This window comes from Nicotiana tomentosiformis, chromosome 10 (assembly GCF_000390325.3).
Source record: "Nicotiana tomentosiformis chromosome 10, ASM39032v3, whole genome shotgun sequence".
In the NCBI taxonomy this organism is placed as follows: domain Eukaryota; kingdom Viridiplantae; phylum Streptophyta; class Magnoliopsida; order Solanales; family Solanaceae; genus Nicotiana; species Nicotiana tomentosiformis.
Window position 1 is genome coordinate 37,705,164 of NC_090821.1, and position 68,102 is coordinate 37,773,265.

Sequence of the window (68,102 nt, forward strand, 5' to 3'; positions counted from 1 at the left end):
ATTCTTTCAAAAGAGTGTCCGAATCAAACTTAAACACTTATAATTACTTCCAAATTTTGCACACAAGTTCAATTAAACTATATGGACATATCCAAAGTCTCGGAACACCAATTGGACTCCAATAACATCAAAGTCAACTCTTGGTCAAACTTATGAACGCATAAGTTCTTTAAATTGCCAACTTTCAACAAATAGTGTAGAATCCTTCTAGGAACTTCCAAAAACGAAATTGAATATACGCACACGTCCAAAATCATCACACGAACCAATCGGGACCATAAAAACTTATTTACAAGTCCGTTTATCCAAAAGTCAAACCATGATTAACTCTTCTAACTTAAAGCTTCCAAATCGAGAGTCATTCTTCCAAATCAATCTCAAATCACTCAAAAATTAAAACCGACCATACACGCAAGTCATAATACATCATATGAAGATACTCAAAGTCTCAAACCACTAAACGGAACACTAAAGCTCAAAACGACCGATCGGGTCGTCACATTCTCCCCCACTTAAATAGACATTCGTCCTCGAACGTGACAAGAGTCATTCCAAAGGCATCCAATCACTATGTAAACTCAAGGTACACCACATCACCCCAATCCATATAATCCTGACCACATAACTTAATCGAAGATCTTTACTTCAACCTTAGTCCATAAACCATAGAATCAAATCCCCAATCTCTGGAACACATTACAAGACCCGATTCTCATATCTATACATTGTATAAGTTTTAACAGGCCGAATCACGCCATAACCACAACCCAAAAGGTAATCACATAATATACCACATAGCTAAGATACTCATAGCAATATATTCCGACCTCCACAGCTGCTCAATAACAAACAAGGTACCGATAACTAACCTCATATCATATAAAACCTTGTTCTGAACCTTAGCACACTGCCACTGACATACTACACCAAAACAACCCAAGGCCATAAAACCGTGCAATCAATGCACCCATAAAGAACAACTCAAATGTACCCAAAAGTGAAAACATGACTCAAATGAGAGAACCGTTCTGCAAGCTCAACAGATACCACCATAAGCACATTGCTATGAATCCAACACATAGGAGAACCAAAACACCTGAAATCATCACAAAGAATCATAGACCAATATAACTCTGCCGCAGTGCGTGACCCAATCCAAACACTGGTACACATGAAATACCTCAAGCCATAATGCTAAAAATCAAAAACCACATGCAAATCAATCAATTTCGCCCAATACCACAAACAGGAAAGACCATAACCAAGGCGCACTCAACCATTCAACACCCCAAGAACCATCTCGCTCGAATTTTGCCATGCGGCCCAAATAGAACACACCATGTGGGTAAATGGTCAATAATATCACAACCCATTGCAGCATTGAAGAGTAATGCATGGAATCCAACAGACACGAATAAGATCAACTCTGAGCGATGACACATCCTTCACCATAGTTGTGCTGAGTAAACAAATCCGACTTGGTGTAGAGTACACATCCTCATCAGGCCTACCAATGGGCCCCCAAAATAAGTTCTGGTCATCCACAAATAGATAAATAATCCTCCAAGAGTCCACAATAACCTGACAATAACACATACCATTAGTTGCTTAACTCTGGCCATATCTTTATAGTCCACAACCAATGGCATAGTCCACCACTGAGACTCTCAATCTCTAAATCACAGGAATACAAAAGAATCACCATATCTGATCCCATCTCCACCACTCGAATGACTTACTCATCTCTCATACCCTATCATCCCATGAGAAATACTTTTATAATTCTTCCGTGCCACATAACAAAATCTGAATATCAGTAGTCGATCTACCAGGCGAGTACCGCAATACCAATGAAGCATCTGTAAGTCAAAACACAGTGCGCCTTCTGAAATACGTACCCTTCTTAGGTAATACCAATTAGTACTAGCATTCATCTAAACATCTGAGACCGTCCATGCTATCTAAAATACATGAGCTTCCCTTCAAAATTGAACCGCAACCTTGTACATGTAAACCGCGATCCCACACATCACACCGCATCTATCATGCCATCATATGAAAAGCACGAGAATCTAATTAACAACTCTACATCACAATCAAGATACATGCCCTATCAGCCAGAAGCCTTCCACTTGATCCCATCCAAGAGAAAATAACAACCCGCAACGCATTCTCATATCGGTAGAAAATACCCATCTCAAGCCATGGTATAAATCATCGAGAACTCTTCGAAAACCATTAGCACAAGACCAAGCCATCGAATCAAATCCCCTACCTCAACTAAGTCACGCGACTCATCAGATTCAACAGTATTGCCACAAAATACCGGTACAGCCTTACCACATCATAAGAACCCAAAGAACTGATCATATCTATTACCGCGCCGATCTAACCCACTAAAAAGATGTCCTAGTTCTCCTAGTTCCTCCCGAATTGCCTTCAAGTTAACACTTCTTCCTGCCATAACACCACGATCCTTACCCAAAGCGCACCACAAGAGACCCTAGCATGAAACTACGTCATCCTAATGTCCATAAGCCATTTTATTACCTTTTAAGCACTTAAAATACCGCATTCGAGATACTCACTCTGAAGTGACCTTATGTGAATCTGAAGTCATTTCCTTAATCTCTCTGATACTGAAAAATATAATCCATAATAATACAGAAATACCGCGAGTACCGACACCATCCAATGCAAACCTCAAATCTTAGCCATATATAAATTCGAAAAATTCTCAAATGCCACATTCATCCACCCTATTCAAATCTCAAATGCATTGCCCAACCGAGCCGGACGACCTGTGCTCCATCAGCACACCAATGCCCCAAGAAATAATCCACACCTCTAGGCAACTGAGTGAATCCATTTTCTTACTACATTACATCCATCATGAGCAGCTAACCTAAACCATTCAAAGACTTCCATATATCCATAAGGTGTATTACATCATGCATCCAAAAATTTTCTTACCCGAGTCATCCTCAAAACCAACTTCTTCAAGTCATAGCTGATCCTCAAACATGCCTCAGATCGAAACCCGTACAACACATAACCATGCACTTTGATTGTTGATAGCAGACTCCCCCACTTGGCTTGAAGCCATATGACATGATATCTGATATCCCACAAAGCTTATTCCATAACTACGATAATCATGTATTGTAATTCAACAAAATTCTTCATGAACCGCGTAGCACTAATCATAAAAATACCTCGAATCATATATTGACTCACATCCATCCCCATGATAGTCAAGACAACTTCCTCAAGCAATCCAAACTCAAATTGCAACGCATATAACCCACCAGTAAGAGAAACTCTCCACAGAAACATCATAGAGATAATACACATCAGAACATACCGCAGGAAATAACCCACCTGCTTAGCCTCAAACTGGCACCTCCTTACACCCTACCATAGTCACAACCACTATGTATTCACTAAATCTCCCTGAGTCTAAGCTCATTAACTAAACATGAGAATTAATTCACCCCACACATGAACAACATGAAAGATCCCTTAACACGCTTAAAATTTGAGACTGTACAACACATCAAGACAAAAATCAAGCACCAAATAGCCCTTTCCACATCCCAAGCAAACTCTTCTCGCCACATCCAAACTATTTAAATGCATACTGCAGTCACGTCATACTCATCACACAGCCATCCAACCACTCACCGAGCTATAAGTCCCACTTCCAGGGACACTATCAGACATATAAGTCCAAAAGCATAAGCTCACATAACTGGAACCACCAAGCACAAGCTACAATCAATACCCAGCATCAAGTCCTACAGACTAGCCTATCACCCAAAACACATAAAGCATGTCTCGCACCCCATCCATGGAATCACAAGCCGTCGGTGCACAGCTGATACCGAGCGCTCACATAACATACGAGTGGGTGAAGGAAATTTAAAGGGATATGCTTCAAGCTGAATTAATGTCGCACGGTAAGGAATGAAATATGGGATGTTTATCTTAAATGCCTTGTAGCCTCTCAAAGATAGGTATGGACGTCATCTGTTATTGGTGTCCTTGTACGTGACACAAGTTTAAACTATTTTTATGGCATATTATGACATTCCGTGTTATATAATTATATAATATTTATGTGAGATGTTTGCATATCGAGACTTGAGTGGATTGATGACTGATGTGGGCCATAGAGCCGTATTTATATTGGTATTTGGATCGGGTTGCACGTCGCAATAGTTATATTGATATTGAAGTGGAAAATATGCAAGGCCCCACATTGGGCTAAGTTGTACTGATTTGAGGCTATGCGTTCACCAGGCCCAACTATTAGGCTAAGTGATTATGATTAGCTCTTGGGTAGGATCTGCCACTCTGGAGTCTGACATGCCAGCAGTGAGCGCAGGTATAGAATTTCATATACGTGATTAATGATGGGCAGTTATGCTAGGCACCCGTACAGTGCTAAGTGTGATTATTTTGATGGATCCATGGTAACGTTGTTGGTGCATTTGAGCCAGGCACCTGAAGTGTGCTAGGATTGTGCGTACTTAGTAAGTTTAGTGTGAAACTAAGTTCTTGTCATGTTTAGTTGACATGTATGCATAGAAATGTACCTTCCCCATGCTAGACAATGACAAGACATTTGATTACTTGACATGTATACCTGGCATGTAGGCATAGAGATGCATTTTTCTCATGCTATACGGTAATGTGACATTTATGATTTGACATGTATATTTGACATATAGGCATAGAGATATATATTCCTCATTCTAGACATGTTACGAGTAATAATAAATAACTAAATAGGTATCATATTCAGCTAGGTCACAAATACGGGAAATGTAGACATACTTTACGAGTATAACAGTTAAAGTCCAACTATTTCACAGAATCACAAAAGATGTGAGTCTATCAAAGAACTGTAATCTTTCCACACTTTCAACAATAGATAACCCTTTTCATTTACCAATTAACACGAGGAAAATAAATCTTTACGCCTACATGTCAATATATATGTGAAGCCATCAATTGTTATATTACTGTCTAGCATAAAAAAAATACATCTCTACGCCTACATATCAATATATATGTCAAGTCATCAAATGTCATATTACTGTCTAGCATAAAGAAAATACATCTCTACTCATACATGTCAATATATGTGTCAAGTCATCAAATGTCATATTACCGTCTATCTTGAGAAAAATACATTTCTATGACTACATGTTAGATATACATGTCAAGTAAATAATTTCACAGTGATATCATCCAGTACACACACTCTTAGCACACTTCAGATGCCTGTCTCAAATGCCCAACTTCATCACACACACTATCACTCAGCATTGTATGGATGCCTGGCATCAATGCCCCTCACCAAAGCACGTGTATATATCACTGTGTCTGTGCCTATTGCTAACATGACAGACTCCAGAGGGACGGATCGTGCCCAAGAGCTAATCAAAAGTCAATATGACATGTTGCGGCGTGCAACCCGATCCAAGTAACAAATAAGCCATAATGGCCTGTTGCGACTTGCAACCCGATCTAAATAATTGTAAATCCAATATCGCCTGTTGCGGCCTACAACCCTATCCTAGTAACTATCACAATACGGCTTTATGGCTCACATCTTTCATTTATCCGCTCAAATCTCAATAATCTCACAACTCACAGAAACATAATCCAATTATACAACATGGAATAACACAATGTGCCACAGATACATCTCAGACTCATGTCATGTACAAGAACGCCAATAACAGGTGAGATAGTATATCAAAAGGGTAAAGAGATAGAGATATAACATGTAGATGCAGCTATTATGACTTTACAGTATGACTACGGTTAAGGCAACTAGCTCAACATGGCTAAAATAGCCCTATCATGACTCAAACAATTAAGCAGATGGCCTAGTCATGATTTCTAGCATGAATAATATCTAATGTAGTCATATAAATGGAGAGAACATGATAGCAAAGAAGCATGATAGAAAAATAAGGTAGATAATAGCCTAAGAACTACCCGGATCATGAGTTTCTCGGCGCACCCACACACGCCCCTCACCTAGCACGTGCGTCACCCCAACCCATCTCAAATATCATTGTTCTCAGGAATATCTACCCTCAAATCAAAGTTTAGATATGATACATACATTGAAAAAGCAAAATCAAATACCGAGTAAGCTAAACAACACTCTAGAAATTCCATCCTGCACGAATCAACCTCTGAATGACTCGAAACTAGCCAAAAGAAATTCAAAAACATCAAATAATGCCACAGGAAACAAACCCAAATGATAAAGGTCGAATCTTTAATCAAATACTAAAAGTTAACTGGGGCCCATATCTCGAAACCTGACAAAACTTCACAAATTCCAAAAACCCATTCAAATACGAGTCTAACCATACTAATTTCACTCAAATTCGATAATGAATAGATGTTCAAAACCCAAATTTTCACTTTAGGAAAGTTTTTAACAAAAACCCCAAGTTTCTCTTTTAGAAACATTAATCAAATGCCAAAATCGAAGATAGAATCATGTAATATAATCAAAACCGAATCAAAACCTCAATCCATGTGGTGAAATACCTCTCAAATTTGGGAATACGCCCAAATCCAAAATTACCATCCGGACCTAATGGAACCTTCAAAACTCTGATCCAAGGTCAAATAAACAAAAGTCAAACTTGGTTAACTCTTTCAACTTTTAGCTTCCTATTTAAGAATCATTCTTCTAAATCAATTTCGAACAAATCGAGGACCAAAATAGACCACACACGCAAGTCATAATACACCATATGAAGCTACGCATGACCTAAAACCACCGAACTGAATGCAAATGCTCAAAACAACCGGTCGGGTCGCTAGATTCTCCCCCACTTAAACACACGTTCGTCCTCAAATGCGCCAAGAGTCATTTCAAAGCCATTAAATCGCTGTATGAATTCATCACACATATACCCATTGGTGATACCAAGTCACCACAATCCATATAAGCCTGACAACACAACCTAATTGAAGATCCTTATTTCAACCTTAGTCCATAAATCTTAGAATCAAGCTCCAACACCCAGAACTCATCATAAGACCCCAATCTTGTATATATACATTGTATAAGTCTGAACAAGCTGTATCAATCCATGACCATAATCCAAGATACAATCATATGATATAACACAACTCAGATAGTCATAATAATAAATTCCTACCACATTAGCTGCCCATTAAAAAACCCGGTACCGGTAACGAACCTCATTTCAACTAAAACCTTGTTCTGAACCTTCATACATTGCCAATGATGAAAGAAACACACAGATACAATAACCACTCATCAAATCAATAAGTCGTGGAGCCCTCTTGCTTGATAAGAACCATAGCCCAAATTCGAAGTTGACTAGAGACATTATTCTTCCAAAAATACTTTAATTAAATCCCATGGAACTTATTCCGAGTTCAATAACCTCATATCAGCCAGTACACGCTGCTCGACCGACATTCCACACCAATACGACCTAGATCCACATACCATGCAATCCGTGCACCAACCGAGCAATAACTCGAATGTAACCAGTGATGGAAGGAGAACCAAACACCTCCACAAAGCGTAGTGCTATGTACCTATCTCACTGAGGAGAAACAAAACATAAAGAATAAGCACCAAGGATCATATCCCAATATAACACCATTGCGATACGTGACCCAATCCAAACACCGGTCCACATGGAATACCTCGAACCATGGTACTCACAATCAGCAACCATATGCATAACAACAATGAATGTGCGAAGTGCATGACCATAACCATGGAGAAAGGGATAGCACAATATGCCACAAATAGGAAGACTATAACCAAAGGGCAACCAACCGTTCAACATGCCAAGATCCATCACGCTCGAATTCCGCTGCAAGGCCTAATGACGAGCTCGAAACCCACACTTAAATTATGCTCGCTAATCAAATATAGTATTGTATAATATTGTATTCACAGGGATTGGATTTAAATAGTATTCTCGTAGTTTCTAGCTTCATCGATATCCAAGAGAATCAACAATTGAGATTTATATGATTTCTAACTAAAATTAACTAAGAATCTAAAGCTATCGACTAATGCCAATCGAAACAAAGATAAGCAAGGAAGTTATCAATGGGAAAAAATAGGGGTTGATAGGAAAGGTGCAAGATAATTATTCGGGATCTAACTCTAGATAATTCACTTCTAATGTTCAAGTGAGTCTCTCGAATTCACTTAAATATTAGTTCAAACTTTCAGTAAAAACTCCTCTCTTGATTAAGTCTTAACCTTACGAGATGAACCAATTTAAGTACGTGAAGATATGCAATAATGCGTAGTGGATTGGTCTTTAGAAAAATTTCTTTCGATTATCCTCCTAATTAGGTTTAATCAATGATTCAACTAGCCTCACAATTACGAAGAAGAATTAAAGAACTCAACCAACAATATAATGCAAGGATATCACAAGTTATGCCTCTCTCGATTACATGAACTAGTGAATATAAATGCAATAATTAAATCATCCAAAACGATTCAATACATAAAACTATGCCCAATGTAATGCCTCAACTCATATAAACATGACATGTTTTAAGAGCTTAGTCAAGTGAAGGTATAAATAGTTTCAGAACAACCATTTAGGAATTGAAACAACCACTTAGGTAAAATGACATAAATAATCAGGGCATTAACACATGCTTCAAATTAAAAGCATCTTTAGCAAGTAATCACTGTTAGAGTACATGGTGCAGAACTATGTCATCACACATGGCCATAGGATATCAAGCGTTTCAAGAGGTTTCAAAAGCTAAGAAGTCAACTTAGAATCATTTTTGCGTACAATAACACCTACATAATCCTCTTAGGAATCACTGCTCTAAGCAAACAAGAGAGAGTCACAAAGTAAAAGTTGTTAACCATATACTCCTATAGGCATGCTTGTTATGTTAAAGATGTCTTCAAGTCATGAATGTCATTCTATGTTATCTAGGATATCAGCTATAGTTGGCAGAAGACAATCACTCAAACGTATACTCAGTTACTGGGTTTCAACAGAGGCCTAGAACCTCACAAGGGCACAACAAAACATGGCTTTTATACTTAGCAAGTCTAGATCATCAAAGATTAGAACTATAGGAACCTAAACTAATTTTAGGGCAGCCACTTAATGACAAGTAAACACATCGTTAGGAGACCAGTTCATGTCGAAATCTTCATTGGATATCAAACAACATAATTCCAACATTATAGACTTAAAACTAATTTCATAAAAGGTCATGCTAACAGTGAACAACAAGAGCTATCATTCAGGATAAGATAGTAAGATGTTGATCTTAAATAAAACTATATAGCCATGGTATCTATAACAAGATAGTGTATGGTAAAAGAGTATGACATTTTCAGTTAAAACTATCAAACCACCTAGATCAGCATTGTTTAACCAACAGACAAGGCAGTGTCAACTATGCCAATACAAACCTTCTAAGCATAGCCTTCACAACAACGAACAGTCACATGATAATAAGAGCATCATTTACAGCTAGCACTAACAAAGCAAACATGTGATTTCAAGTCAATAGATATTTAACTAAACGAAACAGGATAATTGTTAAGCCATAAAGTTTAACTTGCTAGGCTGGATAGACAAATCTCACAACATGCTTCACATTCATATTCATGCTAACATGATAAGATAAACATGATTGCCAACAAGAACATCAACTAACTAAATAGAATAACTATACGCGAGGAAACTATAAACAGAGCTCAATTAAAATAAAGTTGAATACACACTGACCTTCCTTAGGGCAGCAAACCAAGCTCAACTTTAGCCGTTAGGATTAGTACTCACAATCAACTTCAATACAATTAACCTCGACCAAAAACAAAAGAGAGGAAAGAAAAAGAAATGGTAAGCGATAGGTAGAGAATTTTATACTTTGGTGTAGTTCCATTTACTGGTACTGGTTTGATTATCAGGTAAGGCATTTAAGCCGGTATTTATAGACAAAAGGTTGGCTCTAGCGTTTGAGATTTGAATTCTCAGATTCAAATAGCAATAGAGGGCAAAGAACCATAATGAATACTTATGCAAGAACTCAAGATAATACCAAAGAAAAAAATTATAAAGTTCAGAGGGGAAAAAGGGTGAAGTTTTACCTTCTCAGAAGAGACGAAATAGATTTAGTCGTTTGAAGCCGATGACCTCCGGACAAAGCTTATACACTGAGGTCCCTGCGTTTGACCGCTGGGTCATCAAAAGAGAAAGGGCACGATAAATCTGGACCGTTGATAAATTTGATCAACGGTCCCTGAGTAGTGTGTTTATTTTGTGAGTGGCTTTGGAATGCTGACGTGGTGGAACGGGATTGGTGGAGGGGAGATGGCATGGATTGCCAAGTGGAAAAAGGGGCTACATAGGTTTGGGCCTAGACGGGTCAAGGCATTTTGGGCCAGGTCTATCGGATTTTTGGAAGAGAAGGTTAGACTGAAATTAATCTCATGACCACTTTAATTAAAATTCATCAATTGCAAGTATAACCCATTTAAATTTTAACCTATTTTCATAATTAAATTAATTAACTTCTTAAATGCTAATAAAATAATAAAGTATAATTAATAAATTATTATATGTATGCATATTTGTATGTTAATTTCGTATTATCAAAGTAATTAAAAATACTTTATAGTTTTATATATATTTAAAATTACAAAAGGCCGAGTGGTCAATTAATTTAAAGTAATAGAGATGATATAACTGTAATTATTTAAGACTAAATTACCATTATATAATTATGCATATATGATTAATATTAGTAGTTATTGTTACTGCTGCTATTACTATTGAATATATTATCTTTTTTTTAGAAAATTAGTTAATTTGAGCAATAATTTTAAAAGTACTTTATTACGTTGTTGTTGATCAAGAAGCATAATAAGTTAATTAGAGAAAGGAAGGGCTAAAATTGGTCGTCAACAACCCTGGCCTGAGCCAAACTCTCGAATAAACCAACCATACGGACCAAAGCGTCATGAACAATTAGAATAAAAAATAACCCTGGGGAACCTAAGATGGTCCCACTGGCTCTACATGAATCTAGGCCTGCTCATCTACTGGAGTTACTGGTGGCTCCATAGAAGGTGCTCAGCCACGCCCTCTAGTTCCGGTACGTTCTTCCCCTCTAGCCGTGCCCCTGCCCCTACCTCTCGTGGCTCTAGCTATATGGATGGGCTCTTGATCGAGAGTTGATGCGCGAGTCCTTGCCATCCGTGAGAATAGAAATATATGGTTTAGTCAATCAAATTACACTACAAGGAATGAAAGAAAAGGACTTTTTCATAATGCCCTATAACCTCACGAATATAAGTATAGACGTCTCCGAATCAATCCACAAGAATATACTAGGCATGCTCATGATCTGTGAGACCTATGCGACCTGGAGCTCTGATACCAACTTTTCATGACCAAAACATTCTACCAGAGCTGTGATGGTGCCTAACACCGCTTGCTAGGCAAGTCAACAATAAAAATGGGGAAATAAACTTCAACAACAGTAAGAAATAGTCTCAATAACAGAATAGTATAAATAATTGAAGCCAAAATAGTGATACAACTAAAAACCACCCAAAACATGGTGACAGTGAGCGCATGAGCTCTACAGAGTACTAAATACAAAGTCTGAACAAATACAATACTAGCTTAAATACTTAACAGTAATAAAAGATAGGAAGAGACACCAGGGACTGCGATCGGGAAGCAGCTCTACCTCAATCCCACTAGTATAGCACGGCTTAGCTCACAATGCTCAACTAGGTCCAACACCTGAATCTGCACATAAAATGCAGAGAGTGGTTTGAGTACACTCGACCATGTACTCAGTAACTAGCAAGTCTAACCTCGTTCTAAAAGGAGTGACAAGGTTGATAAGGTCCAATACTCACTTTTAACATCGAAAAACAACAATAACAACATAATAGGCAAAAAGGAAAAGTGGCGCAAATAATATCAGGTTCAACTCTATCACAATAAGAGGAGAAATAAGCATGCACTTCAAGTATATCAGTCAGGGAATCCACTTTTACATAAAAATCACCTAGACATGGATTTATCAAAGTAACATGTGATTTTAATCTTTAAACATCAAATAGAGACATTAAATACCAATTAGCATAAGAAAAATATAACACTATTCATACATGCCAAGTATACATGCCAAATCATCAACATCATAGTATAATTATCAAGTATATAAAATCTCAGCACATTCATAGCGTCTGACACAAATACCCTTCAATCATACTCTCAGCACTCTCACAGTGCTTGTCACAATGCCCCTGAATCATCACACGCGCTTACCGATGTATAGGGAAGTAAGTCCCTCACTAAGAACATATCGTGTTCCTGTACTCGTAGGGCCCAAAGTAACATGGGTTATCACATGATTGCGGAAGGACGGATCCTAGCCCAAGTGTTGATCGGATCAAAAGATAACGATCAATATCACTCAGCCTAATATGGGGCATTGATGCAAGCATCGCCTCACAATCAATATCAATATGGTTCTATAGCCCAAGATCAGTCATCAATCAGCTCAATAAGGCTCTATGTCCCAAGATCAACCACCAATCCTCTCAAGTCTCAATATACCAACATCTCACAGTATCATAATTAAAATATTGCATGCAATATACCAACGTGCCACAACTCAGCTCAAGCCAATGTCACACATACAAGGACACTAATAATATGTGAGATAACATATAAAGAGTGCACAGAGACAGAGATACAATACACAGACATAATATCATGATTGAAGAATATGACTACGGCTAAGTTAAATATCTCAACATAGCAAATATAGCCCTATCATATCTCAATAAGATAAGCAATAACCTAGACATAATTTCTAGCATGACTAATAGCTCATGTAGTCATATAAGGGGAGAAAACACAGTATCAAAGTGGCATGATTGCAAAATAAATCAAATAATATCCTAATGTCTACCTAGATCATAAATAATCACGGTGCACGCATATGTGCTCGTCATCTCGCATATGCGTCATTCCCAACATATAGCAAATGTCATAGCCTAAGAGAAAAATACTGTCAAGCCAAGCCTAGGCAAGATACTTACCTCTAATAAAGGAGAATCAATACTCCAAGAATCTGTTGCCTCTCAAATCGGCCTCCGAACGGGTCAAATCTAGTTAAATAACACACAACAGTGTAAAATAATGCTAAACAAAATAATTACGGAACATAAAGGCTCAATTTGTAATCAATAACATAAAGTTAACCAAAAATGTAACTCGTGCCCGCTTCCTGAAATCCGACAAAACTCACAAATTTTGATTACCCATTTGAATACGAGTCCGAATATACAAGTTTTATCTAAATCTGACTCCACGGAGTGGGTTCAGATCTCAAATATTCACTTTCCAAAGTTTCTTACAAAAACCCCCATTCAAGTGGGCGAAAATTGCCTCAATTCGAGCTCCTAATCTCAAAATAATTAAAATAAGCTAAGCCCTCAAAATATACCTCATGTCAGGCATCTTCGCACCTGCACTTACTAAGCCGCAGGTGCAACACTCTCTTCTGCGATATAAGCTGCTCATTTGTGCTCTTCTAGCCTAGGTCCATTACCACATCAGCGATCCAAAACTTTGCTGATGCGGACTCGCATGTGCGGCTTCTTCCCTCGCATGTGTTGCCCTGGATCCCTTTTGCTTATGTGCACAAAATCACTTGGGTACGGCCATCGGACCTGCGCACCACTCTTTGCAGGTGTGATGCACTGGAACTACCAATACCAAACAACTTCCAAAATATTCCGGAATCATCCCGAAACACACCTGAGCCCACGGGACCCTGTCCAATCATACAAAAAAAATTTGAATACATCATCCAAACTTATCCAAATGATCAAAACCCTACGAGTAACATCAAAACTAAGAATCGGAGATCAAAATCAATCTCTTAACTTTCAAACTTCGTCGAACAAGTCCATATTATAACTGAACATTCTGGATTCCAACCAAACTTCACACACAAGCTGCAAAGTACTAAATGAACCTATTCCAAGTCCACAATACCAATCCGAGTATGATATTATCAAAGTCAGCTCTAGGTCAAACCTATGAACTTTTCAAACTTTAAAATTTGAAACTTTCGGCAATTAGAGTCAAGACATCCAAAGAACCTCCAAATCCAAATACAGACATACACCTAAGTCCAAAATTACAATACGAATCTATTGGAACCATCAAATCATCATTCTGAGGTTGTCTACTCAAAACTCAAACCTTGGTCAACTCTTACAAACTTAAGCTTCCAACATGGAACTAAGTGTTCCAATCCACTCCCAAACTTTTTTGAAACCAAACCAATCATCGCCACAAGTCAAAAACCAGCAAACAATCATACAGAAAGCATCAAATAGGCAAACGAGGCTTCAATACATAAAACGATCTGTCGGGTCATTACATATTTTAGTAAAAAGACTATAATATGCATTAATTAAGACATGAAATAACGAAGCCAGTTTCTTTTTATATTAAGTATGAACCTTTTCTTTAATATCATGAAAATTTACCATATCATCCTCCATATCTGAATCAGAATTAGCCTTCAAAGAAATAATGTCTTTATTATCTGAGTCACATTCATCCTTGTCCATCAAGGACTGATCTTCCCCACTACTATCATTACCAAAATCATCACTGGAGGTATTTCCCATGGCAACCAAAGCTTTTTTTATGATCTTATATGCTCTCTTCTTTGTCAATCTTTTCTCAGGAACCCGATTCCTTTTCTACTCTTTCAGTTTATCAGGATTATTTTTCTTATACTCAATCTCCCACATTAGACAGTGCCTGATAAAGTGATCACGACTATCATACTTGTAGCACTCACGAATGTTGGTCTTTTGTAGAGCCTTAGCTTTGGAGTTGTTACCCATATTCTGGAATCTACCTTTTCTGATCATCTTTTAGAACCTAGGTGTCAGTAGTTCCATAACATCATCATCAGTTTCTAGCTTTTTAGTGTCCTTTAAAACCAAGTTCTTATCTTTGCAAGGCTTTTCTATCTGCCGATCTTGATATTTCTTCAATTCATAGGTCTTTAATTTTCTAGTAAGATCATTAATGGTCATTGTTTCAAGGTTCCTTGCTTCAGTGGTAGCAACCTTGCTTTCCCATGAAATTGGAAATAAGCTTAGAATCATTCTTACAATTTTGATAATAAGGATGATTTATCCAAAAGAGATTAATATGTTAATAATCATAGTAAACTTGGTATGCATCTCTTGGACAATAACCCTCCCCTTCATCTTAAAAAGTTCATACTACATTGTGAGCATGTCAATCTTAGACTTTTGACCTGGTCCGTGCCTTCATAAGCGGTCTGTAAAGCGTCCCAGATCTGCTTAGCATTAGTACATATAGAAATCTAATTATATCCGTAAGGTCCAATTCCTAAAGATTAAAATCTTTTTGTCTTTGGCGTTCTTTTGAATAGCCTTGATATCTCCATCATTATATTACGCGCAGGTTTTTGGGCCACTTGTTTCATCCTTATCATCTTTTTCCATGGGAACCTTAGGACCCTTTTGAATAATATTCCATAGTTCTTAATCTTTATCTTCCAGAAAATCTTGTATCATTTCTTTCCACCAACCATAGTACTTTCCGTTGAACAGTGGTGGCCTTGTGGTTTGTTGTCCTTCTTGAATGCTGGAGGTACAACTATCTCGGACATTTCAAGGTATTAACCTTCAGTTGAAAAAATATGTTATGATACTAGTTATTATTTTAGGATTCACCAAGACACAAGATGGGAGGTGAATCATGCCACTCATGATTTTTGTGTATTAAAGAACCTGGTTCTTTAACCTAAGAATTCTAGACACAAACAGAAAATAAAATATAAAAAATAAATAACACACTAATTTTTACGTGAAAAACCTTCTTGCTCAAGAAACTAAAAACACGACCTACCCTCATAGTATTTGCCTCAAAATTTTACTAACTTCAAAGAGCGATTTTTACGACTCATTAACCAAAGAAACTATAAAATCTAGTATCTTATCCCCTACAATCAACTCAAACGTAGCTACCCTTTTACAAACTACAAACTCTAGCATATGAAGCTAAACAAACTCTTCAGATTTGTTTACCTATGATTACACTTCTCAATAAGTAATATAGGTTATAATTAAAGAATAATTGACTCAAACCTAAACAACTTTAAAACTTTAGTAACTTTGTCTTCACGAACATGATCTTTATTTGAGCAGCTTAAATTTTTGAGAGCACCTTCTTGTTATGATTCTTTTTGCGTTGAGTAATTCTTTGAAGTTTTGGGAATAGAGTTAGAAGACTTAACCTCACATATATAGCTGCAACATGATGCTTTATATAGGAATAGGATTGGCCGAAAACTTCTTCAATTAATGCTCCAAAACTTAGGAAATTTCGGTTAAGAAAACTAATCCCTCTAGGATGTTCCCATATTTGTTTTCAACTCCACACGCATTTTCTTTTTCCATATGCTTTTTCTTTTATGCAAGTGTAATAATTAATGAAACTTTGTTGACCATGAATTACTCCTACCAACATAAAACTTGTAGCCACGAAATAAATTTTTCAAGGAATCCGGGTTGCACTAAAAATCAGCTTTCAGCTTCTGATCAATAGACTTTAAGAGACCTAGTTCTTTAGCAGTCATTTGTTAATCATCAAACTCAATATAAAGCTCAGCTCAACTATTTTGTTGAACAGATGTTCCTTCAACGTTTCCTTTTTTCCCTAAAGAAGTACATGGTTGGGTCCTCAGATTTGTGTGCACAGGAAGAGACTTCATAGACCATACACATCTTTTTTTTGTAATAAGGGATTAAAACACATAAGACTTCGATAATAGAAGGTCATGTATGAAGAGTTCTTTACCACATCACTTTTACATTATCGGGTCACCTTAAACCTTTTGTAGTATATAAGAAACCAACATTATTTTTTATGATACTAATCTCACTTATTATGAATGATTTCTAATTATCTTTTAGGTAAATTGATAGTGTAACTTTCTTTTTAGAGTATCAACGTGTAGAGAAGTTAAAAGTGTATTAGGTTTAGGGATCACCTTAACACAATTCATAAAAGCCTTATAATATTTGTCTTCAGCTTAACAATACAAGCCTTTTAAGCATATTGTTACACTACTTATTTAGGTATAAGTTAGCCAAAACCACTACCAAAACACACACATATTTTAACGATACATGATAGATCAAATTTATCGTAAATTTATTCCTCCAAATCCTTAAGAGCCCAGTTAAACTTCTGGCTCTGACTGTAGTGACTAGGGTGGCTGCCACCATAACCATGACCATGACCATGATAGTACGTCGATCCCATGCCCATGGCCGATGACATGTGGGTAGATTGTTGCATTCCACTACCATAGCCACCATCACTATGGACCATAGTGGTGTTGCTTAAAAAGTTAGTGGACTCATGGGACAAATGCGCCCCATGATGTCCATGACTACCATAGTGGCCGCCATGGCCATGGCTATCACCGCCATAATATCTGCCTTGGTGTTGTCCACCACGGCCCATCATCATGTGATTGTAAGTGGATTGACCATATGGCATGGTGGAATAACCCGAAGGCCTTGTCACTTGCATAAGCCGCCATGGCTGCTGTCAGAATAGTAGTTTTGCTCGTGAACGTAGGATTGGTGCTTGTTCAATCCAAGTTGAGTTTGGAGAACCCTCTTGAATATTGATGCTACTCCTAAAGATGTGAAGTTTTGACTTTTTGGTTGGTGAGAATATGATCTTGACTCGCTATATATATATATATATATATATATATATATATAGGGTTTTGGGCAGATTTCGAGTACCAGAGGATTCTAACTAGATATGTTTTAAAATTTACTAGGGGATTCTATATAGATAAGAAGGGCTTTCTCACATTGCTGCTATCGGAAGCTAAGAAGCGGCGCATATTTCACGGTTGGCATTACTTCTTAGGCTTTCAAAAAGGCTCATTGCTTTATTCCCCATCGACCAACTCGTACACCGAATCCAGTTTGCTGTGTGTTCATCATTGATAAACCTCGGCAGTACATATATACTCCCTCCGTTCCAATTCATGTGAACATATTTAACTGGGCACAGAGTTTAAGAAATAATGTAGATTTTTGGAATTTGTGGTTCTAAACAAATTAAAAAGAGACCCAGAGTATTTTTGTGGTTATAAAAGGTTCTCGTTAAGGATGGAATTGTAAGTTCAAGCTAAATTATTACCAAATTTAGAAAGGGATTATTCTTTTAGGAACGGACCAAATAGGAAATATGTTCGCATAAACTGGAAGATAGGAAGGAGCAAATTACATTGAGTTGTATGTGCATTTTAGCGAGTTGCATGTATGTCACGACCCAATTTTCACTATAGGCCGTTGTTTACCCGTAAAATGGTACAGTTAAATTTATATGTGGTTTCTAGATAAGTGAACTAATTTGATCCTGAAATAATATAATAATTGAAAAAATACACAATACTTAGCCTTAGAAAGTAGATGAATAGCAAAGATGACAATTCCGTAAATACGGTTCCCGAACACAGCAATGATGAGATCTAGAAGCAAGAAAGTAAAATTGTATAAAGCTTTGTATAGAATATAGTATATGTTCTGGCCAGAAAATTCATCTCCATTACAATGATAACTAAGCTCACTATATAGCTATGACTAGGGAAAAAGGTCCTATGATTATGTCCTCCTTTAATGCCAATTATGAGGGTCATTGATTGAGATGTAACGTTGAGTATAAATGCCAAATTCTCTGTAATGGACCGTCACTTTTGATGTTGTAGAATATTCTTTAGTAAATGCTACCGGGCGCAGAGCTTTTAATACACTTTTATGAACGTTGTCTGTTCCGGTGACAAGCGTAGTGGCTGCGTTCGGCCCTCAACCATCCCATCTTAGATTCCATATGTCTTCCTTTTAGTCAGCCACATGTCATATTATATTTTACCCTATACAGATAATCTCCCAGCTTTCCGGTAACATAACTTTGTGTTACCGGAATATTGGTAGAAATACCTTTTTGGCGGGAATCACTATAACTCTCTCCGAAGGTGTCTGATAGTTGATTAGATGCACGTATCTCCGCATTTAATACCCCAAACACGCGTCATCCCGTGATTCAGCACAACTGTTGCCGATTATCAAGGTAATCATGGCCATGAATTTAGCCGCCGGAATTTTATTTGTACACAACTTTCTTTTCTTTTACGCTTCACAATTGCTTGAGTTTGTGATTTGCATCCTTGTTTTCCATCATTTTCCTAATTTTCTTCAAACACAAATTTTTTACCTTCTTCTTTTTCAATGGCTTCTTCTTCCAACCGTGGCGGTTCATCAAAGAATAAGAACAAAACTGAGGACTCAATTCCTCCAACAGTAGATTCCATCATCCCAAGGAGGCTTAGTACTTCAAAGGATATTGAAGAGAAATTCCCTACTGCTAACCCTCGTATATGGGCTGTTAGTAGGTACCCTACTTCCATTCATCCTCCTAGTATCCCTGATGTGAAGGAGGATTGCCGCTGCAATGAGTTGGAAATCATTGCTCCTTATCTATCAGAGCGAGTGACCCTTCCCAAGCTAGGTTTTACATATTTTTTCACGTATACCTTTACCTTGGGTGCATTTTCTTTGAGCGGAGAGCTTGATTCCGTGATTGCGGAGTTCATCCTTCGCTACCAGGTGAGTTTGGCACAGGTAATTCCTTTAGTATGGACGGCGATCGCCAGCCTCCGACGCTTGTGCCAAAAAACTGGGAGGAGCTAACCTTAGCTCATGTGATGAATCTTTATTCCCCCAAAATCTTCTGCGGGGGGGATGATAAACCTTTGCAAGCTGGCCACCATGCTTTGTTGTCTAGCATGGATGATGACAACGACCGTGTGTGGATGGAGCGGTTCGTTGCAGTCGCCACCAACGACATCATTCTAACAATAGCTTCATCATTTTCGATTGCTTGGAACCGTAGTTGTAAGTTCTTTGTATAATATTCCTATTACTAGATATTCTTTTATGTTTGTATCATCTCTTCACCCTCCGCATGTTTTAGCTACTCGATGGCTCCCACCGGTGGTGGAAGGTTTGAACCGGTGGGTTCAGAAGATTTTGGGCGTTACAACGCCCGAAACTCGCTCGTGGAAAGAACTTTCCCGTAAGTACAGGTGGAAAGCCAAAAATCATGGTAACTCTAATTTACCTTGCTTCCATTTTTGTATATGAAGAACTTGGTTGAACCCTTATCACTTTGTTCATGGAATTTGGTCTACCTGAGGGCTCTGTTGCTGTCCCCAAGGAGGACGTTCTGGCTGATCCTGTTAATGCAGCAAGGCTGCTTCAGGAAGCACTTACTCGAACTGGTATCTCCAAGCCTGTTTCGGGTGCAAATATTTCTTTATGAAGTCCCCTACCGAAGGATAAACAAACAAAGAGAAGTCGCTCCTCCGCGGCCGAGGAAAAGAATAAAAGGGAAAAGACGGATGCCCCGAATCATCTTCGGTAGGGATGATGACTGGTCCTTCTGGGCTGGTCGTAGACACCGTGATGATTGATGATGATGAAGGAGCTTCTTTACACAAAAGGCAACGATCTTCATCATCTTAACAGGATTCTCAACCTGTTGAGATAGTTGCACCAACTGAAGATGACGTCTCGGCACTTTGGGGAGAATCTGATTTAGTAGAATATACCAACTCCCGCTTCTGGGCCCCAATTGTTGTAACTGGTGCTGCGAGGCTGAGTACCGGGTCCCTGTCGTCTTTGGTTGGCGAGCATCAAACAACCATCATTGCATTGGATGCAGCTGCTTCTCACTCTTTAACTCCATCAGCTTCATCTTCACCTTCACCAACACCAACACTTGCTACATCACTTCCATCTTCATCCACTCTTTCACGAACAGTTACTATATCACCTTCATCGGCTTCACCTGACCGTGAAGAAGGTGTTCCTCTTCCATAGTCCGCAGTTCATGAGAATTTGGGGCAAAATTATGTCGTCCCATCTGAAGATCCACAAAGGAGGAGGAGCGTTATGCTTTCGGTCTCTATCGGGTGCAACTTCCTATCCCGGCCGGTGGAGCTTGCTAATTATCTAAAGCCTTTGCCTTCAGAAAAGGACTGGGAAAAGATTCGGGCACTCTCGGGAGAGTACTTGTTGAACAATGCCATGCACAATGCCACAACGGTACGTTCCTTCCTTCCTCTATTATTTCTTTTACTGTGAACGAATGTATTCTAAATTTTACCTCTTCTTATTTTATAGGCCAACTTTCTTGTTTCTGAGGGCCTTCAAAGGTTGATTCGTGACAAGGAAGAACTTACTTCTGAACGGGATCAGCTTTTAGAGAAACGGGACCAGATTGTTCTTTACCTATCGGAACTGGAAACCAGAGCTGCTAAGGCCGTTGTTTTGGAGGCTCGTTTGCAGCAAACAGAGCAAGAAGTGGTAACCCTCATCGAAGAAATTGGACCACTGAGGGTTAGATTTGATGAGGCCAAGGCCAAATGGGTAGAAGTACAGAACGTCGTTCTTGCTGCAACCGACCACGAGGCTGCCTCCGCTGAAAGAGTGATTAACTTGGAAGCATCCTTGAACTCCAAAAGTGAAGAGCTTGCTATCGTGGAAGAAAAACATACCCAACTGTAAGAGAAGTACATAAAAACTATCGAGCATAATAGGATCTTTAGTTCAACTATATGTGATCTCGATATCAGCCTCCAATCTGCTAGATCTGTCCGAGAAAACCTTTCTGCCATGGTCACTCAACTCATAGAAGAACTTAAGTGCCGAGCAACTTCCCTCATTATTGAAAAAACTTATTCTATATATAGCATGAGGAGAAAAACCTTAGAAGAGGGCAAAGCTGGTATCATCGATGTTGATGCCAAAATTGCTAAGGCCTGAAAGCTTGAGTTGGCTGCAAAAAATAGACTACTGACGCAGTCTGATAGTCTAGGTTCTTCCAATTCCGATTCCGAGTTTTCAAAAACTGAAGAAGGATCGGAAGGCGATGAGGCCGAAGGCCAAACTGGGGAAAACGCTGAGCCATCGGCCGAACCAACTACTCTTTCTGGAAATGCGGATACTTCTCTTCCTCCTAGTCTCGGAGACACTGCAGTTTAGCTTTTTCTTTCTTTTCTCATTTTGCACTTGTAATGTTTTGGCCCGTTCTTGTGAATAAAGACATACTTTTTATTCAAATTTCGTTTGAGTATCCATGCAAGCTTTTAACTTTTGTATTTGCTCAAGTATTTCGTGCATGTTGTTCAATTCGCGCTTTACTATGTGTAGTCTCGGATGCCTTTTCTTCGAAGCATTTCAGTTTCGAGCATTATCCCTTTTACGTGAGGGTTTCATGAATCTTTGCGCAAGTTTCCCTTTTACGTGAGGGTTTCTATGAATATTTGTGCAAGTTTCCCTTTTACGTGAAGGTTTCTATGAATATTTGTGCAAGTTTGCTTTTTACGTCCTTTTCATATGCGACTTCTGGTGTATTTTTCCCCGATGGCATTTTGGATTCCGGGCATTGATTGTTCTGGAACCGACCCTTTAACGTGAGGGTTTTTATAAGAGAGGGCCCTCTCATGTTTACGGTGCTCTTAAAGAGGATGTCTCCTGTTCATTACGACACTAACATTTGAAGTACTTGTTTAACTTTCAAATTACAAAATCATCTCATCGCTCAGACAAGAAACAAGATAAAAGCAAAAGGATTTTATTTTATTCCTTCTATTTTTAGAAATTATATAAGCATTTTGCTATGTAGAAAAGAAATTTCCATTACTTATGGCTATCTTGTACAACTTGTTTCTACGGGGCTGGATGAGAGCAGTCTCCGGTCCCGATGATGCATTTTGTTTCCGGATTTTCGTTTCCGGTTGATGTGGCAGTCATTGTTGCCATATCCTCATATCATCCCCCCCCCCCCCCAGTGTTTGAATGCGAAGAATGCAAAGTGGAACACTAGAAGTCTTGTATCCTGGAAGTTCCTACCAATGAATTAGTAGGTAATCCTTCACTCAGCAACATATCTTGTTTCCCCTTAGGAATCCATGCTATCAAGCGAAAGAATACCTAACAGTCCTCTAGTGGTTTGTGCTCGTGAATGGTCGGGTAACCTCTGTTCGGTAGCAAACTTAACTTCCGGGTAGGAATTTGCTATCGAGCCATTGATTACCCAATCGTCTCTGAGTGCAAGCTTGTTCATTTGCCCTGCTATCAAAGGTCTTATTGATATTGTCTTCGTAGTATGCTTTCTGTCGCTTCCTCGTTAAAAACCTTGCCAGAAAAACCCAATAGGGACAAAAACTCAACGAAGGGAAAAAGAATACAGAACATACTTTTAGTTTGAGTGTTGTTCATCAGCAATAATATATTTTGAGGTGTGCAATGTTCCAGTTGCTGGGTAGCTTGTCCCCATTCTGGTTCTCCAACTCGTATGAACCTTTCCCAGTGATAGCTGAAATCCAGTAGGGACCTTCCCACATTAGGCCTAACTTTCCCGCGTTGAGCTCCCGGTTATTTTGTGTTACTTTCCTTAGAACCAAGTCTCCTACTTTAAAAAAACCAAAATTGGCTCTTCGATTGTAATATCGCTCCATCCTCTGCTTTTGAGCTACCATTCTTGCATGCGCCAAGTCCCTGTGTCCCTCAAGTAATTCCAAGTTCACTAGCATTACTTCGTTATTCGATTCTCCATTTGTTTGAGAATATCTCAAAGTGGCTTCGCCCACTTCAACAGGGATTAAGGCTTCAGTACCACATATGAGGGAAAAAGGAGTTTTTCCTGTACTTGATTTGGCCATTGTTTTGTAGGCCCATAGAACTCCGAGAAACTGTTCGAGCCATTTGCGTTTTGCTTCTTCCAGCCTTTTCTTAAGGTTTTGGATGATTACTTTGTTTGTTGACTCTGCTTGACCGTTTGCGCTCGGTTGATAAGGCGAAGATATGATACTCTTTATTTTAAAGTCTTCGAAGAACTTTGTAAATTTTGCACCGATAAACTATGTCCCATTATCGCATGCTATCTGTTTCGGTATTCCGAACCTGCAAATTATATTTTCCCATAGGTAATCGAACACTTCGCGCTCTCCGATCTTCTGATAAGAACCTGCTTCCACCCATTTAAAAAAATAATCAGTCAAAATTAAAAGAAACATTACCTTTTCAAGAGCCGGTGGCAGCGGTATGACGATGCTCATCCCCCATTTCATGAATGGCCATGGGGACAGAAATTAATGTAAGGGTTCTATCGCTCGATATACAAGTGATGCGTAGCGTTGGCACTTATCACATTTTCGTACAAAATCTTTGGCGTCTTGTTCCATGCGAGGCCGGTAATATCCTCCTCGTATCAATTTCAGCACCAAAGACTCTGTGCCTGAGTGATTGCCGCATATCCCTTCATGCATTTCTCCTATGACATAGTCAGCTTCTGATGCTCCTAAACACCGGGCCAGCCGGCATTGGAAAGATATTCTACAGAATTGGCCTTTCCTGAAGCTATAACGTGCAACTTTGGTACGTAACACTCGTGACGCTTTGGGATCGTTAGGCAACTTTTCATGATTGAGGTAGTTGATTATTTCGTTTCTCTAGTCCCAGACCAGACTAGCCGAATTCACTTCATAGTAACCATCTGTATCAATGACTGAACTCATCAGTTCTACCACCTTTCCGGACTCCGGTCCCTTTATTTTCGTCGATGAACCTAAGTTTGCTAATGCATCCACTTCTGCGTTACCCTCTCTCGGGATATGAGTGATTGACCACTCACGGAATCATTCCAAAAGAGCCTGGACCTTTATCATGTATTGCTGCATACGTTCTTCTTTGTTATCAAAGATCCCGTAAATCTGATTTATCACCAGCTGCGAATAGCATTTGATTTTGATAACCTCGGAATCAAGTCCCAAGGCCAATTCGAGACCTGCAATCAAAGATTCATATTCTACTTCATTGTTAGTTAAAGGAATTGTTATGATAACTTGCCTTAAGGTTTCCCCCGAAGGCGTGATTAAAACTATTCTGAGCCCGAACCCTGTTACGTTCGAGGCTCCATCCGTAAATAAGGTCCAAACCCCTGATGTCGATTCTGATACCATGACTGCCTCCTTAGTTGCCAAAGGTAGCAGTCCTGGACTAAAATCGGCCACGAAGTCAGCCAAGACTTGTGACTTAATTGCAGTCCTCGCTTTGTATTCTATGTCAAATTCACTCATTTTGACAGCCCATTTGGCCAATCTTCCCGAGAGTTCGGGTTTATGTAGGATGTTCTGCAAAGGGAAAGTAGTCACCACAGCTATTGGGTGGCATTAGAAATAGGGCCTCAACTTTCGAGCGACGACTACGAGAGCTAAGGCCAATTTTTCCAAATATGGGTAGCGAGTTTCTACTCCTATTAAAATTTTGCTAACGTAATAAATAGGAAACTGTGTACCTTCATCCTCCCGGACTAAAACCGCACTTACTGCAACTTTTGAAATCGCGAGGTAGACTAGCAATGTTTCGCCTTCTTTTAGTTTCGAGAGCAATGGAGGGCTTGATAAGTACTTCTTTAGGTCCCTCAAAGCTTGATGGCACTCCGACGTCCATTCGAAATTGTTCTTCTTTTTGAGCAATGTAAAGAAGCGATGACACTTTTCCGACGACCGGGAAATGAACCTGCTCAAAGCTACTAACCTTCCTATGAGTCTTTAAACTTCCTTCATGTTTGATAATTCATCCGGGATATCGTCTATGGCCTTGATTTTGTCAGGGTTTACCTCAATTCCCCTTTGTGAGAGTAGAAACCCCAGGAACTTACCGGAGCTGACCCCGAACGCGTACTTTTCGGGGTTGAGTTTCATGTTATGCTTCCTCAGGATATCGAATGCTTCTTGCAAATGCTTAAGGTGTTCACCTACATTCAAAGACTTAACGAGCATATCGTCTATATAAACTTCCATGGTTTTTCCTATTTGCTTTTAAAATATCTTATTTATGAGCCGTTGATAAGTGGCTTCGGTGTTTTTCAATCCGAAAGGCATTACATTGTAACAATAAGTACCGAAATTTGTTATAAACAAAGTCTTTTCCTGATCTCCCAGGTTCATCTTAATTTTGTTGTACCCAGAATAAGCATCAAGAAAACTTATTAACTCGTGCCCAGTCGTGGCATCGATCATTTGATTGATATTTGGTAGTGAAAACGAATCTTTCGGGCACACCTTATTAAGATCTTTATAGTCTACACACATACGAAATTTATTGTTCTTCTTAGGAACTACTACTACATTGGCTAGCCAGTCTGGATATCTTACCTCTCTGACCGAACCAATTTTAAGCAAACGGGTTACCTCTTCTTTGATGAATTTATTCCTGGCCTCAGTAATAGGGCGCTTCTTCTGTCGTACCGGTGGTACGTTGAGATCCAACCTCAACTTGTGTATGGATATTTCCGTCGGGATACCTGTCATATCCTCGTGCGACAATGTAAAACAATCAGCGTTAATTTTAAGGAATTTAATAAAACCAGACCTGAGCTCGGGGTGCAGTCCTGTTCCCAAGTGAAATCTTCTTTCTAAAAATTCTCCAAATAATGACACTTGTTCTAGTTCCTCTGCCATGGATTTCATTGCGTCCTTTTCTTCGGGTACGTGGAAATATCTCAGCACCTGATATTGTTCTAACGATTCTGCCTCTGGAATAACCTCTTCTAACTCGGGAGTAGGCGTCGATTCCTATAATTGCTATGTCGTGCGCTCCTTCCCTTTGCTACTGGAAACTGAGATTGCATTCATCTCCCTTGCTACCGGTTGGTCACCTCTTATCTGCTTAATTCCTTCGGGTGTTGAAAACTTTAGTAATTGGTGATACGTCGAAGGTATGGCTTTCATCTCGTGTAGCCATGGTCTTCCCAAGATGATGTTATATCCCATATCACCATCCACTACTTCAAAGAGAGTTGTTTTCATTATTCCTTCAGCATTCGTGGGCAGCAGGATCTCTCCCCGGGTCGTTACACTCGCAAGGTTGAATCCAGCGAGGAGTTTTGTTGCTGGAATAATGCTTCCGGTGAGTTTAGCTTGTTCCAATACCCTCTATTGTATGATATTAGCTTAACTTCCTGGATCTACTAGAACACGCTTAGTTTTAAAATCTAACACATTTAAAGAGATTACTAGTGCGTCGTTGTGTGGTAATAATAATCCGTCGGTGTCCTCCTCTGTGAAAGTGATATCATCCTCCCGGAGTCTTTTACTGTGAGTTATCGATATTTTAGTCTTCTTTGTCACCGAAAAGGTGACCCCATTAATTTTGTTCCCCCCCAAAGATCATGTTGATCATCTGGCATGGGGCTTCTTCTCCTGCTTTCGAAGATTCTGCATTGTTGCGACCATAATTGCTCTTAGCTCGATCAATCAAGAATTATCGAAGATGAACATTTTTTAATAGCGTTGCTACCTCCTTCCAAAGATGTCGGCAATCCCCTGTCCAGTGACCATTCATCCCGTGGTATTCGCACCATAAATTGGGATCCCTCTGGCTGGAATCGGACCTCATAGGTCTCGGGAATCATGCTTCGTTAATGTCCCTCATGGCTGACACCAATTCCACTACACTGACGTTGAAGTTATATTCTGATAACCTGGGGTAAGAAAGATCTTGAGACCCCGATGTTTGTTTATCTTGAAGTGACCTATTGTTTCGACCACGGTCAGCCCCTCCGTCAATGGTGAACTTGTTTGTTGCTCGGAAATTTCTGCCACGGCCTTCGGTACGCTCGTAAGGAAACATCTGACCCCTCGTAGTCCGCCTATCCGCGTCGAATTCATCCTTTGATTTTTCTCTGTTCTTCTCCCGTCCTTTGGCCAATGATGTAAAACTGACTTGGTCATCTTCGACTCATACCGGTTGTGAACATCTACCCAGGTTGTTGCTTAAAACTCAATCAGACTCTCCTTCAGCTTCCGGGAAGCGTCTGAACTTCTCAGATTCAATCCTTTGGTGAATGCTTCAGCTACCCATTCATCCGGGATGACCGGGAGCAACATTCTTTCTTTCTGGAATCGGGTGACAAACTCTCGTAACAATTCCGATTCTTCTTGTGCGATTCTGAATATGTCGGCCTTCCGGGCTTGCACCTTTATGGCCCCGGCGTGAGCTTTAATGAAAGAATCCGCGAGTATCTCAAAGGAATCTATGGAATGCTCGGGCAGTAATGAATAGGCAGTCGTTGTAGGGAATATTTTCATTCATGACCTACCGTTACCTATTCATCAATGGCTCCTTTATTATCATTTAAGTGGGGCTTGTTCCTAAGATCTTGTTTCTTTAGATATATCTATAAATAGCATGCTCAGTAGCCACTATAGGGGACAAATATTCTTGGCAGAACACACTCCGTATCTCATTTTTTGCTCTCAATTAAATAACTTTATTTTCTTTTTATATTGCTTTTATTTCTGTCCTTGGAGACATTGCGCTCGGAGCAAGGCTTGTCATCTTCTTTATTTCTAATTGCTAATTCTTACTTTTAATCTTATTTTGTTATCATTATTGGATCAAAACATTTCGCTTGTCTATAAACCGCGTAACAAATTGGACTGTACAACTTTACGGGTAAATAATTTGGCGCCCACCGTGGGGCTTAGACAGTTGCGTGATTGCTTTGATCCTTTCGTTTATTACTAACCTGTTTGATTTTTTCCTTAGCAAGAAATCGAAAATGGAAGCTAATGATGTCAACAACATACACAATGTTGAGGAGCATGAAAATTTGCCTCAACATGAAGATTCTATCAGTGACACCCGTAATGAAGGGGATGAAGCAACCCCAGTTCGTGAAGGGTAGTATCCCAGGCATGTGTGGGAGACAACTCCCGATGACGCGGAGGATGAACATATCGTGAAAATAACGAAAATATTGAGGGGGCAACAGAAAGCCATCATGAGCCACCTCTCAAGGCAAGATAGGGTAATAACGGAGTTGAAACAGACATTGGCAGGCGCTTCCAATAATGCAAACGGAAGGGGCCTGATTCCTCCAGTGTTCCTACAAATCAAATGGCTCAAAGAGTTGACAACAATCCCCCAAGGGATAAGGTCGGTTTCGACGGTGCCGAAAGGGCCGATAGTGGATCTGGTAACGATAACAGGAATGAGCACTTCGAAATCGAGCTCATGAGATTTATGAGGGAAATGAACAAACAGATGGATCAAAATGCGAAGGAGTTTCATGCCCGAATGGATCAGACTTCGAGCGCACCACCAGTTTTGAAAAGCCCAGATTTGAAGATGTAAAGACCCGGCCGGTCATTTAGGGAATTTGCATTCTATTTGATGGTTCGAGGGCATGCGTAGTTTCGTATGATATATTATGACTTGTGTGTATCGTCGATTTTTGTTTTCAGGTGATTCAAGATTGGTTTGGAAGAATAATTCTCATCTTAGAAGCTTTAAGTTGGAAAAGTTGACCAAGTTTTACTTTTGTGTCTTTGATCCCGGATCGGAGTTTTGATGGTTCCCTTAGGTCTGGATGGTGAATTTTGACTTGGGTGTATGCCCGGATTTTCATTTGGATGATTCTAGAATATTTCAGCACTATTTGGTGAAAGTTGAAAATTTGAAGGTTTGGAATGTTCATAAGTTTGACCGGGAGTTGACTTTAAATATTATCGAGTTTGGATTATTCTTCCGGGAGTTAAAATAGGTTTGTTATATCATTTGAAACTTGTGTGCAAAATTTGAGTTCATTCTGAGTTGATTTGATATGGTTCAGCGTAAGTTTGGAATTTGAAAGTTTGAAATAGTTCATTAAGCTTGATTTGAGGTGTGATACATGATTTTTTTGTTATTATGTGTGATTTTAGGCCTCGAGTAGGTTCGTGTTAGGTTTTGGGACTTATTGGTATATTTGGACAGGGTCCTGAGAGGTTCGGGTGGGTTTTAATAAGTCTTGGCATTTCGACACTTTGATGATGTCCTGGAGAAGTAGAAGTGAGGAGAGAACTTTTTGAAGTGTTGAGGGCACTTTTGGAGTGCTGAGGCAAAGCCTTATTTGCGGCTACAAACCCCCAAGTGCGGAGGAAATGGCCAAAGTGCGGACCGTACTGAGTGCCGCAACAGGAAATCTGCAGGTTTTTTGGTCTAACTTCGGAAGCTTATATTTCACAATCTATGTGAAATTTGGGGATGATCCAAAAATGAAAGTTATATCCCTTTGAGTCTAGTTTTTATAAAATTAAATTATTTTTCAATTTTACATTAGTACAAAAATCTATGGTCAATATACTAAAGATTTATAGAGGTGCACTTTTCTCATGCTAGACGGTACTGTAACATTTATGACATTACATGTAGGCATAGTGATATATATTCCTCATGCTAGACGGTATACGATAATTGATGATTTGACATGTATATTAATATATCGGCATAGAGATGTATATTTCTCATGCTAGACGGAATATGATAATTCACGACTTGACATGTATATTGACATGTAGGCATAGAAATGCATTTTTCTCGTGCTAATTGGTAACAAAAATTCTTATCTGGTGTTGTGAATTGGGAATATAGCTCTTTTTGATAAAGTCATGTAAAGTCCAGCTGTAATATCTAGACTTTACTGCTATACTTGAGAAGCATGTTTACTTTTCCATAACCGTGAATGAATTGAGTATGATATCTTTTGAGTTGTTACTTTTACTGCCTATATTATATTATTATAAGTTAATATTGGCTATTGGTGTTGGACACTAACCTTCTTCCAAGCTCGTCACTACTTTCAACCCAAGGTTAGGTTTGTTATTTATTGAGTACATGGGGTCGGGTTTACCCATACTACACTTGTGCACCTTGCATGCAGATTTTGAAGAAGTACCTACGTTCTGTTTATAGCTACCTCTTGTTCTTGGTAGCTTTAGATTTGTAAATCTGTTTATGTATATTTCCAATAAATGATGTATTTATTTCGTATCAGTTTGTAAATTTTAAATCTTAGAAGCTCATGACTTGTACCACCAATCCTTGGGATTTTGTACAGAAAGTTAAGTTATTTCATATTGACTCTTGTTATCCTAATTGAGTTTTGTTGACTATCATTTGGCTTACCTAGCGGGTTGGGTTAGGTGCCATCACGACTAGCTGGCTTTTGGGTCGTGACAAGTTGGTCTCATAGCTCTAGGTTCATAGGTTCTGCGAGTCATGAGCAAGTGTCTAGTAGAGTCTTATAGATCAGTATGATGAAGTCCATACCTATCTTTGAGAGGCCACAAGGCATTTATGATAAACTTCCCATCTTACTCTCTTTATCGTGCGACATTGATTTAGCTTGAAGTGTATCTCTCTCAATTCCTTTCACTCACTCGTATGTTATGTGAGTGCTCGGTATTAGCTGTGCATCGACAGCTTGTGATTCCATGGATGAGGTGCGAGATGTATTTTATGTGTTTTTGTGATGGGCCAGTCTGGAAGACTTGGGGCCAGGTTTGACCGCAGTTTGGGCTCGGTGGTTTAAGTTATGTGAGCATGTTCTTTTGGGATTATATGTGCGGTAGTAACCCTAGGAGCAGGATTTATGGCTCGGTGAGAGGTTGGATAGCTATATAATGAATATGAGGTGACGACGGGATGTGTTTAGATGGATTTGATGTGATGAGACTTTTTGTGTGAGGCCGATGTTCCCCACCTTTCTTACCCGGTTGCTTGGGATGTAAAAAGGACTATTGGATGCTTGATTTCTATTTTGATGTGTTGTACAGTCTCGAGTTATGATCGTGTTGAGGGATCTTTCATGTTGTCCAGTTATGGGATAAAGTGAATTCTTATGACTTGTTGACGAGTTTAGACTCGGGAAGATTAACTGATTGCATGATGGTTATGGACATGGTAGGGCATAGTTAAATGCCTATTTGAGGCTAAGCAGATGGGTTATCTCCTCCGGGGTGGTCTACGGATGTGTGATCGTTATGATGTTGTGTGAAGAGTTTCTTTCTACCAGTGGGCTATATGTGTTGTAATTTGAATTTGGATGGCTTGAGGAAGTTGGATTGACTTTCACGAGGGTGAATGTGAGCTTATTAGATGATTTGAGGTGCTTTATGATTTGTGTTACATGAGCTTATGAAGGATTTAATTGAATTACAGTGCGCGATCGTGGCATTTATGAAGTAAAGAAATTGTTGGTTATCGGATATTTTGTTTTATGGCTTCGAGCCAAGTAGGGGATTCTGCTATCGACGATTTGATTGCATGGCTATGTGTTGTATTGGTTTCGGTCTGAGGCATACTTGTGGATCGGTTATAACTTGCAGAGGTTGGTTTTGAGGATGACTTAAGCAAGGGAATTTTTGGATGCATGACGTATTACACCTTATGGATATATGGAAGTCTTGGAATGGTTTAGGTTTTCTGTTCATGATGGATGTAATGTACTAAGAAAAGGGATTCACTCGGTTTCTTAGAGGTATGGATTACTTATTTGGATGTTGGTGTGCTAATGGAGCATAGGTCGTTTCGCTCGTTTTGGCGGCGCATTTGAGATTTGGATAGGGTGGAGGACCCTTGAGGAGGTTTTAATGGATTCAAGATTCATATATGGCATTTGAGGAATTTTGGGAATTATAAAAGGCTAAGATCTGAGATTGCATCAGATGGTATTGGGACCCGCAGTATTTTTATATCATTATAGATTCTACATTTTAGCATCAAAGAGGTTAAGGAAACAACGTCAGATTCACAGAAGGCCTCCTCAGTGTGGGTATCGTAGTTGTGGTACTTTGGGGTGCTTAATAGGGAATACAAGGACTTAAGGCTTTATGCCAATATGGTTTCATGCTAGGATCTCGTGTGGCAAGTTTTGGTTGAGGATCCTAGTGTTCTGGCAAAAAGCGTGTTAATTTGAAGGCAATTCGGAATGAAACTCGAAGAAATCGATCATCTTGGTAGTGGTTTAGATCGACATGGTAATGGGAATGATCGGTTCTTTTGGGTTCTTATGATCTGGTGAGGCTTTACCGATGTTTTGTGGCAATATTCTTGAGTTTGGCGGCCTGCATGGCTTGGTTGATTTAGAGGGATTCAGTTCTGATGGCTTGGTTATGTGCAAATGGGCTTCGTAGAGTTCTCGATAATTACTACCACGGCTTGGGATGGATATTTTCTGTAGGTATGTGGGGTATGTTGCATGTTGTGATTTTCTCATGGATGGGAGTCAAGTAATAGATTTGTGACTGATTGAGTATGTACTCCTGCTTGTGGATCAGAGTTGATGACTGGATTCGCGTATTTTATTTGATGGCATGATAGAGGCGGTGCATCATGTGTGATTAAGATGTGCATGTACAAGGTTGCGGTTCCGTTCGAAGAAATGTCTAGATAGCACGGAGAGGTTCAGATGTTTAGAAGAACGCTAGTACTATTTTGGTATCACTCAAGAAGAGTGTTTATTTCAGAAGGGCGCACTGTATTTTGACTTGCAGATGCTTGATGTGTATTAGGGTAATCACCTGGTTGATCGACTACTGATGTTCAGATTTTGTTATGTGGCACAAAAGAATTATAGAAGTATTCCTCGTGAGATGATTTTGTATGAAGGATATGTCAATCTCTTGAGCGGTCGAGTTGGGATCGGATATAGTGATTTCGGTATTTTTGGGATTTGGATACTAGAGTTCTCTGAAGCAGATTGTTTTGTGGTTGCGGACTCTGAAACTATGGAAAATGTTAGCCAGCTAGTAGTATGTATGATGGTTAGGTTATTGTGGACTTTTGGAGGGTTATTTATCTATTTGTGGACGACCGGAGTTGATTTGAGGGCCCATTGGTAGGCTTAATGAGGACGTGTAATCTACATCGGGTTGGATTTGTTGACTCATCACTGTTATTGTTGAGGGGTGTGCCATTCAGTTTGAGTTGAGCTTGTTCGTCTTCTGATATGTTCTATGTGTTACTCTTTTATGCTACAATGGGTTGTGATATATTGCTTACTTGCACACATGGTGCGCTTGTCTTAGTGTTATGGAAAAATTTGAGCGAGATGGTTCTTGGGGTGTTGAATAGTTGATTGCACCTTGGTTATGATCTTCCAGGGTTATGGTATAGTGTGTTATTCGTTCCTCCACGGTTATGGTCATGCACTTCGTGTACTTGATGTTGATTTGCGTGTGGTTGTTGATTTGAGCACTAAGGCTTAAGGTATTTCATGTGGACCAGTGTTTGGTTTGGATCACGCACTATGACAGGGTTATGTTGGGATATGATTCTTTGTGTTGATTTCGTGTGTTTTGGTTCTACTTTATGTGATAGATTCATACCATAGTGCTTGTGGTGGTATTTGTTGAGCTGGCAGAACGATTCTCTCATTTGAGTCATCTTCCATTTTGGGGGCATTCCAGTTGTTGTTTATAAGTGCACGGATTACACAGTTTGTGTCTTGGGGTTGTATTAGTGTAGCATGTCAGTGGGCAGCTTGTATTTGATGAGATGAGGTCATTGGACCTAGAATGGTTGCTATCAGATTTGATTACGGTAGGTTTGAAAGAATAGTGCCACCAATCATTTTAGAATTGGGCCATTTGTTCGGCGAGGGAACTCCATGACTTGTTGATTTGATGGGTGGTTATGAGTCTCTTCATGTTTCATACATCATTGGCAGTGTACGAAGAGTTAGAACAAAGTTTTTATTAGATATGAGGTTTGTTACTGGTACCAGATTCGTTGTTGAGCAGCTAATGTGGCCGGAAGTTATAGCTATGAGTATCTGAGTTGTGTGGTATATCATGTGATTACATCTTGGGTTATAGCTATGAGTATTTGAGTTATGTGGTATATCATGTGATTACATCTTGGGTTATGGTTGTTTGACTTGATACAAGCGTGTTCAGACTTATACAGTGTATAGATGTGAGAATCGGGTCTTGTAATGGATTACGGATGTTAAAAATTAGGTTCCAAAGTTTATGGACTAAGGTTGAAGGAAGAATCTTCGGCTACATTGAGTTGACAGACTTATATGGATTGGGATGGCATGGGATACCCCCGAGTATATGCACAGTGAGTTTACACAGTGATTTGATGGCTTTGGAAAATCTCTTGGAACGTTCGAGGACGAACGTATGTTCAAGTGGGGGAGAATGTAACGACCTGACCGTTTGTTTTGAGCATTTGCACTCCATTCGATGGTTCGAGGGCATGAGTAGCTCCGTATGATGTATTATGACTTGTGTGTATTGTCGGTTTTGGTATTCAGGTGATTCAGGATTGATTTGAAAGAATGATTCTCATCTTAGAAGCTTTAAGTTGGAAGAGTTGACCAAGTTTGACTTTTGTGTATTTGACCCCCAGATCGGAATTTTGATGGTTCCCGTGGGTTCGGATGGTGATTTTTGACTTGGGCGTATGCCTACATTTGCATTTGGATGTTTCTAGAAGGTTTCAGCACTTTTTGGCGAAAGTTGGAAATTTGAAGGTTTAGAATGTTCATAAGTTTGACCAAGAGTTGACTTCGATGTTATCGAGTTCAGATTATTGTTAAGTGAGTTGGAATATGTTTGTTATGTCATTTGGAACTTTTGTAGACAATTTGAGGTCATTCCGAGTTGATTTGATATGGTTCGGCGTAAGTTTGGAATTTGGAATTTTGAAATAGTTTATTAAGTCTGATTTGAGGTGTGATTCGTGATTTTTATGTTATTATGTGTGATTTGAGGCCTCGAGTATGTTTGTATTAGGTTTTGGGACTTATTGGTATGTTTGGACAAGGTCCTGAGAGGTTTGGGTGAGTTTTAATAAGTTTTGACATTTCGGCACTTTGATGATGTGTAGATGTAGAAGTGCGAAAAGCACTTTTTGGAGTGTTGAGGACACTTTTGGAGTGCTGAGGCAATGGCCAAAGTGCAGACCGCATTGAGGGCCACAACAGGAAATCTACAGGTTTGTTTGTCTGATTTCGGAAGCTTATATCACACAATCTATGAGGAATTTGGGGATCATCCAAATATGAAATTGTTAGCCCTTTGAGTCTAGTTTCCAGAAAATTAAAATGTTAGTCATTTGGACATTTGTATATAAAGTTATGGCCAATTTACTAAAAACTACTGATGCTGTTTCTACTGGAGTGCGACCGCACAATTTGGATTGCGACCCCAAAACTTGGAAGTGTGTTCACCACTGTGTGAGATCAGGTTTTTTGTATATAAATGGAACTTTTGGACTTTTATTTCATTCTTCACCATTTAAAGACTTGGGAGATCGGTTTTGAAGGGTTTCAACCTAGAACTTCATCTACAAGCTTAGGGTAAGTGATTTTAACATATATCTACGAGATTTACATGAATCCATCACTAAATTTAACATCAAACCATGGGATTTAACAAGAGAAATTGGGGGTTTTGTTAAAACGTTTCTAAAGTGAATAATTGGGTTTTGAACATCGATTCAGAGTCAAATTTGAGTAAAATTAGTATGGTTGGACTCGTATTTTAATGAGTTATCGTAATGTATGAGTTTTGTCAGGCTCCGAGGTAGGGGCTGGGTTTGACCTTTTGGTTATCTTTGAGTAATTTATTAAATATTTGACCTTTATCATTTGGGTTTGTTTTCTATGACATTATTTGATATTTTTGAGTTGCTTTCGGCTAGTTTTGAGTCGTTCGGAGGTTGATACGCGCGGGGTGGCATTTCTAGAGTATTGTTTGGCTTGATCGTATTGAATTTGTCTTGTTTGAGGTAAGTAACAAGTATAAACTTGGATTTGAGGGTATTTAACCCTGGGAACTATGTTATATGAGATGTATTGGGGTGACGCACATGCTAGGTGATGAGCGTGTGGGCGCGCCCGGGGGTAATCATGATTCAAGTTGACTATTAAACTATGACCAGACTTGGTTTGTTTTTATATCTTGTTACATCCATGTTCTCCTTACTTGTTTGATTATATGAGTTGTGAATCACGTTATAAGACATGTTTAGGCTATGTGATTATTTGGTTGAGGCCTAATGAACTATTTCCGTTGTTTTGAGTTATCTGATTTAACTGTAGTTATAAACTCAGTCATGGTTCTTAATTTGCATATCATATCTCAGTCTTTGTTAATCATTCATTATTACATATCATGTTATCATTGTTTTTTCATATGTGGAGTTGTCGGGCTGAGTAGTATGAGATTGTAAGCCTTGAGACTTGAAAGGTTGATGACTGAGGTGGGCCGTAGAGTCGAGTTGAGAGTGTTGTTGTGGAGCGGGCTATACGCCACAGCAGGCCATACTAGCTTTATTATTATTTATTAATATATTGTGGATCGGGCTGCACACCATAGTAGGACTTATTGGCTTTATTATTATTGTGGATCGGGTTGCATGTCGCAGTCGGCCTTATAGGCTTTTGATTAGAGCTTGGGCAGGAGCCGCCCCTCCGAAGTATGACATACCAACAGTGAGCGCAGGCACAGTGATATATATACACGTGCTTTGGCGAGGGGCTTATGAGTCAGGCACCCGTATAATGCTCAGTGATTTTTTTTGTGTGTGTGATGAAGTGGGAATTTGAAATAGAAAGCTTGAGTATGTTGAGGGTGAGAGTAACTTGGATTATCATTGTGAAATCATTCATTTGACATGCATACTTGTCATGTAGGCATATAGGTGCACTTTCCTCATGCTAGACGGTACAGTAACATTTATGATATGACATGTACATTTGACATGTAGGCATAGAGATATATATTCCTCATGCTAGACGGTATACGATAATTGATGAGTTGACATGTAGGCATAGAGATGTATATTCCTCATGCTAGATGGTATATGATAATTAATGACTTGACATGTATATTGACATGTAGGCATAGAGATGCATTTTCCTCATGCTAATCGGTAAACAAAAATTTTAATCTGGTATTCTGAATTGGCAATACAGTTCTTTTTGATAAACTCATGTTTAGTTGGTTTTCAGTTGTAATATTTGGACTTTACAGTTATACATGGAAAGCATGCCTACTTTTCCATAACCGTGAACGAGCTGAGTATGATATCTTTTGAGTTGTTACTTTTACTCTCTCCATTATATTATTATGAGTTGATATTTGCTATTGGTGTTGGGCAGTGACCTTTTTTCAAGCTCATCACTGCTTTCAACCTAAGGTTAGGTTTGTTACTTATTGAGTATATATGGCCGGTTGTACTCATACTACACTTCTGTACCTTGCGTGTAGATTTTGGAGCTGATGTTGCTGTGCATGACGGGAGCTGGCATTAAAGATGTACCTGCGTTCCGTTTATAGTTGCTGCTTCTTGTTCTTGGTATCTTTAGATTTGTAAATCTGTTTATGTATATTTCGAACAGATGATGTATTTATTTCGTACCAGTTTGTAAATTCTATGTCTTAGAAGCTCATGACTTGTACTACCAATCCTTGGGATTTTGTATAGAAAGTTCAGTTATTTCATTTATTGACTATTGTTATCCTAATTGAGTTGTGTTGACTATCATTTAGCTTACCTAACGGGTTGGGTTAGGTACCATCACGACTAGTTGGTTTCTGGGCCGTGAAAGAAGAAATAGACGCAATTTCCATTTAAACCGAGCGCAACACCGGAGTTGATTCAGAAGAGGTTCAGAATGGCGGACATACCAAAATACGATAGGACCTCGGATCCGCAGGAGCACATCACAGCCTACACCACGGCTTTAAAATGGAATGATTTGGATCAACATGAGATCGAATCGATCTTGTTGAAGAAGTTTGGTCAAACCCTCACGAAGGGGGCCCTGACATGGTATTCACTCTTACCCGAGCATTTAATTGACTCTTTTGTAATGATTAAAGATTCATTCATAAAGGCCCATGTCGGGGATAGGAAGGTCCAAGCCAGGGAGGCAGACATATTAAGGATTTCGCAAGCTAAATCTGAATTATTGCGAGAATTTGTGATCAGATTCCAGAAAGAGAGGACGTTGCTACCGGCGGTACCAGATGATTGGGCAGCAGAGGCTTTCACAAAGGGTTTGAATCCGAGGAGTTATGACGCCTCCCGAAAGCTGAAGGAAAGCCTACTCAAATTCCAAGCGACCACATGGGCAGATGTCCATAATCATTATGAGTCGAAAATAAAGATAGAAGACGATCATCTCGAGTTCCCAACATCAACCAAGGGGCGATACCGAGACAAGAACCAAGATATGTTCAAAAGTGATTTCGATATGGATCGGCGATCTTCTAAAGGTCATTTCTGGCCATACGAGAGAACTAAAAGATGCGGCAGCAAAGGGTTCCGGTCATTGGATATGTTCGCTCCCGATAGAAGGACTGACCGTCGCTAGAGCAACAAGTCGTTACAAGAAAAGGAGACATCAGGAACTTAGGATTCCATGTATCCTAGGATATCATATTACAACTTTAACATCAGCATAGTGGAGTTAGTATCGGTGATGAGGAATATCAAAGAAGTGCGGTTCTCGAGGCCAATCAGATCTAACCTTAGCCGAAGGGATCTTAACTTATGGTGCAAATATCATGGGACTCACGGCCACAGAACTGGGGAATGCCAGCATCTGCGCGAAGGGGTGGCGACGTTGTTGAAGAACGACCATCTCAGGGAGTTCTTGAGAGACCGAGCCAAGAATAATTACGGTCGTAGCGGGGATAATGTGGAGCCTTCGAAATAGCAGAAGACTCCCCTCGGTTAACTATCAACATGATTTTCGGGTGGAATGAAATTTAATGGTGTAACCTTCTCAACCACCAAGAAAATAAAGATATTAGTAACCCACAATAAGAGACTTCGGGAGGTCACGGAAGATGACATCACCTTCATGGAGGAAGACGTCGACGGACTTCTTCTGCCACATAATGGCTTCCTAATAATTTCTCTCTGTGTCTTAGATTTCAAGATTAAGAGTGTTTTGGTTGACCCAGGAAGCGCGGCCAACATTATTCAATGGATAGTGCTGGAACCAACAAAGTTAACTGGAAGCATCATTCCGGCAACAAAGCTCATTGCTAGGTTCAACTTGGTAAGTGTGACAACCCGAGGAGAGATCCTGCTGCCCACAAACGCCAAAGGGGTGACCAAGACCACCTTATTCAAAGTAGTAGATGGCGACATGAGTTACAACATAATCCTCGGAAGGCCGTGGATATATGAGATAAAGGTTGTGCCCTCAACATATCATCAACTATTGAAATTCCCGACCCAGAAAGAATTAAGCAGATAAGAGGAGATCAACCGGCAGCAAGAGAGATTAATGCAGTGTCGATTTCTAGCAGCAAAGGGAAGGAGCCCAGCAAATAGCAATTGCAGGAACCGGCGCCTTCTCCCTTGCCAAATGAAGATGATAAAGGCGAGGAGTCATCAGAAGCCCACCAGGTGCCGAGATACTTTCAGGTACCAGAGGAGACAAGCACAACCAAATCCACTGCAGAAGTACTCGAGCAAGTGGATTTGTTCGAAGAATTCTTAGAAAGGAAATTCCACTTGGGAACAGGACTCAATCCTGAACTCATGTCAGAATTTATTAATTTTTTTATAGCTAACGTCGATTATTTTACATGGTCGCACTCGTACATGACATGTATTCCCTTTGAGGTGGATGTGCACAAGATAAGTCTGGATCCGAACTTTCCACTAGTTAGGAAAAAGAAACGTCCAATAGCCGAGGTCAGAAACATGTTTGCTAAAGAAGAGGTAACCCGAAAACTCGACATCGGTTCAATCTTGGAGGTAAAGTATCCAGAATGGTTAGCTAATGTAGTTGTAGTTCTGAAGAAGAACAACAAGTTTAGAATGTGTGTTGATTATAAGGACTTAAATAAGGAGTGCCCTAAAGACTCGTTCCCATTGCCAAATATTGATCAAATAATTAATGGTATAGCCATGCAAGAGTTGATGAATTTCCTTGATGCTTACTCCGGGTATAATCAAATCAAGATGAACCTGGAGGATCAGGAAAAAACTTCGTTCATAACAAACTTTGGCACATATTGTTATAATGTGATGCCATTCGTGCTTAAGAATGCCATAGTCACTTATCAGAGTCTCGTGAACAAAATGTTCGAAAATCAAATAGGCAAAACGATGGAAGTATACATTGACGACATAGTAGTCAAGTCTTTAAATACAGGAGATCATTTGAAACACCTCCAAGAAACCTTCGATATTTTGAGGAAGCACAACATGAAGCTCAACCCCAGAAAATGTGTGTTAGAGGTTGGCTCCAGAAAATTCTTGCAGTTCCTGGTCTCACAAAGAGGGATCGAGGTAAATTTTGACAAAATCAAAGCTATAGAGGTCATTCCGGATCAACTGAAGAATGTAAAGAAGGTACAAAGATTAATCAAAAGGCTAGTGGCCTTGAGCATGTTCATCTCGAGATACTCAGAAAAATGCCATCACTTTTTCTCGCTTCTCAAAAAGAAGAACAATTGTGAGTGGACTCCCAAATGCCAAAATCACTAAAGGATTTAAAGAGGTACCTATCAAGCCCCCTGTTACTGTAAAAACCGGGGGAAGGATAACAATTGCTGAAATATCTAGCGGTCTCGAAAGTGGCGGTAAGTGACATTTTAGTCCAAGAAGAAGAAGGTACGCAATTCCCTGTCTATTATGTTAGTAAAATATTTTCGGGAGCGGAGACTCGCTAACCACACCTCGAAAAGCTAGTCATAACTCTCGTAGTCGCCTCTCGAAAGCTTAGGACTTATTTTTAATGCCACCTGATAGCCGTTGTGACAACATTTCCTTTGAGGAATGCTCTTCACAAGCCTGAGTTGTCAGGTCATTTAGCTAAATGGGCGGTCGAAATTAGTGAATTAGACATTGAGTACAAGAATCGCAAGTTTTGGCCGACTTTGTGGACAATTTCAGTCCCTGGTTAATGCCTCTAGCTAATAAAGAGGCAGTTCTGGTGTCAGAAATGACATCAGGATTTTAGACCTTGTTTACGGATGGAGCTTCCAATGTAAAAGGGTCCGGGCTCGGGGTAATTCTAGTTACACCCTCGGGAGAGACCCTGAGGCAGGAAATTAAGAATGTTCTGTTAACTAACAACGAAGCCGAGTTTGAGGCTTTGGTTGTAGGACTTGAATTGGCCCAGGGACTTGGCTCCGAGGTCATCGAGATCAAATGTGATTCCAGCTGGTAGTAAACCAAGTGTACGGAATTTTTGATACAAAGAAAGAATGCATGCAATAGTATGTTAAACAAGGTTCAAGCATTGCTTGCACGATTCAGGGAATGGTCGATCATACACATTTTGAGAGAGGAGAGCGTGGAAGAGGATGCATTTGCTAATTTGGGGTCATCTATGGAGATGAAAGGATCTGATTCCGGGACCGTCATTCAACTTATACATTCTATATTGGATGTGGATGGTTATTGTGAAGTCAATTCAACCAACTTAGTCTGGGACTGGAGGAATGCGTTCATCGAATATCTTCGACATGGCAAATTACTCGAACACCCGAAGGCATCCCGGGCACTATGTAACAAAGCGGCTCGTTACTGCCTCATGGATGGGCAATTATTTAGGAGATCGTACCAAGGACCATTGGCCCGATATCTGGAAGCCTCGGAGGCGGATTACGTGATGAGGGAAGTCCATGAAGGAATTTGCAGAACCATTCCGGTACAGGCTCGTTGGTACTAAAGCTAATTAGGGCAGGATACTATTAGCCCCAGATGGATCAAGATGCAAAAACATTCATTAAAAAATATGACAAATGTTAGCGCTATGCGCAACTGGTACACCAACCGGCAGAGCTCTTGCACTCCGTACTATCCATGCGGTCATTCATTAAATAGGGGTGGATATAGTTGGTCCACTGCCACCGGGTCCCGAAAAGGTAATATTCCTTTTAATTTTAACTAATTACTTCACTAAATGAGTTGAAGTAGGTCCTTATTAAAAGATCGGTGAGCACGAACTGGTTGACTTCCTGTGGGACCACATAATTTGCTGATTTAAAATACCAAAGGAAATTGCTTGCGACAATGAACCACAGTTCATAGGCTCAAAAGTCACAAAGTTTCTGGAAGATTTAAAAATCAAGAGGATTACATTCTCACCTTACCATCCGAACGATAAGGGACAGGCGGAGTCACCCAATAAGGTGATCATCCATAACCTCAAAAAGAGGTTAGAAACTTTTATAGGTAAATGGCCCAAAGAATTACCGGGTGTGCTATGGGCATATCGGACGACAAAAAAATCGAGCACGGGAGAGACACCTTTTTCTCTCGTATATGGCATGGAAGCTCTGATATCGGTGGAAGTAGGGGAACCAACCTTATGGTTTTCCCGAGCAATGAGGAAGCAAGCAATGAGGCATTGCTGGTGAAGCTTGATCTGCTCGATGAATGCAAAGACTTGCCACATGTGAGGATGGTGGCTCATAAGCAAAGAATAAAAAGATAATATAATCCGAGGTCCAATCTCCGCTACTTCAAAGTAGGAGACTTTGTTTTGAAAAAGGTAACTCATAGCACTCGGGAAATCAATGTTGGGAAACCATGTCCAACATGGGAAGGGCCCTACCGGGTTTTAGTTGTCACCGGTAAGGGATCGTATGAATTAGAAAATTAAGATGGAGTCAAATTGTCCAGCAATTGGAACGTGACTCACCTCAAAAAGAAATTACTGGTGATAGATCCCATCAGTACTAAAAGTGTGTGCTGCACTCTTTTTTCCTTTGACCAGTTTTTATCCCAATCGGGTTTTTCTAGTAAGGTTTTTAAAGAGGCAGCAAGGGAAAGCATACTATGAAAGAAGCGTCATCGGCAAGATCAACACTTTGAATGACAAGGCATGTAAATGATAAACTGCTATGGGATGGGTAAATAATCTTTGGCTCGATGGCAAGTTCCTAATGGGATACAAAACATGCCATCGAACAAAAGACTATTTAACCGTTCACGAGTTATTTCCACCAATAAAGCAAGACTTCCAGTGTTCCAATTTACATACTTCGCATTCGAACACTAGGGGGAATAGTATAAGATATGACACCAAGAATGCCACAAAAACCATGGACTGCGAGAACCGGGAACAATAATGTCTCATCAGGACCATGGACTACATGGCCAGCCCCAGAGAAATAAGTTGTACAAGTTAGCCACATGTATTGGCAGTTTCTTTTTTCCTTTAGCAAACGAATGCTTATGTACTTTTAAAGATAGAAGGAATAAAATAAAGTTCTTTTATTTTTATCCTGTTTCTTGTCCAAACGATGAGTTAATTTTACCATTTGAAAGTTGACGAAAAAGATCAAATGTTTGTGCCGAAATGAACAGGAGACGTCCTCTTCAAAAGCACCATAAACATAAGAGGGCCCTCTATTATGAAACCCTCATAGTAAAGGGTTGATTTTGAAAGAATTCATGCCCGAAATCAGAAGCTATTGGATGACAATATACCCGAAGCTTTAACTAATTCAACACAAAAAGAATAAATTTTGCACAATACTTAAGTAAAATTCTTCTTTATTTATCAAAAGTTCCAAACTCGGTGAAAACTTTGGCATAATCACTAAGTAAAAAAAAGGAAGAAAAAATCTAAACACTATCGCCGCCGGAGCCCGATGGGTGAGAGGGATCTGCACCTCTCCCCCCCCCCCCCCCCGGAAGAAGGCCGATCAGCTGCCGGTACGGAGCCTGGACCGTCATCATCATTCTCTTCAATTTCATCCTCAGTTTCTGAGTACTCGGAATCGGTGGTCGAAGAATCGGTTGTAGCAGGACGAGTAGGGAGATGTTCTCAAGCAGTTAGCTCTAGTTCTCGGGCCTTGACAATTTAATCATCAATATTAATGATGTCTGCTTTAGCCTCTTCCAAGGTTTTTCTCCTCATATGGTACATAGCATAAGTCTTTTCAAACATGAGGGAATCCTCTTGGTACTAAAGCTTTTCCTTAAGTCTATCAACCTCGGCCTGAAGACTGTCCCTCTCGGATCTCATGACACCGAGGCTAGATTCAAGATCACGAGTTGTAGATAGATGAATTCGGTTTTGCTCCATGATCTTTTTAAAACTTTATTCCATCTTGACCCTCTTCTCCTTGGAGGCATTCGCCTCCTTAGTTTTGGAACTCAATGTTGCCCTCAAGTTATTCACTTACTCCTTAGAGGTAGACTCACGCTCGTTAGCAGCAAGCATGATATCTTGGAGCCTGGCCCACTTACCCTTAGCCTTTTGAAGTTGCTCGTGTAATGAAGTGGCTTCTTGGTTGTGGGCCAACATCTCTTTTTCACTTTGCTACAACCGGGCCTCAAGTTCACCCACCTCAACAGTCTTTGCCTCTAATACCGGGAGTCGCGCAGCAAGTTGGTCCCTTTCGACCAACAGTTGGTCTCACTCGGAAGAGAGCCCTTATTTATCGAGGATCAATTTCTGCAGACCCTAAGAAGTAAGAAGATTGGCCTGTAAAGAAAATATCGAAATCAAAATTCCCATTGCAGCAAATAAAAAGGAAGTTATAAGAAGACAAGTACAGTACCGATGTTGCACTGTGCATGTAATTGTTCAATAAGCATTCCTCCTATAGGGAGCACATTTTCATCTTATCTGAAGCCAGCGGCTTCAGGTAGTTCGCAAGCTCCACCGGCTTGACAGCAAATGGAAGACCTTCAAGACAGAAAGAGTAGCACTTCTTCTTCCTCGAGAATCTAGGGAAGGAGGTGATTAATTGTGCCCTAAATTCCCATGACCGGGAAACCAGGGAGGAGAAGCACCCCTCTCTCAGGCATTTGTCGCAGCTGGAGGGGTGGCAGTGAGTGCTGGTGCACGAAGCTAAAACTGGTGTTGAAGGGCGTGAGGATGTTAGCATTAAAGGTTAAGAAACAGCTGGCAGGAGCAGCGCTGATTATTGGTTGCTCAATATTCAAAGGCAGAAGAGGCTCGGGGTCCGAGCTCCTTGTAATACAAACATAAACAGGAGTTGGAAAGTAAGAATCAGCATCCACTATTATCTCCATCTCACCCAAAAGTGCTTGGACCTCATCTGCAGCCAGGTTTTGAAGGTCTTCCAGCTGAGCGTCTAGTTGAGCTAATGAAGTTATTTTTCTCCTTTGCAAGGGAGCCACTTCATCACTGGCTTCCCCGTCCTCTACAACGACCACTATGGCTGGCTCAGTCGTTTCCTTCTTTGCTTTTTTATTTTGAGCCTTAACCGAGGAAGAACGTTGCCTTTTTGGTTGCTTGTTCTCTGGCTGGGGACTCTGAGAGGAAGCACCTTCACCGGAAGCAGGTCCGCGTGCACCGCTTCGAGCAAGGGCACCTTGTAACACCTTCATCGCTTCCTTGGGGTCGGTTAAAATGTCGACCTAGGGGCAGGTGATGGAACCTGGGAAAGTCTTGAACCAAGTAGAAAATAAAGTTAGCAAATTTATCTATGTTTATACAAAGAAAAAAGAAGAAGGACTCGGTTTACTATGGTTCTTGGCATTCCACCCATATTTGGGGGCATTGTCCTTCCATCGGCGGGATTCTGGAGTCGTGATTTTTAGAATCTTATGAACCCACTGGTCCAGGCCTTAAACTCATAGCGGTTCCCACTGGGAAGCTAGAACAAAGAAACAAAAAGGTCAGCAACAACTGGAAACAATCTTTTATAAAACAAGTAAGCGAATAATCAGAAACTTACGAAAATGGTTCCAGTCGGGATGATATCCCTGGTGGCAATGATGATAAGCCGCTTCATTCACCCGCGATCATTGTCATCATCCATGCTGGTGAGAATAGCATGGACCGCGCTTGCTGAAGTTTATTACTCCCCCACGAAAACTTTTGTGGGAGTAGAGATTCATCATGTCTGCAAGGGTTAGTGTTTCCCCAATCTTCGTGCACAACTGACATAGGAAGGCCACAGTTCACCATATAAATTGGTCTACCTGGGCCAAGCAGACCTGGTACCGGTGGCAAAACTCCAAAATTATGGGGTCGAGTCTTTCACTCGTCCCCGAGGAAAACGAACCCAAGGTATAGGGATACGTATAGACAAACGTAAATTCCTCCTTGGTGAAGGTAACTCGCTCTATCATATCCGGAGCAAGGATATTGAGATTAGGGCAGTTGCAGTCCTCCTTCACTACAGGTATACTAGCAGGACAAATAGAGGAGGGGCACCTACTAACTGACCAAGTCCGTGGAAACGCAGATGGAACCTTCTCTTGGAAGTCATTGACGATACTGAGGTGTTTGGGTCTGATGGTGTTCACAGTAGGAGGATCAGAATCAACGTCAACTTCTTTGTCTTTATTTCTCTTTGGGCCTCCACCAAAGAGAAGACCAGAGTTTCTAAAATATGCAGTAGAAGAAGCCATGGTAGTAGGGAGGCAGTAAAATATTTAGAAAAAGTTAGGGAAGATGAAAGTTTTCTAAGAAGGAGGAGGTTGAGTGCAAAGAAGACAATGAACTTATGGAAAATTTGGAAGTGAAAGAAGTAAAATGATGATTAGAAGTAAAGGTATAGACGGCAAAAATCGTAGTCATAATTAACTCGAGAACCGACAAAAATATTGCTGAATCGTGGGGCAACACGTGTTTGGGGTATTAAATGCGAGAAGACGTGCGTCCTTTCAAGCATCAGAGACTGTTCAGGAACTTTCCCACCAAGAAAGGGATCTTCACCAACTTCCTGATGACACAAAGATGTGTCACCGGAAAGAAGGGGGGCTATGGGTATAGGGTAAAATGGTTCATAGTAAATGCTCGAATAATAGTATGACACGCGGAAACAATGACAGGTAAAAGGCGGATCAGATAACAACCAGTACCGGGAACAACATCTGCAATTGACATCAGATAAACCCCGAAGGGAGCATGGTCAACAGGAGCATGTCGAATATTTGCCATCGGATAGCATTCAATGAAGAATATTCTCTAACATTAAATAGGCAGCCATTGCAGTGAATATTTGCATTCATGACCTACTATTAACTATTCGTCAATGACTCATTTATTATCATTTAAGTGGGGCTTGATCCTAGGATCTTGTTTCTCTACATATATCTATAAATAGCAGGCTCAGTAGACACTGTAGGGGACGAAAAATTCTTCGTAGTAACATACTCTTTTATCTCATTTTTTGCTCTCAATTAAAAAACTTTATTTGCTTTTTTATATTGATGTTATTTCTGTCCTCGGAGACATTGCGCCTGGAGCCAGGCTTGTCGTCTTCTTCATTTCTAATTTCTAAGTCTTACTTTTAATCTTATTTTGTTATCATTTTTGGATCAAATCAATTCGCTTGTGTATAAACCACGTAACAAATTTAACTGTACCGTTTTACGGGTAAACGAAAATCAATTTCTTAATGAAATTGAATGATATCATCAACTATAAAAGTATGTAGCAGTACAATATTTATTATCATAAGTGGTGCATTAAAGTATTAAAATATTTGGCCAAAATAAATAGACTTATTATTGGTCTTAGAGATTCTACATGGTTGTTATAGAGAAGTAATTTTGAAAAGAGGATATTGTTATAATGATGGTCGCTACTATTATAAGTAAAAAGCTATTATAAAGAGGTAAAATATAATATTAAAAGAAAGAATACATCGACAATGCCTTAAAGTTATTATTATTTTTTACTTGGACACTCTATCTTAAGTTTGTTCCATCTGAATACTTTAACCAAGGCTTTATTGTGTCTTTTAATCACAAAATTCATAGGCAACCAAACACAAAAGGTGCGTGTAATTCACACACCAAAGTGACGAATAAAGCGAGGAAACGTGGATATAACTTTTAAAAATTAAAAATAATTTTAAAATAAAACAAAATATAGTAATAACAAGAACCCCACCTCACGCATCATCATCTTTCCCAACGGACTAATCCGCAACCATTTTTTCTCGATCTCTGAAATTGTCACCAGCTTCCACTTTGAGCAAATTTTGTTCTATCAAAATTATTTCCCATGTCATTCCCAAAAACTTGCAAAAGCTCAGATAATTTAATTGTCTCAAATGCCATGGATCTCCCAAAAAAACAATTCTGGCGAACTTGACGAACAGCCATGGAGGCTCCGTCCATTATGGGCTAAATTGTGCCATAAGTGAATCAATTAGTGATCTATATTTGCGCAGTTCTTTTTTATTAAGGCTATAATATTTCGAGGCCAATATATATTGGGTAGTGGTGTAAGTGGAGCATGGCAAATCGAGATCTGGTTGTAATTATTTTTTAAAATTTTAAGAATAAATATAGATAGCTTTTAGATTTGAAAAGAATCTTACTTTTTGTTTGATTAAGAAGAACTAAGTTTAATCTATTTTTGTCCCTGTGAAACAACATGGCTTTGGGAAAGAAAGCCACACAGGCACGCAAAAAATGAGGGACTTGTTGATTGGGAATCCGACAAAAGAAAAAAGAAGTATGGGGAATTTGGTGAGCACAGGTCATATTGAGAAGAAAAGAAAAGTTGGCCGAAAATTTTTTCGGCAAAAGCTGTACATTTCCGGCAAGAAGTATGTGAGTTTGTTTTTTGGATGACTCCACGCGCTTGAAAAATGTGAGAAATACTTATTTTACCTTGTTAGCATATTGTGTTTAAATGACACAGTAAAGACCTTGTTAAAGTATTCAAATGAAACAAATCTGAGATATAATGTCTGAGTGAAAAGTGAGGATAACTTTAAGGGGCTATTGATGTATTCTGTCATATTAAAAATCAGTTTCAAGAAAATTTTAACTTGTAATGTCACGATCCCAAATTCCCACCATATGATGTCGTGATAGCAGCTAGTCTCTAAGACTAGATAAGCCTAACACATACTGAGTTAATAACAGAATTGAACTATTTAATCATTAAAACATTAACCAGTAAATGACATGCATACCTTCATCGGCCAATAGTTATACATTTTCCAAAATCATTAGTACGAAGTTAAAAGCTCTACTGAAATACACTAGAATTTTTAAATACTATACTATTTCGATTTACAATTAAATAGTAGAATAAGGAAGTAAGATGGTGATTCTGAGGCCTACGAGCATCACGCAAGTATACCTTGAAGTCTCCGTTGCGCAGACGCAGCTCTCAACATCACGATCAGAATACCCGGATCTGCACAAAAATATGCAGAAGTGTAGTATGAGTATACCACAATGGTATCCAATAATTATCAAGCCTAACCTCGATAGAGTAGTGACGAGGCCAGGACAAGATACCTAATAGACATAGAAACCTGTACAAGATATGCATGAAGCTAACAATGGAAAGAACATCAATTTAAGACTAACGGCGGAAAGATTATTGGTTTACAAGCAACAACGAAATAATAGAAATGAAAATGGCAGCAAGTGGTAAACGGGTAATAGAGAAGCAACATAACAGAACACCGATGAGATATGAATGAACTCAAATAAGGAGGAACCAATGATAGCTCAAATAATCAAACTGCTCCCAATGCATGGGCCTAAAACAAGAATTACCCCGAAGTACCATACCTCATAAATCACAAATCATGGACCACAATTTCTAAATTTTACACGTATGGCACCTCGTGCCCACAATAACAATTACCTTTACACGGCAAGACCCACGTGCTACCATGTACATTACAACCGTAACAAAAATCAACTAAAATGATCGAGAGTTATATTTAAACACCATATAGCATCATAACAATCTTGAATAAAGTAAGGGGTCAAATGAAATGATGAGTTTATTTTAGAAATCAACTAAAGTAAAATAAAATACAATTTATATATGGGCTTAATTTAGAAATCATTAAAATTAAGTAAAATGTCATATTTAAACAAAGAAAAACATTAGTTAAATTAATGAATTAAATATAAAATTAGTTAAAAGAGAAACGTTATAACAATTTTAATTAAGGTGACCAATAAACATGGTGTTGAGTATAATTTGAGAACCGAACGATAGTAATAGGTCGATAACCATTTGATATAATAAGCCACCAAGTGAGATAGCGAGTTCTATCTTAAGAGACACATACGGTAAAGCATGTCAATAATTTTATTATTTAAATCGTTATGTTACCAACAACTCAATAGACTATGATATAATGACTCCATACAATTAAATTCACATTGACAATCAATTTACCAAGTTATAATGGAGGCACAGATTGGCATGTTAATATAATAAAATAAATCACGTAGAGTGCATGACTCACACAAGAAGACACAATCGTTCCAACACCAAGATAACAACGAATAACCAAACACAATTAAAATGCAGATGAGTGACTGAAGGAAGAACAATAACCATTCAAATCAATAAGTTGTTCTAACATAGAATGTACAACAAGAATCACAATCAAGGTACCTCCTCGAAATCACATTTCATAAGTCATAATCACAAACTTTCCTTATACCGCCGCGTGAGCCTTACATTTAGTTTTGAAAATTATTTTTCCGAAATAGCTACACGCGTTTTGGCCCACCTTATCTCACTGTGTGGCTTCAAGTAGCTACCCTACTAGCAACACGTATATCAAACCCACCTTTTCTCACCACATGCGCATCAACCCCTGGACTTATACCACCGCATGCATATCAATATCACAACACAATCACAACTCGCACCACAAGTGCCCATATGCCACAACTTTTCAAAAAGTCAACAACACTAATGTTACCACAACACATAGCCCATGGCTCAACCACAACATGTGCAAGAATCTCAATAACAACAAAATGATCGAGGAATAACTCAACAAGGAAAGGTATTCCAATAACTAACAATTTCAACCACAAACGTGTCAATAACTCTCAACACTACAACTTCCATAACTCAACCAATGAAGGTATTTCCATGAAATGGCAACTTCGAGTTCAAATGCATAACGTAAGCTCAACAATAAGATAGGTAGCATGAAATAACAACTACGACTAAATGCATAAGAATAACTCAACAATAGAAAGAAAAGCATGTAACAACAACTACTAATAAATGCATAAAAGAGTAGCCTCGACAATGTAAACTAGAACGTGTAATAACAACTTCAATTAAAGCATGTAAGAATAAACTTGATAACAAAAGATAGAACAATTCATAACAACTTCAATTAAATAAATAATTCATAACAACTTCAATTAAATACTTATAAGTAACCTAAGAGTCTAAACCAGTCAATTTTCACATATAAGCATGTGTACACACTCATCACCTCATGTACACATCTTCACGTAATTCAAATAGTACAATCAAATCCAATCCTAAGGGATATTTCCCCCACAAAAATTTAGGAAAGATCCTTACCTCAAAGAAGCTAAATCAATACTCTAAGAAGCCCTTCCCATGTGAAACGACCTCCGGACGGCTCTAATCTACCTAAAATAACTTAATATCATAAATAAAAAGCTATAGGAAATAATTTCAGATAATAAAGCTTCAATCTTTAATAAAAATAAAAAAGACAAGCAAAAATGTCAAAAATTTCGGATAATAAAGTTTCGATCTTTAATGAAAATAAAAAAGACAACCCAAAAAGTCAACCCCGGTCCAGCAGCTCGGAACCCGACAAAACTCATAAATTTTAATAATTCATTCCGGTACAAGTCTAATCATACCAAAATCATTCAATTCCGACCTCAAATCGACCTTCAAACTATACATTTATGTTTTAAAAGTTTTTACTAAAATCCCCAATTTCTCTAATTCAAATTATTAATCAAACACTAAAATTGAGGTTGGAATCATAAAATAATAATAAATTCGAGTAAAAAATATTTACCCCAATCCAAGTAGTAAAAATCTCTTCCAAAATCGCCCAAAACCGAACTCCAAATTCTTGTGAGAAAAAGTAACTAAATTTTGAAACAAGAAAAAACATGCAGCAGTTATCCCAACTCGATTCAGGTCATAGATAATCCCTAAACTTATGTTCGATAAGCCCAACATAATCCTTGCGAGATTACACCCAAGATGGCATCTGGAATCATCCAATTTGGTCTTAAAATGAAGGAGATATGATGTTTTGAAGTTTTAAAAGAAATCCGAAAATTTCAATGGCAGTTTCATAATTAATTACACCAGGGAAAAAACCAGCAATAAGAAAATCTTCGTTTTAGTACCCAAAACTCATTCGGAACGACCCAGACACAAAACATATATCAATTCCAATCATAAAACACGCTACGAATATGCTCGCGCACTCGAAACACCGAAAAGAGGTCATCTTCAAATCTTTAACTTAACTAGTTTCTCAACCAATATTCCGAAATATACCCGAGACCCTCGGGACCCCATCCAATCATACCAAAAAGTAAAAATACATCATACAAACTTATCCAAATCCTCAAAACACCCACGGCAATATCACAATAAAGAACCGAGGCTCAAACCGAATAGAATTTTTCTTAAGTTGTTAAATATTCATTCTTTCAAAAGAGTGTCTGAATCATAATTAAATATTTTGATTAATTTAAAACTTTACACACAAGTTTAATTCAACTATATAGACCTATCTAAAGTCTCGGAATACCAATTGGAGTGCAATAACATCAAAATCAACTCTTGGTCAAACTTATGAACTCTTAAGTTCTTCAAATTGCCAACTTTCGATAAATAGTGTTGAATTCTTCTACGAACCTCCGAAACCAAATCTGAACATACATACAAGTCCTAAATCATTATATGAACCTATCGGAACAATCAAAAACCGATTCTGAGTTCGTTTACGCAAAAGTCAAACCTTGGTCAACTCTTTCAACTTAAAGCTTCTAAAACGAGAATCATTCTTCCAAATCAATCCTGAACCACTTGAAAATCGAAACCAACCATACACGGAAGTTATAATATATAGGCTTGACGGAGTTAAGCTGTATTGAGGGATCGTTTTGTCTCAATCAATCAAGAATATTTCAACTGGATAAATTCACTTATTTCATACAATTCATCTGGTCATGCCTTTTCCTCTTTACTTTTTATATTCCTATATGCAATGATGGAGATGGAGTACTTGGGATCAGCAAAATTCTAAAACTACGAAACCAACTGGTTTCACACTTCACGTGCCTGTAGAGTCGGAAAGTTATTCCTATAAAAAGGAAGGACGGTCTTTCCAAAAGGCATGAATGCAAATAAAAAATATCTCCTGCATAAGCTTCACGACTGGGTAGTCGTCATATTTTCTGACGGGATAGTTCTGTCGTTGTGACCACAATATCGCATTACCATGGCGGCTTCCTTGTTGGGAAAGTGGGCTGGCTCTGACTACCTTGCAGAGCAAACAAAAGATCCCAAAATCACACTGCCTGTATGAACAAATAATATGAAGCTACTCAAAATCTCAAACTATCGAATGGAACGCTAAAGCTCAAAATGACTGGTCGGGTCATTACGTTTATAGTAAATGGTTGTTATATAGGGATCGGATGACTGTTTTAGAGGGGTAGTTTTTCAAAGGGCATATTGTTATAAAAATAATTGTTGTTATTATAGGTAAAATAAATTGTGATATAAAGGTAAAATATATTACAAAAAATTGATTCCAAGAAAAATTTAACTCTTATAATGAATAGTTGTTATATAGGTATATTGTTATGAGGATGATTGTAAGGCTTGTATTCTTGTTTTATACATGCACTTTTAACTCTTAAATCATAGTTAATTAATATTTATTCTCACATTAACTTATCATGTAATCATAATAAACTTATGTAATTTGATATAAACATCAAGCATTTATAGTTTAATTCCATATCTTATTCCCGGGAAAAGGCTCTGAAAAGGAAATGATGAAGGACGCAACAATCTTTGCCTTTCATACATAAAATGTTAAGACGGTTGGGTTTGGACAAAAGATATAATAATTGATAAATTCCAAGTTCCAAGTTTGAATTATATTAATAAGATCAAAGAGGTTACGTGTTTCTTCAACCATTTCAATTCATTAAAATTCTGGTAGACTCTTGCTCCATCTTCGGTTTTTTCGAATAAAGTAGATGGTTAGTGTCACGGGGTGTTTTCTGTCAGCTCAATATCACGCCCCGCCAGCAGTCAAGTCACGCACTTGACTCAGCCTTCCAATTACTTAGTAATTTTCAGTAACTTTGGCCTTAGATTAATTTTAGGCAGCAAAAGTAGAACACAAGCTAAAAAGGAAAATCCCAACCTTTGTATTAAGCAACAAAACACACAAAGGAAATTCTCACTTGCTATGATCACAAGTTGCTCACAGTCCCACTATGACAAAAACACAAGTCGTTCTTTAACCAACCCTAAGACATGCCCAATGCCTAGCCTTAGTCCCTTTGGAAATACTTAGAAATCTTCACGTTTCGATCTTGTTTCCCTTATGAATTTCTCGCTAAATTCTCACCCTAAATCTGACTAAGTCCAAAGGCTCCTATTTATAGCACATAGGCAGCCTTTAGGACTTGATAGCACAATGACACTTGTTGTCTACAGCTTTTGCCACTTGGCATGCTATGGCTAAATTAGTTCCTAACTTGTAATTGACATCTCCAACTACTTAGGCCATGATATATGAAACCATAACAGATACAAGCATAATGCAACATGGGTATAAGTAGTTACAAAACGATAACCGCCAACTACCTTGGAATGTGCACTGCATGTGCGTCTTATGTTGGCCAGCTGTTGCACGCCCAAGGTTGGAATTGCACCCAACCTTCGCCCATTGACATTTCTTCGCCCCAATGCCATGCCTGTAACCTATCGCCCATGACTTTGCCCCCACACGCCCGACAACACTGCCACCAGCACACGTCTTGGCCGAGTTTCTACCTTGTCTATGTCAACCCTTATTTCACCTGTGTCATTGCTTGTATTTTACTTCGCATAGCCTTGTCTTAGCTATCTAAAGTCTTTGCCATCATCCCGCACTGTTTTTCCTTAGCTTAGCCCGCCCTTGGCACTGCCACAAGCCAAAGTGCCCGTGCCATTGTCTTTAGTGTGCATGCCATGCCATGCCGCCCCAACTTTCCCACACTACCTTGTCAAGCCTTTTCCAAGCATGTCTTGCATGTCCCAAGACATTGGCCTAAACTTTCCCACAACAACCCATATGACAATGCCTCCCTCATTATTTGCATGATCATTTTGCCCGCACATAGGCCACTAGCAAGGCCATCACGCCCAATTCTTGCCACAACCATGTCATGCCTGATGTTAAAGAGTCATACCCCTAACAAACCACCCGCACCCTTTGAAATCAACGTCCTCATCAAGCCAACTCAGTTAATGAGCCCCAAAGGGTTATTGACATGCAATGCCCCTGTTACTCCATTCACATCTGCTACAATGGTATTTGCTTCCTCCACTTGCTCATGCCTTTCCACTGCCAACATTGCATTTACCTTGGCTTCCAATGGACAGTCCTTCTTCAAGTGCGGTCCACCACAAGTAAAGCAGCCTTTGAATTTGCCACTTTTCTCTTTGCCATTGAAAGTCTCCGCGTGCCTTCTATTCTTGACATGCCCTTCATTTTTGGCAGCTTAGCCCTTTTCAGTTTTCTTCCATTCCCTTGCATTGTCCTTCCTTTCATAGGCCTTTGAATGCGAAGATTCAGCTGGGTTATCACCTAAGTTAAAGTCAGTCAGTGCATCTGCCACCGCAATAGTAGTAGAGAGGCTTTGAATATTCTGCCTTCTCAACTCTAATTGTGCCCCAACCCTTCAATCCACTCATGAAGTAATGCACCTTGTCATCCTCCGCCATATTACATACATTCAACCTCACGGATGAGAATTCCTTGATATATTCCCTCACCATGCCACTTTGTTTGAAGCGACGGAGTCCATGTCTTGCAACCCGTAACGAGTTGATTGGACAAAATTGATATTTTAATTCCTTTTTCAGCATATCTCAAGTTTCAATCTTTGACAGTCCAGAACTTTTCACTTCAACAACTCATTTCCACCACTACACCTTCGTATCATCAGTCAAGTACATAGTTGTGATGGTCACCTTTTCTTCATTCGGCACACGAGTAGCCTGGAAATATAATTCCATATCCCACAAGAAATATTTCAAACTCTTTGGCACTTCTTGCACCACCATAAGCCTTTGGTTCCGGAATCTTCACCTTGGTATGATCATCATCTCTAGGGACAGTGTTTTGCAATACCCTTCGAAGTAGAAGCACTTTCCCATGCAGTTCTTCCTTTTCCTTGCGTACCAATTCAATTTCTCCCAAGGCAACCTCATGTCTCGCTGCATGATCTGCCTCCAAACATGCCATCTTGCAAGAACTGAAGCATCTACACCTATTTCAAGGGCCTATCTAATTAGTACTTCCAACTGCTCCACCCTTTGGCGAAGTTCTGCATGTGTACCACCAACCATGTTCTCAAACAAAACCATGAAATCTGCCACTAGTTGTCGTGCCACCATCACGAACCTAATCTGCTCTGATACCAATATCACTGGATTTTATTGTTAGCCTAAAGTCACGCCCCGCGCGGTAGTCAACTCGCGCACTTGACTTAGCCTTCCCAACACTTAGCCAAATTTCAGCAACTTTGGCCTTAGATTAATTTTAGGCAGCAAAAGTTAGGAGAACACAAGCTAATACGGGAAAAGTCCAACCTTTGTATTAATCAACAAAACACACAAAGTACACCCTCACTTGCTATGATCACAAGTCGATCACAGCCCCACTATGACAAAGAACATAAATCGTTCTTTAGCCAACCCTAAGACCTGTCCAATGCCTTGCCTTAGTCCGGTTTGAAACACTTAGAAATATTCACATTTTACTCTTGTTTACCTTTTGAATTTCACACGAAATTGCCACCCTAAATCTGTCTAAGTCCAAAGGCACTTATTTATAGCACATAGGCAACTTTTGGGACTTGACATCACAATGACACTCGTTGTCTATAGCTTTTGCCACTTGGCAGACTAAGACTAAATTAGTTCCTAACTTGTAGTTGACATCCCAATAACATAGGCCACGATATACATGAAATGATAATAGATACAAGCATAACACAACATGGGTACAAGTAGTTACAAAAAGATAACAGCAACTACCTTGGCATGTGCACTGCATGTGCACTTTTTGTCGGCCAGCTACTGCACGCCCAATGCTGGGATTGCGCCCAGCCTTGGCCCGTTGACATTGCTCCACCCCAATGCCATGCCCGCAACTTGCCTCATATGACTTTTCCACACACGACCGATGCCAGTGCTACCCGCATACGTCTTAGCCGAGTTTTTTCCTTGTCCATGTCAACTCTTGTTTCACCCGTGCCATTTCATAAAATTTGCTTCACATATCCTTGCCTTAGCTATATAAAGCCTTTTCCATCATCCCGCACTGCTTTGCCTTAGTTTAACCCGCCCTTGACACTGCCATAAACCAATGTGCTATTTATGTTTTTTATCTCTCTTTCTTTCAATTAACACACAATTCTCTCTTAGGATTTTTCTTCTTTCTCTCTCTCTTCCTTCTCTCTCTCTTCGAGCAAAATACCTGCTTCTAATCGTGAATTCTCTAGCAGAATCCTCTAAGATTACTGTAATTGAAAATACTTCTAAACTGTTGGGAAAATGAGGGGAAAGACGGACCTTTTCTTCAAAATCAGATTCCTCCATACCAAGGAGAGGTACGCCACTATAAGGCTAGGGCCACTGCGCGGGGAGCAAAAATGATGTCGGAATAATCCGAGTAGAGCATGGGTACTTTAACATGAACGACAGATACTGCAATATTTTCTACGCCGGAGAAGATTTGAGGGCCGGAGTTTTGGTTCGTCTCTGTTTTTTAGTTTTAATACAATGTATACAGTATTTGCTTGGCCAGAAAATGCCATCTCCGACGAATTTTCTTCTTTTTTTTGCTATTTAGTCATATACAATGATACAAATATATTGTATTATGTACAATTCACTCAAACACATTATATTTTTGTATAAATACATTATTTATTTGCCTGTATATATGTATTTCGAAGGTCTGTATTTTTTTAATACAGCTGAATACACATGTATTCATGCATACTGTACATACAGTACGCGTGAATACATGATATAAACATTGAAACACACTGAATACAAACATTGAAATAGAACATAATATAAACAGTGTATATATTTAATTTTAAAATACAGTAAAATACACTGAATACAAATAGAAATACAGTAAATACAACCAATGAAATATACTGAATACAACAATAATAACATGTGTTAGGAATAACTAAAATATTGTTAATACAAATATATTTAAATACACTGAATACAAAATAGTGAATACAGAAAATACAAATATTGAATCTAATGAATGCAATAGTAAAAAAATAAATATTGAAACACACTAAATATAACAGTTATATACAACTGAAAAATTATTCTAATTAATTGAGTTGATAATGGGCGTGTTAGAATTGATTTTGGTGAGATATATTAGGAGTGTATCACGCTAATTGATCATATTTCCGTTATTAGATAGCTGGACAGACCTATTTTTAAGGTGATTGTCGTTACTGTATTCATGAATACATGGCGCGAATACATGTGAATACAGTCGCATATAGCTGTAACCCCCTGTTTTTAGGCGACTTTGCTAATGTATTCATGAATACAATAGCGCGAATACAGCGAATACACTACCGTAACAACGGAATAGTAGTTATAGGAAGTAATTATGTATATGGCAGCTATAGAAAGTTAATAGCCACTAAACAATAGTGGTTTCTGAAAATTTCTCTAGAAATTAAAACCCCCATATAAATAAGGATTCTTTCCCTCCTAGAATCACGCGCAAAGATCTCCTTCAATATTTTTAAGCGTGATCAGCAACATTAGATACAAGATAAAAAATTTTTATGGATGACGTAGCAAACAAGGTGATGAAACATAAAAATAAATAACAATATTACAAAAACCTAAGCAAAACGGACATTTTTCAATGGTCATGGTTGAAATTCATTGAGAACATATAGATGACTCAACATACAAAATTTGAGGAAGATTTGAGCTGATTTGGACTAGTTTCGAGTTAAAATTTGTAATTGAAATGGAGTTTAAAATTTTACTAGGACATATTAATTAAACATGTATCTCACATACAAGTAATATGTGGATATACAGGAGATATACTAGAGATGCATATTTGATACACAAAAGATACATGGGAGATACACATATTATCTTTTTTCATGTTCATCTTGTATACCTCAAATTTGACTCAAATTTCAATTCAAACCACCAAAACTCTCCACCAAATTATCTCAAAACTGAGATTCACACTCCTTAGGATGTACCTAATTAATTCCAACAATACCCACTCAAAATAAATTTCAATTTCAAAAATCCAAAATTTTGAATTCAAGCTTAAGCAGATTTCAATGGTTGTCCATGGAATTTTCTATTTAATGCTTCACCCCATCCACAAATTAACGTTTAATAGTAATTTCTAAATCAGATTGGATTACGAATTGAAGATCCCATCCAAAAACCTAATAGTCAACGGTGCCACTGAATTCCATGGAGTCATCTCGCAATCTGAGAAACCATTGTTGAATGAAAATAGTTGATTAAAAAGGGAGTACTATTTTATAGAGTAAGAAAAAGGGGAAAAGAACGTTACTAGAGACGGTTTAGCCAAACTTCTAAAATTAGCTTATTTTGAGAAGTACTCTTCTCTAAAGTGATTTTTTCAGAGGTACTCTTGGGGAGAAGTAATTTGTGTTTAGTTAATTAATTTAAAAAGCACTTCTGAGCAGCAATTAGTGTTTGGCCAAGCTTTTAAAAAGTGTTTCTAAGTGTATTTTTCTCAAAATTACTTTTCAAAAAAATATTTTTAGGGAGAAGCTATTATTTTCTGCTTCTTCAAAACTGCTTTTGTTTCTGTTCAAAAATATTTTTTTTCTAAAAGTTTGGCCAAACACTTCGACTTTGTAAAAAGTACTTTTTTAAAAACCAAAAAAAGTGCTTTCGGGTTTGGAGAAGTTTGGCCAAATAGGGTATAAAGGGTTTAAACGAAAGAGAATAACATGCTTCCATAATAATAATTAGGCATAAACATTTTATACGGGCAACGATTCAGGGTGGCATACGCGTATTTAAATTTTATTCTATTATAGTTTATTAATTTTGTATGAACGTTGTATGAAATTTATAAATAAGTTGTATATTGTATGAATAATTATATGAAATTTATATTGAAATTATAAATACTCTCTTTTACACACACATACACACACATATATATATCAAAATTTAAAATGCTATTAAAGTTATACTCTCTCCGTTTTAATTTATGTGAATCTATTTTCTTTTTAGTGTGTGCAAAAAAGAATGACTCATTTTCATATTTGGAAATAATTTACCTTTATACAATAATTTATAGCCACACAAACTATATGTGCCTCATTTTACACCACAAGTTCAAAAGTCTTTTTTTTTTCTTAAACTCCATGTCCAGTCAAATGAGTTCACATAATTGAAACAGAGGGAGTATTATAGTTGTATGAAATTTATATGAAAATTATATTTTAATTGTATTCTGTTGTAGTTATATATATATATATATATATATATGTGTGTGTGTGTGTGTGTGTGTGTGTGTGTGTGGGTGTGTGGGGGGGGTGTGTGTGTGTCAAAATTAAATTAAATTTGTATTATAATTGTAGGAAAATTATATTTAAATTGTATGCTATGGCGGATCTACATAGAGAGAGTTATGGGTGCTCAAGCACCCCATGACTTTAAAATCTTGAATTTGTCACTAGTTATATGTTATTGTAGCTGTATTATTTTTATATCAATGGTGTTTGAAAATTATAACTAAGTTGTGTAAGTTTTGTTACCCAGTCTTAGTGCAATGTATTTGCTCTAGTTTTTTGATACTGTTGTAGTGTAATTATCGGTGATTCCTCCAAAGCTGCAGATATCGATGGGTTCATCACCGACCTTGTTTCAAATATCTTCCCCAACATGTTTGGTCCAAGGATCAAGTAGCGTGTTTTCTTGATGATATATCCTCTGTGTTTCTTCTTTCTTGTCATGTTAACAAGTTTTTCATTATGCGTTTCTCCAAAACTCTAAAGATGGGAATACTTAATGGCATGTTCTGCACCAAAGCATTTCGGGTGTCTCGATTTTTCATCTTCAAATTTGATTAAATATTTGGGTCAATTAGCACGTAAATAACCCTACATCAATATCTTGCATTACCTTAGTGTATACGGTAAAAACCGGTTAGTCCTTTGTACGAACTGATCGAAATGGTAATGCATTGGATCGAAGATCAGGTTGAGGTCCAAAGTCAAGTCATCAAACTCCGAGCCCTAGGGACCGATCAATGTCGAGCTCAATATCATTATCGAGCTCGAATCCAAATCGAACTATGATGAAATTACCGAACTTACGAGGCAGAGACCGACCAACACTGTCCCCGAATCAATACAAGGCTCCGAATCAGAATCGAGCTCGAGTCAAGATCGAGAGCTCGAGTCGATATCGAGCTCACAGACAAAAGTCGTTGCAACCGCACTAAGAGAGAGAATCTTGGCAGGAATTATGAAAAAGCTGATTTATCATGGGTCTCCCATCATGTATTTTTAATTGTATCTAAAGTGGGATCCCTCCACTATAAAGAGGTTGGTCATTATTTCCGAAAAGCATCAAGTTTTGCATACACTGTAACTCAGATATCATATACTCTCATACTGAAGAATTATCCTCTTTTAGCTTCATAAATTGATTCATCTTGCTCAATCCTTAAATTATTCCCCTTTCAACTTTGCTTATTGTTTTTAATCTTTATAGCTAATATTCGATATTTCTAATCATCTTTACAATTTGTGTCAAGTTATATCACATATCCTTAGAACTACATACAAATTCAACTCTATCCGTTTTTCGGGTAAACAGTTTGACGCCCACCATGGGGCTAAGGATAATAGTGATTATTTGATACAAATCTACAAAAACACACCATTTTTACGCTTATTTTCGGAAGTGCCTTTAAATTCGGATTGGCAACGACGAACTCTCAAATTAAATGGTATTACCTATCGACAACGAAGCTGGCCTTCAAGGTGAGAACAACAACTTGACGCCCAGGGGCGGAACGTCGCTTGTCGACGCCATCGGAGCTCGAGTCGAAGTGCCATTAGATGTTAATTCGCATGTGGCTATTGAGGCAAACCTACATTCTGAACCTGAAAACAACAATTATGGTGGCACTTGATCTGCAGCTCGAGATACCTATAATGTCGAGGAAAACGGCATCAGCTTGCGCATGATTTTCGAAATGTTGCAAGCTCAACAGGCAGCAATAGCTCAGTTACAGAGCCAAACCCATATACCGAGTAGGCTGGAGACCAGTCCACCCCAAGAAATCGCCCATAGAACGAAACCAACTATAGTAAGGTCAAATGAGCAAGAGTCGGGGACTAATCCCGAAATTGCTAAGATGTTCGAAGAATTGACCAAAATAATAGAATCAGGTGAAAGAAGGATCGAGGCAAACGAAAAAAAGGTGAAAACATATAACTCTAAGGTTGATCAAATCCCGGGGGCACCACCGATATTGAAGGGCTTAGATTCCAAAAAATTCGTACAAAATCCTTTCCCCGCAAGCGCGACTCCTAAACCGATCCCAAAGAAATTTTGAATGCCTGAGATTCCTAAATATAACGGAACTACCGACCCCAACGAACATGTTACCTCTTACACATATGCCATCAAAGGGAACGACCTAGAGGACAATGAAATCGAATCCATATTAGTAAAAAAATTTTGATGAAACTCTGTCAAAGGGAGCAATGATATGGTATCACAATTTACCATCTAACTCTATCGATTCTTTTGCTATACTTGTAGATTCCTTCGTAAAAGCACATGCCGGGGCTATAAAGGTCGAGACCAGGAAGTCGGACCTGTTCAAGGTAAGACAAAAGGATAGCGAGATGCTAAGAGAGTTCGTATCTCATTTTCAAATAGAACGAATAGATCTGCCACCAGTCACAGACGATTGGGCTGTTCAAGCTTTCACTCAAGGTTTGAATGAACGAAGTTCGACGGCTTCACGGCGGTTGAAGCATAACCTGATCGAATACCCAGCTATTACTTAGGCCGACGTGCATAATCAGTACCAATCAAAAATTAGAGTCGAAGACGATCAGTTGGGGTCTGAACATACTGCTAGAAGGGATATCAATCGAGAACAATGTTCGGTCAGGGACCGATACCGACCATATAGTGGAAACCACATAATCAATGAATCGAGACGTAACCCCAGACAAAGCAACAAAAGAAGTGATTGAGGTCAAGGATTTCGGGGGCTGGTGAACAGAAATGGGTTCGACAGGCCTACTGGACCTATGGAAGCACCAGGGTTGTCAGAGTATAACTTCAGCATCGATGCATCCGCCATCGTGTCAGCTATCGGACGTATCAAAGATACTAAATGACCTCGACCCATGCAGACCGATCCTGCCCAGAGGAACCCCAACCGAATGTGTGAATATCATGGCACCCATGGCCACAGAATGGAAGATTGTAGGCAACTAAGAAAGGAGGTTGCCCGGTTATTCAATAAAGGGAACCTTCGAGAATTCTTAAGCGACAAGGCCAAAAACTATTTCAAAAATAGGGATTTCGGTAAATAAAACGAACAGGAAGAACCGCAGCACATCATCCACATGATCATCGGTGGCATCGATACCCCTCAGGGACCGGTGCTTAAACGCACTAAGACATCGGTTGTGAGAGAAAAGTGATCTCGAACTCAAGATTACGCACCCATAAGAACCTTTTCCTTTAATGATGAAGATGCAGAAGGAGTCATGAAACCTCATAATGATGCACTGGTAATATCCGTACTTATGAATAAAACTAAAGTTAAGCGTGTGTTAATTGATCCAGGTAGCTCAGCTAACATTATTAGATCAAAGGTTGTAGAATAGCTCGGTCTACAGGACTAGGTCTTACCCGTAACCCTTGTTCAAAATGAATTCAATATGGCATGTGAAACCACCAAAGGTGAGATAATTCTGCCGATAAACATGGCCGGGACCATCCAGGAAATGAAGTTCCACGTAATCGAAGGCGACATGAGGTACAACACCCTTTTAGGAAGGCCATGGATCCACAACATGAGAGTTGTACCTTCGACCCTCCACCAGGTTCTTCAATTCCCAACATTGGAGGGAGTCAAAATAGTGTACGGAGAATAACCGGCCGCAAGATAAATGTTTGCCATCGAAGAAGCAATTTCGATATCCTCACCTACGTCAACAAAAGGGTCGGACTCAAAAGAGGAACGAGATGCCAAATAGCAATCACATACGTCAGCTTCAACCCATCTAGAAAATCAAAATAATGACAAAGATGATGATCAAAGGATCCCCCGATCCTTCATAGTCCCCGATGATTCCGACTATACCTAATCAACGATCGAAAAACTTGAGCAAGTCGTACTAATCAAGCATTTGCCCGAACGAAAAGTATACCTAGGAACGAGATTAACCCCCGAACTCAGGAAAAGGCTTATTCAATTTCTTATCGATAATACAGATTATTTTGCTTAGTCCCACTTAGATATAACAGGGACCCCACCGGATATAATGACACATCGGCTAAGCCTGGACCCTAGGTTCAGACCGGTGAAGCAAAAGAGAAGACCCCAGTCCGAGGTAAAGCACGCATTCATAAAAGACGAGGTAACTAAACTTCTTAAAATAGGGTCCATTCGGGAGGTGAAATACCCCGAATGGTTAGCCAATGTAGTTATAGTCCCTAAAAAAGGGAACAAACTTAGAAAGTATGTAGATTATAAGGATTTAAACAAGGCGTGCCCCAAAGATTCTTTTCTGCTGCCCAACATCGATCGCATGATCGATGCCACGGCCGGCCACGAGGTCTTTACTTTTCTTGATGCCTATTCCGGGTATAATCAAATCCAAATGAACCCGGAAGACCAAGAAAAGACTTCATTCGTTACCAAGTATGGAACATATTGTTATAATATAATGCCCTTAGGGCTAAAAAATGCATGAGCTACTTACCACCGCCTAGTAAATAAAATGTTCGAGGAACAAATAGGTAAATCAATGGAAGTTTATATTGATGACATGCTAGTTATATCCCTGCACGTAGAGGACCATTTGGCTCATTTGCAGGAAAGATTCGAGATTTTAAGAAAATACAACATGAAGCTCAACCCCGAGAAATGTGCGTTTGGGGTTGGTTCGGGCAAGTTCCTCGGCTTCATGGTATCAAATCGGGGGATCGAGATCAACCCCGATAAAATCAAGGCTATCGAATATATCGCTATCATGGAAAGTGTAAAAGCCGTGCAGAGGCTAACGGGACGGATTGCTTCCTTAGGCCGATTCATTTCAAGGTCGTCAGATCGAAGTCACAGATTTTTCTCTCTACTCAAAAAGAAGAATGATTTCGCCTGGACCCCGGAATGCCAACAGGCTTTAGAGGAATTGAAGTGATATCTATCAAGCCCACCAGTACTTCATACTCCAAAAGCAGAAAACAAACTTCGCTTGTACTTGGCAGTATCAGAAATCGCGGTAAGTGGTGTCCTAGTTCGAGAGGAGCAAGGTACGCAATTTCCCGTTTATTATGTAAATCGAACCTTAGGGGAGGCAGAAACTAGATATCCACACTTAGAGAAATTAGAAATTGCACTGATAAGTGCCTCTAGAAAGTTAAGACCATACTTTCAATGTCACCCCATATGCGTATTAACTACTTACCCACTTCGTAATATTTTGCATAAGCCCGAACTATCAGGCCAATTGACCAAATGGGCAATCGAACTCAGTGGGTATGATATCGAATATCAACCCCGTACGGCCTTCAAGTCTCAAATTTTGGCGGACTTCATGGCCGATTTCATGCCAACCCTCGTACCCGAAGTCGAAAAGGAACTCTTGTTGAAATCGGGTACATCATCAGGGGTGTGGACCCTTTTCACAGACGTGGCTTCGAACGTGAAGGGGTATGGACTAAGCATCGTTTTAAAGCCGCCTATGGGTAACACTATTAGGCAATCTATCAAAACTACTAGGTTGACTAACAACGAGGCCGAGTATGAGGCCATGATTGTAGGTCTCGAGCTAACTAAAAGCTTGAGAGCCGAAGTCGTTGAAGCCAAATGTGACTCTTTACTGGTGGTAAATCAAGTAAAAAAAAACTTCAAAGTTTGAGAGGATAGAATGCAAAGGTATTTGGACAAACTGCAGGTAACTTTGCACCATTTCAAATAATGGACTTTACAGCATGTGCCTCGAGAACAAAATAGTGAGGCCGATGCACTGGCAAATTTGGGTTCATCGGTCGAGGAAGATGAGATCATCTCGAGGACCGTCGTTCAACTCTCGAGATCCTTGATCGAGAAAGGTCATGCAGAGATAAATTATACAAGCTTAACCTGGGATTGGAGGAATATGTATATTAAATACTTGGAGAACGGAAAGCTCCCATCGGATCCTAAAAATTCGAGGGCCCTACGAACCAAAGCTGCTCGATTCACATTGACTGCAGATGGAACATTATACCGAATGACATTCGATGGACCATTGGCAGTATGCTTAGGTCCAGGAGACACCGACTACATCCTACGTGAGATTCACGAGGGTACTTGTGGAAATCATTCCGGTGCCAATTCATTAGTCAGAAAAATAATCAGAGCAGGATATTATTGGATCAATATGGACAAAGATGCAAGGGAGTTTGTTCGAAAATATGACAAGTGTCAAAGGTTTGCACCGATAATCCATCAGCCCAGAGAGAAACTTCACTTAGTCCTATCTCCATGGCCATTCATGAAATGGGGAATGGATATCGTCGGCCCTCTGCCATCGGCTCCAGGTAAATATAAGTTCATTTAATTTATGACTGACTATTTCTCTAAATGGGTTGAAGCACAGGCGTTCGAAAAAATAAGGGAGAAAGAGGTTATAGACTTCATCTGAGATCATATCGTATGTCGATTTGGGATACCCGCAGAAATAGTGTGTGACAATGGTAAATAATTTATCGGCAAAAAAGTGACGAAATTCCTCGAAGACTATAAAATAAAAAGGATATTATCAACATTGT

General features: G+C 39.1%; 1 protein-coding gene and 1 pseudogene across 1 annotated transcript; both read right to left on the reverse strand.

Moving 5' to 3' along the window:
• Positions 1-17,153: 17,153 nt before the first annotated feature.
• On the reverse strand, positions 17,154-19,195 carry LOC104100980 (uncharacterized; annotated as a pseudogene).
• Positions 19,196-23,466: 4,271 nt separating this feature from the next.
• Positions 23,467-23,910, reverse strand: LOC138900031 (uncharacterized). Its single transcript, XM_070186731.1, has one exon. The coding sequence runs from the start codon at positions 23,908-23,910 to the stop codon at positions 23,467-23,469; it is 444 nt and encodes a 147-aa protein (XP_070042832.1).
• Between the last annotated feature and the right edge of the window lie 44,192 nt (positions 23,911-68,102).

Excerpts from the sequence above, each read along its gene's own strand:
- LOC138900031 (XM_070186731.1), bottom strand. The coding sequence starts at position 23,910 with ATGGCCAAATCAAGTACAGGAAAAACTCCTTTTTCCCTCATATGTGGT.